The sequence below is a fragment of the Chroicocephalus ridibundus genome, chromosome 2 (assembly GCF_963924245.1).
Source record: "Chroicocephalus ridibundus chromosome 2, bChrRid1.1, whole genome shotgun sequence".
In the NCBI taxonomy this organism is placed as follows: Eukaryota; Metazoa; Chordata; class Aves; order Charadriiformes; family Laridae; genus Chroicocephalus; species Chroicocephalus ridibundus.
Genome location: NC_086285.1, coordinates 22,581,375 through 22,653,463, shown reverse-complemented (window position 1 = coordinate 22,653,463; position 72,089 = coordinate 22,581,375). Strand labels below are relative to the sequence as shown.

Here is a 72,089-nt window from a genome sequence, read left to right as displayed (position 1 = left end):
TTGTAAGTGAAGCAGAACTAGTAAAATGCTCATAATTTTATTCTATTTCTTTTTTGTTTCTTTTTTTTTTTCCTTGTTGCAAGTCTTGTGGGACCATCACTTTAATGTTCCAGGTAGGCATTTGTCATTATATACGCTATTAGGGTCAGTTTGTACACTATTAGCAACACAGGATGTGTGGGTGATTCACTGTTGGTTCTGGTAATCAGTTCATTATGTGACAAGTCAAAAACTGTGTGCCTCAGCGTCTCCCTCACTAATAAAGGGATAATAATGTGTATTTTATCTCACAGAAGCATTCTCAAGATCGGTTAATTGCTTTTAAATCTTAAAACTGAAAAGTCTACAAAAATGCAAAGAACATTAGCTTATTATCATTAGTGACACAGAACTGACAGGAATTCTCCTGGCTCTGTTACAGAAACTTGTTTACACACCAGACTTACCCCTCTTGGGGATATAAATACAGCCACTTTTATTTCCAGCTTTTTTTTTTTCTTACTGTCAGGATGAAGATATCTCACTGCATCACTAGTCTTTCTGTAAATGTTCATTTACCGTCTTTCAGTAAGTGTCCTTTTGGTTGATTTGATGTTTTTCCAGACTTTAATGAGGTACATTTATTTCTTTACAGATTTTTCAAGAAGTGAAATGGAATTGCACTCAGAAGCAAGATGACTCTGACACATCAGAGAGCATCAGTGTAATTGCTAATAGTACTTTTCTCCTGTTTTTGTTGCCTTTTAAACTGTTCACTAAGATGCTATTGACTACAACAGATTGAGAGACTTCAAATAAAGAAAGTAGTAATAATGGAAGACTTCAATTATCTGCACATAGACTTGTATTTATCATATGGGCTGTTATGCAGACAGCACATGTACGCATACATCACTGATTTTTGGAGCAAAAACTCAAAACAGGTTAATCCATCCCAAGAACACAAGGCCTTGTTTGTGATATGCTGGGTGAAGGTCACTGTAATACTGATCACATTCTCCTCAAATTTGACATACTTTAAGAAAAAAATGGAAAAGATATCCTAGAAGTTGTTCTAAAAGAACTCAAAATTGCTGTTTGCTCTAGTACATAACCTGTTCTTGAAAACAGCTCCAGTGCCAAAGGAATAGAAAGTCATAAATACGACATCAGTCTGTGAAACAATCTCTGTGTTTCCTGAGCACTATAAAACAGCTAATCTAATTGTTTCCAAGGTAGACCTGTAAAAACAGTAATAAGGAAAGAATTAGGAAATATCTATGATAGTTTATAGAAGAGTAAATGTGGCGTCTGTATTGGAAAATTAGGCCTAACAATTCTACTAGAAGGACTCAGTAAACATGGGGAATGTAGGTCATATGCTATTCAAAAACTCCTGAGTCACCTGGAAGAAAGAGCTAATGATGGTATTTACTGATTACTCATAATTATCCATAGTTGTCAAAATTAGAGCTTAAGTGTGGACACCTGCAGAAGATTTGTCCACTGCTGACTTACGAGATAATAAAATGGAAACTAAGTTTAGTGTTATGAAAGTCAAAGTAATGTGTTTGGGAAAATTGACCCTAAAAATACATGTGCAGTGGCAGACAGTTAACAAAGTGATCAACGTTGTTAGGGGTTACTGGACACAATGAGGTTAAATGTGCTAGGAGCTTTCATTTATAAGACAAGGTGATTAAGGGTAAATATTATGGAAGCCTATAAAATAATGAGATTTTTAATTGCCATAGGATGGCATATTGTCAAAGAGGGATTTGCCACATTTCTGGCAGATAGGTCCACAGGGACTGTTGAATACAGTCATCCAAATGTGTCCTCTGGCTCAGCATGTTCCTAAACCTTTAATTCAAATAAAACAGGATGATGTGGCAAGGAAGAATTATTCAGTATATAGTTATTTGTACACTCCTGTAAATGTCCATTGTTAGACGCTGTAAGAGAGAAGAAAATTTATTAGATGGACTTCTGGTCTGAGCCACTGTAGCACTACTTGTTCTACTAATTCTTGTTGTTATTAGTGAGAAAGATGAAAAGAATTGAGCTTTACTTAGCTAAAGAATAAGCTTCAAATTCTTGAGTATCTTGAGTATGGCTCTATGACATATCTTTTAAATAAACGTGTGAGATGCCTGAAATATTTCTAAAAGGTAGATGACTCTCAGCTATTGCATATGTACCCTGTTGGTTTTGGAAACATTGATGTTTGAGCAACAGACTGTCATCTTCATCACTGCTTTCACAAAAGCAGGTGTAGGGTCCTTTCAGAGGCATGAAGAGAGTAAATACCTTACACTGAGTATCTCAGAGGGCTATAAAATGTACTTCTTTATCTTCCATATGTCACTGCTGTGGTTCCTTCAATGTGTTTCTTTTACTGTCTAAAATACTCAGCTAACTTTACTTTGTCTGCCACTCAGGAATACTGACAGTTTATAGAAATGTTTCATTTTGTCTTGGAAAAGAATATGTAGCTTTTCATAAGACATTGCCGTGTGAAGTAAATATTCATTGCCATGAAGAAACTATGCACTCAAGTTCCATGCTTTCTTTCTTAATGGTTTTCCAGCATTTGAAGCACAAACTTGAAATGCGATCTGTTTATTTGTGTGGAATCATTCATGGACACAGATTTTACTGACTAACCAGCAGACTCTGTAACACTGAAAGCCACAAATACACTTCATCAGGAGTGGGTTCTAGCTCTGTTTACCAAGAGACTATCTTGAGGACTTCCATACTAGTGCTTTAATAGGAGCTCAGAACATGAGTAGAAATCCATGTGTTCTGAAAAACATTCAGTGTTTGACTTTATTATACTTTATTTAATATAATATAAAGTTTATTTAATATAAAGATATTGCTTTTCCATTGATTCAGGTGCTTAGCAATTATGTAGGGGCATGCCAAATTGCTTGTATTTAAATAAATATTTATATAGCACAAATGATTCATAGATTACAAGGCCAGAAAACAGCATGGTAATTACCTCCTTAATCAGAGACCAGAGATAGTAAGACTTATCTGAATCAATTCTTGTCAAGCTATTCTTCTATAATATCTCTTGATTACTTTATAAAGAGATTGCATATTTTCCCACTACTATCAACAACAGAAACAAAAAACAGTCTGCCATTAACAACAGAAACAAACATTAAACAGTCTCCCAGCTTTGATTTTGTAGCATCAGCTTTGTTTCAGAAATATGCAAGGTTTCCTTTCTGGGTCTTTTATCGCTTCTCACCTTAAAACATCCTTTAATCTTTGCCTTTGTGACTAAGTCATGAATGTTCAGCCCTGTCTTTACCTTTGCACCATGCTGGAAATACAGAACAGGCTAATTTGTCCTTCAAATCTAAGGATACTTAGAATGCCGATTGCTTAACCTATAATGACCTAGGATAGGGCAACCAATAACACTTTTCAGCACAGCAGCTTTCTAACCACCTTATTACTTATTCAAAGACGTGCGTCTTCTGATTAGGTGATATGCTGATTTTTTTCCCCCCAGTTTTCTGCTGTTCTGTCATCTCTGTCATTTCTCAGACTTTGCAGGAGGAAGCCAGCTGTCCTACTAAATTAACAGTCTTTGCAGGAGGAAGTCAACCTCAGCTTTCTTTTAACTGATAAACTTACAGCATCCTGAAATAAACAATGTACTCTCTATCTAGCTGTGTGACTACAAAGGCTGTCCTTCAACTGTTGTGGAAATGAGCGATATCTAAAAGCTGTTTGTATCATCAGAAACCTCGATTGCCCTATCAGTACTTCTGTTTTTTCCCCATGACTACAGTTATAGGGCAGTAAACAGCTGTAGAAATAATTTCCTACACTTACTGAATAATATAAGGTAGAAAGTATAATATTGCATCTAAAGGTTCTAGTGGAATTGGAATAAACCCATTATTTCACAGTATTTTTTCTTCTCATTCCTCCCAAAAATGTGGGTTTTATCCTCTAAAGCATACACTAGGAAACACATTTCATAGTTGCTAACATGACTATACAGTTATTTCACTGGGTACATAATGCACTATCAGAAAGGCTTTCCAAGCAATTTGGGTACACCTTGCCAGTGGCCACCACTGACAAAGGTTTCTGGAGCTCAATATGTTTTTAACTTTCCTAAGAAAGCCTTGGTTTGAAAAACGCTAGTCTGAAAAATGCTCATCTACTCAACCTTTATCTATATGATCACACCTTTACATTCAAAAAATCTCAGATACTGAGTCGTACCAATATAGGAATGAAGAACAGGTGGCTGGAAATGATTCCAAGCCAAACTGACTGCTGAGGAATCTATCTAAAACGGGTTTGCAGCCATACTACAGCCTCTATGGAAGCGCATGTGCATACATGCACATATAGCGTAAATCAGTTCAAACAGCTGAGAAGCCTTTTCGTTAAGTGCAGCTTTGCCTCTACAACCAATACTTTCTACCTCATGTGTACTGTAGTTAAAGGAAACAAAAGAATGAAACACCTGGATTTATATAGTTTATGCATCTCCTTCATGCAGCTGAAGCTTGTACTGATCTCTTGAAAATGTTTAGAAGATGTTGGCCTGTCAAGATTGTTGACATCTCAGAACTGATAGGCAAGTGAAATCCACTGTAGAATTCGACTCCTCTGGAAAGACCTCCGCATGCTTCAACATGTGGATGCTGTACGAGGAAAAGAAATGAAAATTAATACAAAAGGCTGATGAAAGTAGATGAAATAATTATATTGAAGAAATTACCGGGCATTCCTGAGTCATACTGAAATGATTGTTTTTCGTGAACACCTAAGACTGTTTAAACAAATTCTTCTGAAGGTGCTATCCCTTCATTTGACTGGAACGTGTTTACTGAACAGGTTTGAATAAATATTAACAAAACTGACTTTATCACAGACAAAACATTCAAGACAAAAATAGAAATTTTGAGGCAAATCATCTATTAGAGGTAGACTGTATTTTCCTCTTATTTATCTCATTAGTACTTTACATGTTACTTTTTATTTTAGATACCAGATATTTGTTATTCAATTCAAATAATTTGAAATGAATGGGAAACACTACAATTCTTATTAAATCAAAGACTGTTTTGTTATAATAATAGGAACTTTTAAATTAATATAGTTTTTTTCATGTTGGTTTTGTCCAAACTACAAAGAAGGATCATATCATATGGGTTTCATGTTGAGTAATCAAAAGATTATGTAAAGAAATAACCATTTTATTTTCAATTGCATAATAGAAAGTCTAGCACACTTGCTTTCAGGGAGAATTTGCGATCTTAAGCTATGCCTAAGTTCCTTTTTCAGAATCAGAATCAAGCTTTCTTATACATCTGTGGCAAATTCTGCATCATTTCATAATTTGAATTTTCTAAAGAATATTTTTTCTCTTGTGTGTGAAATTAGAATATCTGTTTTAAAAGGAAAATACAAAATAGGAAGTTTACACAGGGAAAGTTATTTCAAGTTAAAAAAAGTAGAAAAGTATGATTTCCAGCAGTACTTGTATCCTAAGAATGTAGGACCTCCTGGGCTGAGTCCAGGTCTCCCAATACCATACAATAAGTCTTCAATTGAGACATTCCCCCCAGAGCGTCCGTTCTAACAACAGGTAAAAATCTTCAGAGAGAAGAAAGTGACTTAAAAAAGTAATTTTCTTGCCCCTTTCAAAAGTCTTCTAATCCCTCTGTTTCAGAGAAACAATAAATCCACTGTAAATTTCATCTGGTTGAATCTTGTCCAACATTGAGGATCTTTTTGTCTGAAATGATCAGGACCTAAAACATTCTCAGCTGGGCATTATCCCAAGAGATTGCATGTGTTGAGGCAGTCAGAACTAAAGTTACAGCTTGCTGAATAGCTAACAGATATGTTTGTCTCTATGAAAACTAAATCAGCTGCCTCTGTTTTCTTATTTATCACCTTGTCCTGTATTTGTGCATATCCACTTTGAATCTATATACTGTGCCTTAAATAAAGGGCAAGTACAGGGAAGCTACAAAGGACTGAGCAATCCCAAAGTCGAGGTGAAGGGGAAGATGAATGATTTGTAGAGGAGGTGATGCAAGAACTATTCTAAGAGGAGAGTTGTAGCAGCTGGGTATTGTGGCAAATCAGAGCCGAAATTAAGTAAATGGAGTATCTTGGGCAGTGGTCATCAAAAGTAATAAGGGTTGCATCTAAGGAAAAACAGGAATAGGAAAGCAGTTAGGGGAAAGGCTTGAGGGCAGGACAGATGGAATCAGAGATTTGTTGTCAGTGGGACTATGCATGTGAGAGGGGCAGCACTGCAGGATTTCTCATTGTCAGGTAGTTAATTGTCCAAAATGTTTAATACTGGCTGTATTGCACAACAGTTTGATCTGTGACACCCTTTAGATATGAAGTAGATAAACTGAAGAAGAAGTTGGCAGCTGGACTTGTGGAGATAATTACAGTAGCTAGAGAAAAGGATTTTGCAGAAGGATAGAGAAAGTTAAGAATAACAGGAGCACTGGAGAGAGCTGTAGGACAATTTCCGTAATTGCTGGTTTCCTGATGTGCTATTAACTGTATGGCTGTGAAACCCAAGTCATGATGCAATTTAAAAGGCAGTTGAGCCCAGTTGTTAAATTGCTGAAGAAAATGGTGTTTGTACATGAATATACTAGTAACCCACAGGGCAAGATTTTAGGATTCTGTTTGGTATGTGTATATTTTTATGGGCATATATTTTCTTATATTTTTAATAGCTTTCTAGGCATTGACAAGTTTTTGTGGGGCTTTTTTGTTGTTTTTGTTTGCTTTGGGGTTTTTTTTGGGGGGGAAATGTTTGGTTTGGTTTGCTTTTGTGTCTCTAAACACAAAAGAATATCTTTGGACCAAACAAAAATGTAGCGATATCCTCTCTTGCCCTTTGGTTGCTGTATTTTTTCTGCCTGAAAACTAAAAAGCCAAGGAACACTGGCAATTTCCAGTCATAATTAGTTTCAGGTTTTATCCTTGTTTGTACACAAAATTGAATCAATCACTACCTTGGTTTGATCTGCTTCACAGATGTCCTCATATTCATTGAAATGTAGCTTGACTTTTAGTCAATTTAATATGAAAAATGCAAAGTTTCTTTATATCACAATAAATGACACTAACTTTTTTTTTCCAGTTTAGCAAAAACAGTTTAAATATCACATTCAAAACAGAAATAGGAAAACTACATGTAAACAAGCCTGTAACCACGTACAGCTGTTCCCTGAGAAATTTATTTGAAATCCACTGCTTCTAAAAATGGAGGTTTGCCTAATGTAAGCTGGGTTTATTTGTGCTCCTGTGTAGGCTCTGCTTACTCTAGTCAAGTGCTCTGTGCTGCACAGCCGGCAGTGACTGTCAGGACTGGAGCCTTATATAAATATGATAGATGAGGTGTATTGATGAATTTGAGTCCAATAATTTGTGAGTTTCTAGCTGATGTACTTTAACCGTCTTTCCTTGAGAAAATGTCTCAGTGAATTGAGACATCTGTTGTGATGGATTTTGCACAGCAAATGTCAGTCCCAACCAGTGAGTTATTTTCTATATTTAAATTGGTTTTTGAATGGCATAAATTGCACTTATATGAACACTTTTGTCAGTGAAATTCATCACAGTCTTACAAATTCAGCAGAGGTTTCAGTAATTCTGTCTTTTGGGCATGTCCCACTGTGTTATTAAACAAAACAAAACATGGTTAAACAGCCTTTGTATCAAATAACTATAACTTTATATTTGTCAGATGAATAACATATGGACAAAGAAATCTTTTCAAATTACACAGTTCAAAGCAGTCGTTATTTAGTCACACATCTTTATTTTTATTAGAAGGGCTTTTTTATATTAAACATTAATCCAATGCTTTATATTAACCATTAAGAACATAATCTAGAATTATTGCCAACCTTAAGCAATCATTACACAGTTATCATTACAGTACTTGGTGTGTTTAGTAGTTTTACTGTTTTATCTTTGGTTTACGTTTGTAGTAGAAAAATAGTGGGCAACTGCCAATGCCATCTTTTTAAACAAAAACTATAAATCCAGTTCTCTCAAATATGGTGAATCGGAGAAAGATACAATTAGTATAGAGCTCTAAATGATAAAAATCTTGTGGTCAGTTGCTTTCCCTGTTCAAAAGGACATGAATTTAAATCTGAGCAGGGTCTTCAGTATAGTGTTATATTATTGCATAGGGAGTAAGAGGCAATGTGTGAAGAAGGGAAATTTGCACAGTCTGCTAGTTTTCTTTGACATTTTCTACTAGTCTGGATTTTTATGGCAACGTTGCAAGTCAAATAGCAGAGAAATGAACTGCAAAATTGCTACAAGATTGAGATCATGAATATTCATTGGCTCAATTAGCAAATTAAAAATGAAAGCTTGGTAGGTTTTGGTGATAGTATTGCAGCTGTATTCCGTATTTCTACAATAGTATGTAATCAAACTCTAAATGAATTCTTTGTCTTGATAATATTTTTTTATTATGCTGTTGTCATCCTTAATGTTTCGTGTATGGTCCTCTGTGAAACATGATTTAAGAGCTCCATTCTTATCTAATTAAATAGATTCTTTATTAAACTGACTATTTATGAAGGCGTTTTACATATGAGTTTAAGATTCTTAGTCTTGGGTAATATTATCCTTGATGAGTTCCCAATTTGAGTTATAACCAAGGCTAGAAATTGAATTCCAAACCCTTTTACTTCATATTTAAAGAAAACATGGGACAAGTGCCCAGGTGTACCACTGTTCTCTCCAGTTTCCTGCCTTTGGGTAAGGCCAGATTCCCCTTTGAGCTACTGGGATTGTATGTTATTACATAGCGGCCTAGACTATAGCCACCATAAGAGGACCATCAGAATTAAAAGCATGAATAGCCATTTTCTTTATTAAAGGAACCTTAAAAATTACATCAGTGATGACCCCTATGCATCCCTGTCAAACAACAGAGTATTTTGTCTTGAAGATGATGGGGAACATAGGTACTGTAAAGGAAACTTATCAGCCAATGCTTTCATACAGGCAAAGATCATGTTTTAGGCAGGCTAACAGAGCGAAGGTTGGCTATGTCGATGTATACATTCAAATTTACCACCCTTAAGCAGCTGGGCGTTACCTAGTACTGCTAGCATTTCCTCTATTCTAGCCTGTAGAACTGTGTTTACTGTCACACTTCTGCCAATCTCCACAGCAACGCACGTCCGCTCTGGTGTGTGGCCCTGCTTCAGAGGGTCACAGCACTCGCTGCGGCTGTGAATGTCTTGGTTCCTGTCGGTTCAGCTGTCCTGTATCTAGTAAACAGCAGCTGCAATTCATGATGACAAATAAGAAAATATAACTTGAGTTTGCAAAGGACTTCCTTTGCATTTAGCTAGTCTTCTCTCACATTGGCTCACTCCAGAGCAGCTCTTTCCTGAACTATGTTAATTGTGGAAGTAATATATTGGATATTACCCTAGCAACCCTAGCCGACAGAATCAGCCAGGATTGACAAAGTAGAATATGTCTGCACATAGGTTTAGTATTTCCTAGTTTAGGCAGTTCCTGTTTAGGTACAAACTCAGAGATCTTGGAGAGTATAAGACTAGTCATACCCAAAGCAGCTTTAATGTGTTCTTGAGGCAATGAGTAACACTCTAATCTCCGCTGGGCTCCAGTGGCTCTCTTATTTGTGGGGAATTTCTCAATCCTTTGTCTGCACGATGTGCTGCGTCACTGTCTTATGTAAGTGCATTATTCCTGTATTACTGTTGGTGTGTTAACAATGGGAAGCAGTTACTACAATTTAAAGAAAATATACTTGTGTTTCCTGTAAGAGTCTACATATACTGTTTTAATTTCTTTTAGAGTAATGGTGTTTCCAAGTGACTTCTACATTGAAAATGCGTTACATTGCTGAAAAAGCCAGAAGAAAACAAAAGCAGGCTGTATCCAGTGTTTATATGGAGCTAGCTGAAACCTGAAAGACAGCAACTTAAAAGGAAAATTACTCCTCTGTAAACAGCTTGAAAGTAAGCAATTTAATTTAACGATTCCAGTTTAGGGACATGATAGTTTCTTAAATGCACCAAGGATTGCATTTAGGGGGTTAGATACATATTAACAAGGAGCATTTGGAAAAATAGGAGCTTCAGGAAGAAGGGAGGATTAAGTGCTTTGGAGGGGGAGGGAGGGAGAGAGAGAGAGAGTCATGTGAACAAGCATCAGTTCTTTAGGAAAACTGGAGAGAGTGCTGCCAAGTAAAACTTGTCAGTCATCAACTCTATTCTTTAGAACTGAATCTGTTCATACTCAGCCCAAGGTCATATTTCAGATCGTTAAAAATCGTGAAGTTCTATAGAAAATGCCTGGATTATAAATAATTATTTTTACAAAAGACTTCTGGTAATTTTCTTAAGGTATGCTCAACAGGAAGCAATACCAACTCTCACTTTTCCGAGCTGAGTGCTGCATGTATTTAATGATGGCTCACAGAGAATATTCCCCGAGACACCAAGAAAATGGTAAGAAACAAGATTTTCTGCAAGAACACAGGATGCGTTGTTCGTCTGCAACTGTGGTAAATCCGAACAACATATATTTGTAGTTTGAGTAAATGCCTTTAAAATGCTTAACAAGTCACCAGGAGAGTCTGTATTTAGAACATGCTGTAGGACAGGACTCTTGTAAATATAGGTATGTTTTTTCCTGCCCTCGGCTTCAGTAGTCGTAAGCTTTAGTGTATGGCATGCTATATTTATCTACCACCTCCCAACTCAACACACATTTTCCATGTGTTGATTTTTGGAGACAAGCACCTTACAGAGCTTGTGGGAGAAGGGCGAAAACCATTGCAGGTTACTGCCTTTATGCATCAATACCAACATTAAGATGACCTACAAAACAATATAATGATGCTTGGAGCAGTGTTATATCAAGGTGGCTAACTAAATCAAATGCCCGCTACCAGTACTTGCTCAGAAATACAGGAGGAAAGGGTTCTCCTAGTTCTGCTAAAATAAACAAAAAAGGTACACTCAGTTTCAACTATGCTAGAGTGTGGCGTACTACCCACATCTTGATTATTGTTTGAAATTCAGGTATCCACATCTTGGGAAGGACATAGGGTTAGAACAGGTACAAAGGCAAGTAAAATGATTTAGGGATTTACGAGGATTTATGAGGGAGAAACTAGAAGGAAAATATTTAAATCTGGACTGGAGAAAGCTGATGAGAGGTATTGGTCATGGTTACAAAATCATGAAGGTTGTGGATAAAATGGATACATAATTGTTATTGATCAAATTTTACAGTACAGTAACTGAAAATAATAGGAAATTGGTTTAAAAGGGAGGAAAGAAAATACTCTTTTACACAGTGGGTAGTGAATTTCTGAAAGGTTTTAGCACAGGACCTTCTGAAGGCAGGCAGTGCAAACAGAGTTTAGGTAAATTTGTGGAAAACAGGTTTATAAGCACATACTAAACGCAACAGTCATGCGTGTACTTTCAGACAGCTAATTCTAATGACTAAATGAGCTGGGGATGTGAGGGGAACACACCACAGACAGTGTGAGGCTTGCGTGCGCTGTCTAAATAGCATTTTCTGTTGCAACAGAATGCTGAGCTAAGTAAAACATTGCTCAGAGCCAGTGGGGCATTTCTAAGTCCTTGTGGTCCTCTACTCCGGGTATCTTTTTGATTTCCCATCCTTCGTTTCATAAGGTTTGCCTTGCAGTTTGATACTCACTTTAGTCAAAAAGTAATGAAAAATACTGAGCTTTATTAAACAGAATAAAATTAACTAAAGCCACAGACTCTTGCAGGGTTTTCAACAAAACCATTAGTTCATGAGAAAATCCATGTGAAGAAAGAGAATTTCCTCAAAAACTGCCTCGTGTTTGTGAGTTATGGATAAATTTCTGATGAGCCTAAGCTAAGGTTTTTGGGTCCTGTTAAGATTCTGTGACAAGCAGTCCATAGTTGTCTATGCCCTTCATTAGCTAAGTACATGGGTAGTTTAATGTGTACCCATTTGAGGGTGTGCTTGCAAAGGTATATTACCCCATGGTAATATAACTAGGCTACCCTGCAGTGCAGGTTACATCTTCTCAGGTAAAATGTTTATTATTGTTGGGAGTATGGCATCTAAGATTAGACTTTCTCCTGAGATGGACAGATGAACAGATGGATGGATGGATTTAAAAAAAAAAAGAGAGAAAGAGAGTAATATTGGAGACAAACTGTACTGAGAGAAGGATATGAATTCATAGGCTGTTCATGTTGGATTTTCTTTTGTTCTTACTACCTCCTCATTTATAATGTTCACTGAGAGATAATATTTAACAAGACATTAACATTGATGCCATGGATATTGCAGCATGTTTAACTGAGTCAAAATGTCTCTTGAAGTAGTTTATTCTACCTTACAAAACAAATTTGAGAATACATTTCTTCTATATATCATATATCATCTGTGATAATCGTTTATCTACTTTGTTAATTTTAAGTCATACTGAAAAAATCGCATTGTTGCCAAATAAACTTAATTGAAAGTTAAAGGAATAAACAAAAGCAATCTGGCATATGCACTTAAATATCTATCTCTAAAACTGATCATTCACCAGCTTAGTACGAAATACAAACACTTGGAAACTGTTACATACAGCAGAGGGCAGCAGTGGTAAAATGGCGTTATCAAGTAGATGATTACAGTATGTCTTCTTTAATCATCTTTAACATAATGTCGCTCAAACGGTAGAAATAACAACTATTAAATAAATCCAGGTTTAAATCTTTTATTTCAGTTTTCTTGATGATCATGTCAGCATTTATTTTCATTAATGAGAGAAAATTATTCTCACATGTAGTTTCCAAATTCAGGGCTAGAATTACCATGTTTTTCACTCCATAGAAAAGTCACTGAACTTCCTACCCTATTAATTTTGGTTTTTTCTTTGAAACAAATGAAATAAAATCTGGTTCTGGATTAGCAAATTGACATATTTTTTCCTGAGATCATAAATTGCTAGTTCCACAGATGCATTTTATTAGGGATTGCTTCATTACATTCTAGCGGTCAATATCCTGTAATACTTCCTCTCAATCACTGAATTCTTTGTCATGAGTATAAAAATTATTGGAAAGCCTTTACAAAGTAAACAAGTAGCAGATGTAATGAAGACTGATTGTGTCCAATGGCTTTGCATCTTTTCTTTGGATTCTTCGTTTTGAATAAGGTGGTTTATGGCATTCATAACGTTTCTCTTACAGCTGTCTTAACTGTCAAAGAAGTTATCATAAATATAATCACAGAGGATAGACAGCAGTTCCTCCCATCCAAAAGTTTATTCTAGAATAGGCCAGACAAACCGCTTCTTAAAATACCTTTCTCTCCAGTGACTATAATACAGGGAGCCTAGGGTGACTCGCTCAGATACAGACTTCCACATACACCAAATTTAGATAAGATCAATCCTACACACACGGAACTTGATCGCTTAAACCTTGCTTCCACAGGAGATCACACTGAAATAAAGCAAAACAAACCCTCTTTAAATGAAGGGGAAAAAATGAAATAAAATAAAGATGAAAGGTAAATAATTGAGACTATACTCATGTATGTATAATAAAGGTAGGAAAGTTGGGGTTTTTTTAAAAAAACGTAGGTGAAAGAAAATTAGTGTGCTTCATGCATATGTTAAAAAGCTTCTGTGGAACTACGCATTAGCTTTTATGGAAAATATTCAGATCAAAGACCAAAGAGTTGTAGGCAGGTTAAGGGTGTCAGCTCTACTGTAAAGTTTGTAGTTTTTAACATACTTAATTAATAAGCATACAGCTACACATTTGCATTCTGAAAGATTTAATTCAACTTTATACATGTGTTAAAGAAGATAAAGGAACATGCCAAAAGGGAGCAGGATGCATTTTCCCCTCTCTCATGTGCATGTACTTCCCTATTTAAAAATGACAGTAAAGATTGTCTTTGGCAGTTGTCTTTCAATTTTTCATGCAGTGAGAGCAAACTGGAGTTAATACCAGTGAGCATACGCAGTGAGCACAGTGTGCAGACAGCCAATATGCCTGTGTTGTGTATAGCCTTTAATTGACAAAATTTGCTTGCAGAAGAGTTCCATGTCACTCAAAAGGAGGCATGGAAACAATGCAATGAGAGTCATCCCTCAGAAGATGGGGAGGAAATCCAATATGTTCAATGTGTCCGTTCTCCAGACTTTCATCTTAAGGGACCTACAGACTCACACTTCCCTTTTTTTCACTTTTCCACTGGCTTATGAAGAATCTTTGTTTTCTTCCTCTTATATAAATTTGCGTCAGCTTCCTCTTTAGTTCTTTTCAGGATTTCTACAAAAAAGAATTTTGAAATAAAATTCTATTTTAAAAACCCACAAACTTCCTTGTAGAGAGTTAATTTTAAAAATTACCTCAGTACACTAATGCTCTGCATACTAATCCACTTAGGCTTTCTTTTTCAAACTTATGAGTGCCAGCCATTGACTTGTTCTACTTGGCTACTCTGTACCTTACTCTGGGTTGCAAATTGTATGTTGTCAATTGTAAATGAGTGTATCTAATTGTTAATAAATACTAGCTTTAAGTTCAGCTGAGTAAATTGTGAAAACTGAGATTAGACCTTACATTTATGATTTTCCAAACTCTGCTCTGTGTGTGTGTGTGTGTGTGTGTGTGTGTGTTTTTAAAAAGGGCAGTGGGGAAAAGGGCGATTAGGGTAAATGTTCTTCTTGCATATCTCAAAATCCACTTCCAAGTGTGTAGAAGGCAGCACAAGAGCGAAAACCGCAGCAAGAGCAGAGCTGCAGTAGGCTTGATTAGTATCATATTAAGCAATTTGCTTGTAGCGGACCCTCAGTTCCAGGAAAGTTTCTGCCTCTGGTGTTCACAAGCTACTCACATTGAGCACTTCAGTATAAATCCCCAGCACGCATAAGAGCTTGTTCAGCGGCTAAATCTAAGTACAAGCACTTGCTCAGCAGAGACTTAGCATGGACTACAATTCATGACTATCTGAATAGTTACTGGTATTGGAGCTAATAAGAATTTGCCTCATAAATATAATTTCAATCTCTTTTTTTTTTTTTTTTTTAATCTGTAAAGCCTAATTCTAAATTAAAGGCCATTGTGACAGATAGAGGTGGGTTGTCACTGAACTAAAAGGTGATGCCTACAGATGTCTGTTCATTTCTTGATTTCATATAGGTGTATATATACATTTGAATAGCTCTAAACAAAATATACATGGATGATACTTTAAAAGGGCTCTTTCCTTAAAGCTGAAAATAATGATGAGCAAAACTGGATGACTGGAGATTTTTAAAAATGAGAATGATTATTGGTAACTCAGAATGCATTAATTGAATAGTGAGAATTTTAGCAAACTAAGGAAGGCTCCCAAACTAAAAAAAAAAAAGTTGGAGTCACACTGACAAGATGAGGGATGGTTCCCAGGAACACTGACCTGATAACGTGGTGGATAATTGGCTGAAAATTAGTGCCCAGTCTAGTACTGTGGGTGAGATGGTGAATGCAGTTTTAGATACAAAGGCTGAGATGTACTAAGTAGGAAATTCTATTTTCTTTATATATAATCTCAGTGTAAACTGTCACTGGATTAATGTGTACAAATTCTAAGCTTCAATAAGAGCCCTTTTAAAGTATCATCCATGTATATTTTCAATAAGATGTGTGGAGAACTTGTGATAATATTCAGAGAAAAGCCATGAGAGTCAGTTAACACCTTATATATATGTCTTATTATGAGATTTAAAATTAATCTCCTTACTTTATTTAAGAAAATGTTGACGTATAATGATAATGATCAGCATATGCTTGTGTTTGTAACAGTTCTTCTACTGTACTGGATGTTTAGTCATGCTGAAGTTAAAGTGCAAAAACCATAGTACCTGAAGCTAAACAAATCCACACTGGGAATAAGACATGTACATGTTAAAGCTGAGGATAACAAAGCTCTGAAACAACTTCCCTGAGGATGAATTACACCCTCAAACGAAGCTTTTGATAAGGCCTGAATTGTGTACATAGATTTATTTTAGAATGCAAACACACATTGGGCTTATTTCAGAAATTCCTGTGTGTAGGTTTTTGTCCTGCTTTAATGCAAAACTGTGTAATGATCCTAGATGATCCCTTCTGTCCTTAAAAACTGTGAACTGGAAAACTTAGTTTGAAATCCTTCCATGTAACAGAATAGAAGTTATATGTGCAAAAACTAAGAAGGAAGTAATTTCTTATTGGAACTATATGAAGGGAAGTTCTAGTTTATCTTGAGTTTTCTAAAAGACGTTATTTTCAGTAAAACATGTTTTCAAAGAGCAGTTTTCAGTAAGTAGAGAGCGGAAGTTATTACAGTTTGGAACATCTTGAAGGTAAACCAGTATTTTGTGGGCACAAATGTTAAAAAATTGGAAGGGTTATTTACTTTGAATCTTCAATTGCTGTCTTGATGAAAAGACAACCTTAATACAGACTGTTACGGTTTCCTATATAGGAGGTTATAATTAGAACTAAATAGAAAATTCAAGCAAGCGGTTCTTGGAACAGTGTGTGGGAGATTACAGGTACTGATTAGTCGTAGATTGTCTGGGTGGTAACAGTTCAAAATCAGTAATTAAAGCTTAAAATACCAACCAACATCACAATGAGTGATGTTGTTACAAAGACCTGTGCTTGATCATTTGCAGCTGACTATGGTAACGCTTTCCGTGCTTGATGAAATTCAAGGCCCACTGGTGTGATACCTATCCCACTACCAGCTGCTTTAAAGAAAGTTCTCTTCTGGTAACTGACACAGACGGGCTTCAGCCTTGAAATCCAGCACTCTGTATTAGTTCCCAAATATGTCTGTATTATCACTATTTATTTGTTTATTCCTACTCATTGTCATCATGGCTAGGATCCCTACGCACGTCTTCACTAGTAAGTGAAGGGAGCTCCACATTATTGTTTGTGATATAAGAATAGCCTTAATGCAAAAAACTGTACTGTAGCTTCATTCATTTTCTGGAGATGTCAGAAAGTGTTCAGGCAATAAGCTGAGATTTTGAGACGGTTAACAAAGGAGGAGTCCAAGGTCCGTGCTTGAAATCTGCTTTCCAACTCACAGTCCTCCATGGTGTTCATATTGATATTAACTGAGACCATGTATATAATTTATACATATGGTCAATAAGCATTGAATATAACTTAGATAAAACAATTAGAAAGCATAAAAGACATTTAGGAATGGGATGGAACCCTGTTTATGCCAGTGCTGTTAACTTCAAAAGCTGAAGGACATTAACAGATTTTTAGTTCTTAAGAAACAGCAGTCTGGTGGGAATTAAGAGTAAAACTGTCATTATAATTAGCCTATCTACTCTCTGCCTTTTTTTTTATTTGAATAAACTTCAATTTCAGACTTGGCTGATTATGTATATATTTTTAGTAACTTCCAGCTGAATTTGCCAGAAGAAATACAAATATTTACTTACCTAGAAACAGTCTGAGTACAATAAAAGAGATGATTGAAAAAATCTGAGAAAGTGTTTCTACTGCCAAGTGTTTTGATGCAGTATCATTGCATGTTAAATTAAGGCTTTTCTTATAGTCTACATCTATATTGGTTTTATTTTCAATATGTTCAGAATTTTCAACATTTAGTATTTAAATATTTTCAGTATTGTCATTTATTCAATGCATCTGTACACCTAGAAAGGAATAATTCTGTATTTTGTTAATTTCTACTTTTATGAAAAAGAAATCTTTATAGCTAAAAATAAGCCATTGTTTCCATTCAAAAGCTGGTAAAGAGAAACTAATTAAAAACTACTAGGAAGGTAAATTTTTTGTTTGTTTGTTTTTAAGTGACTGATTGTTGTGGTGTAACACCAGCCAGCAGCTAGGACCACTCTGCCACTTGCTCACTCTCCCCTGTTTGGTTGCGGGAGAGAATTGGAAGAGTAAAAGTGAGAAAAAACTCGTGGGTTGAGATAAATACAGTTTAATAGGTAGACCAAAAGCCATGCACGCAAGCAAAGCAAAACCAGAAGTTCATTTGCTGCTTCCCATGGGTAGGGAGGTGTTCAGCCATCTCCAGGAAAGCAGGGCTCCATCATGCATGATGAATTGGGAAGACTGGTGGGGTGGTGTGAGGAGCAGAAAAGGCCTCGAGCACTTAGGAACAATCAAAAACCACAGTGCACTATCATACTATTCCCATCCTAAATCCAAAAAGTAGCACTATGCCATCTGCTAGTAAGAAAGTTAACTCTATCCCAACTGAAATCACAACACTGGTTTTATGGATAAAGTAGATGCAGTAGATCAGATCTGTCAGGACTTCACTCTAACAATTGTGTTTAACTATTTGGTGTGGTATCAACTAGGATATTACTTATTAGGCTGAAGGAGATGGAAAAATTGAGAGTGGGTAAAAATCTGGAAGGTTGTAGGTTGCTTTGGAAAGAGATTGATTGACCTGGCATGAGGTTGCTAGCGAGATCTTCCAAGATTCAAGTCTTTAAACTTTTCTTATACTTTCTTAAATTTTTTTGGCGTTGTCGTGGTTTTGACCAAATTGGCCAATGGCTGGCGGCGGATGCTCTCCCCCCACCTCTCACACGCAGAGAGGAGGAGGAGAGATAAAGAGATTTACAAGTTTAGAAGAAACTAAACTACTTTAATGAAATATTAATAATAAAATAAAAAGGAAATAATAAAATAGATACAGTATATACAAAACCATATTAAGCTCCCAGGATGACATCACCGGCAGGCACTGGAAAAGTCCCAGACTGGATTCAGTGACGGGTGGGAACTGGATTCCAGAGCTGGAGTCAGGAACACATGGATCGGGATCAAAGGCGGATGAACAGACAGGCAGATGGGATGGAATACCCTGTTGGTCAATTTTGAGTCACCTGTCCTGCCTGCTCCTCCCTGCAGGTGGGACCCCTCTACACTTTTCCATTTCTGACCCTCCAACAGTGTTAGCTGACCTCCAACAAAATTAGCTGGCCTTGGTTGTTATAGCAACAAGTGTAAGCAAGAGCCTCTCTGCATACCGTTCCTTGGCACTAATTGTAAACATTGGTCTTATCACTCTGAGAACGAACCATTTTCGGCACAATATGCTGTTAATTCCAGAGAGTTAGAAGAGGCCTAGCTAAGAAGTAAAATTACTGAACAGAAAGTTGGTTCTGTTCTACCTCAAACCAGGACAAGCATAAAGTTTGCTGATGACATTGGGTCAGAATGCTACAGAGGATATTCAGGTTTTCATGCAGAAAGAGTTAGAGACTTGGAGTTTTATACATTGTGTGAAACAGAATAGTACATAATAAGCATGTTTTACAGGGCGATCAGAATTTCTAGGATGAGAAATAATGGAGGGTTAAGACTTGCATGCACCCCTCATCTGCAGGAGTTGTGAGGCATGTAGACTGAGCAATCATAAAAAGGCAAATGTAATCTTCGCATGCACATAGCCAAATATTTTGAGGAAAGATGTGAAAATTCTAATATTATTGTAAAGATACTTCATTGGGAATAATGTTTATGGTTATAATTACACATATTCATCAGGTGAATTCAGTTAAGTGGAGAAAAACCTGCTATGTTGACATAAGAAACAGAATAATCATATTGAGTTAGACCTAGGGGTTTTTTATTGTTCTTTCATATTCTTTGGATTTGTTTCATACTCCTTGTATATACAGTGGTGTACAGAGAACATGCAGACATAATAAACTGCTTATATAAATGAGCACTATTGTTGTCCATCATGAGAAAATCTCCTATACACTTCATAAACCGCTTTGAATATTCATTTACAGGAGAGGAAACCAAGGAAGATACCAATATCTCACCTCAGTACAGTGAGTTATTCAGGTGCAAATTTTTTTTCTTCCACAACTAAGCAACACAAACCATATAACCAATGGCAAACAGATGCTGAATTCACTGAAGTAGTATTAAAATACAGTAATTCTGTTCCAGGAACTAATGATACAAAGAATTCTGCAACCAACACTGAGCAGAATAAAGAGTGTGTCTTCTTGATGATAAAATAAGAACTGTTCCTAACTTGGATAGAACAATGCTACAAGAATATGTGGTGTATTAACTCAAACTGTATTTGCAAAGTTAAAATAGTAGTTGCCTTTGTGTTTTCTGTATGTATTCTCATAAGCTAGGAAAAAGCAAACATTTATTTTATAATCCAAGGGTTACATATGTGCATTCATTATGAATACTAGTATTTAGGTTATCTATAGCTATATGTGGATAACTTTTAAAAGTAAAATCTTCCTTTCATGAAGTATGAGCATTTCTTACAATAACCAGTTCCCCTCTCATGGCTCTTGTTACCAAACCACTGGACAATGGATATAATACTGGGTTACCTGGGGAGGTACTAGTTGGTCAGTAGTTTTAATAAAGGTGGAAACTCAGTTCACTGTAATGTAATCAACTTTGTATTTGGTTAAATTTAGTTGTTTTCTATCAATACTGCTTCTTTCATTGTCCTTCCCTTCTAGGATTTTCCATTTTTCTTTTCACCTCTATTGCTTCAACATCTGTTACTTGAAGCCGATATAATCACTCAACAATTCTGTAAGCTATTGTTAGTGTTGGTGCCACCTACAAACTTCCTGAATTTAAGACAAAGAGAGGGAAAGAAACTGTCATCCCCTTCCCTCACCATGGCTTGTATTCATGACCCAGAAACTTATATTTTTCCTTTGTTTTTAGGTAGACTAGAAAGCCTTGAGAAACATCAGTCTTCTCTCAGGCAACAATTACCATGACGTTTGCTTGCAATGACTCTTCCCTATTGTGAGGACAATTTCTTTAGAACTACTGAACACTGAGTCATAGTTTGAAAAACAGAAAGTAATGTGAGTAAACACTTGTTATCTTAATTTCTGTAAGAATAAAAATTATTTATAAATATTTTATGAAGTAAGACAAATTGCATAAAGGGACTTTATGTTTTCAAGCATAAAATGATGACTATCCAACAGGAAAGGAACATTCCAATACATTGGGATCAGAAGTCAATGGCTGAAGACATGACATATGATACATAAGTAAGCTTCCTACGAGGTGAACAGCTTAACTGTCAAAAGGTTATTTTTAAATTTAAAAATCTTATTTCTTTTCATTAAACTTTACTCAGTGTTCTATGCTGCAATACTACATAATATTTAATTTGGAATATTTAATTTTTTAGTTTAACATATGTATTTGGACTGTAAATGCTAGTGTCTTTGGAAACCTAAAGGAACAAAACCAAACAATATACATAATAAAGTCTGATAATGCTCCAGGACACAACCAAATAATAGGCAAGTGAAAAGCTTAGTAACTGATTTCTGCATCTATCTAGTGTAAAAGGAGGTGAGATAACTGAAGCTGACTTGATGGCCTAATAGCTATACTTTAATGTTTAGATACTTTAAGTAAAGTTAGGCTGCTGAAGTTCCTAAGGATGAAGCCAAGAGCATTTTTCCCCATATGTTTTTTAACTTTAAAATTAGCAACATCATATACATCCTTCTGAAGCCCCCTGTTTTTCTTGCCCAGGGCACTCACATCTCCTACTGTGACTAAGGTCTTGATTATAATTAATGTTACCGTTCAGTAGTCTTGACGGTTACCCATACATCCCAGTGTTTTATTTTTTTTTGGAAACACAGCCAGATAGTCAGCAGTGGGAGGTTATGTGAGGGAGAAGTCTGTAGTAAGATGGGGGCAATTAATGAGGTTTTAGATCACACTTTCCACATAAATGAACACTTTTCTTTTTGTTAACCCATATAAGCTTTCATGCCAGGAGTATCCTAGGACAATAAATGTCACAAATTAATTCTGTAATATGTGAGAAGACACTTTTGAAGGTACATTTCTCAAAACATAAGGCTCTGCTGGCCTAGAGTGGAAGTAATCCACGAGTTCTTTCTGCTTTATTTTAATGTAACTAGATTTCCAGGTCTTTTTAGGAAACTCTTAACAGGTGAATTTCACAATCCCAAACTAATACAAGGCTTGTTCCAGACACATACATTAAAATATATAACTCTATGTTACTATATGTAACCCAGATAATTTCAATAGCATTCATTTATTTTAATGCAATAGCAATGTTAATATATGTGATATTTTTAGGACATGTGAGGCCAATGAAGCTGAATAGATTGGCAATTTTAAAGCACTGACATTTTTTATTACAGCACTCTGGCATTAATTCATTGGCAAAGATGCTTTATATATTGAAATTCTACACAAATTGCATGCGAAATGTAGTCCTTTCATATGTCAATATGCTGCCTATGGCTGTAATTATAGCAATGTGCGCACATCACATTAATAACATGGAGGAAATCTGCAGTACCACAGGACTCTCTTCTATTTGCCATAATTGCTGCGATTAGTAAAGGGGCAAAAGCCTCATTTGCTTAGTCCCTCAAAACAAGCTATACAGTATTTAAGATATAAGAGTTATATAGCTGCAATTCTCAGTGAGCTGTGAAGTTCAGCAGGGGTCTTGCTAAAATGATGCCTACATCCTCTCCCATTCTGCCGTACAAATAAAATTAAGCCATTTGTCGGGTTGGTAGAGCTCATAGGAATGTCCTTGTCATCTCAGAGTGAGTTCTCTAAAGAGTTTTCCTATTCCTACATAATTTATTCACCGATCCTTTGAAAACCAGTAAATTGCAGAGTGCAGTGGTTCATGGCATTTGTGAATGGGCAACTTGCTTTTGTTCTCGCAGCAGGTGCATAGGTGGGAGAAACAAGCAGTAAGTCTTACTGGTTCACTTCAAATTAAAACCAAATAAATAAATAAATAAAATATCCTGTAACCAAAGAGGACTTGCTGCGTGTGCTTATCATGTTCTGTGTCTGGTTATGCCACTTGGAAATTGCCTTCACTCCTATTCACTAAGATTGGAAGTTAGGATGTTATTGTATGAGCTTTCTAAGTAATAAAAGATTGTATTTGTGTGTGGAGAAAATTTGATATACGGTTTTCCGAGATCATGAATCCAATCATGAAATGAAAATAAGAGTTTTTATCAATCTTCTTTTTATCTTATTCTTATTTCTTCCATTACTTATTTTCCTGGGAAGTGTACCTATGCCTGTCAGCAATCAGTAACGCTCTTGCAAGTATCCCTCCGTAATAACTGTTCAAACCAATTAAAAATTAATTATTATCTCTGCAAATTCTTGAGCTCAGATCCTTGCTTGATCATGCCAAAGTCTTAGCTAAGTGTAGGATGGAATTTAAAAAAAAAAAGTTTCATTTGCTTATTTAATCAGGAAGTTCATCTGCCTCTGGTTTTACTATATACAGTGTGTTGCCACATTAGAATGGTGAGCTACTTCAATTTGAGTTACCCCAGTTCTCCACTTCCTCTGTTGGCTCTTTCTTCCATGCATATTATTATTCTACACTAAGCAGAGAGTCAATGGCTTACAAGCATTGTACAGGGACTTTTTTTTCCCTTTTATTAAAAATCACCAAAAGACATGCAATCGAATTTGAGCCAAAATGGCAGACACTTACAATAATAGTGATAGGTGCTTCGGGAGGTTTGAAGAAGTTAAACTGTACCAGTGATTTCTTTCTGGCTGTGAATCTCTGCAAAATTCTAATAGACATCTAACTCCACAGCTCTGTTATTATCACTGTCCCATTTTATCAGTTGGCACAGCATCAGGATGGGTAGTTCGTAGGGCAATAATGCTACTACAGAAGGGCTTGAAAAGAGGGCTTAGCAATTAATGCTAGCAATTACTTCAAAAGTAGTAATCCAGGTGCTGTGTAGACAGAAAAGTTCTTTGATGACAGTGGCATGACTGAAAGCGCAGGTAGTGCTCTGGTGTCAGGAGTAAAAGCAGAGGTTGAGGCTTGAGTCACCCTCAGTGATTTTGCCACCACTGAGAAACTCATTTACAAGCCAGAGAAGGTTTGCAACTCTTAGTCTTAAAAAAGGAAGTTAATTCTCCTTTGAAATCAGCCATAGTCCCCTGTACCAGTTATTATCTCTTGCTTTTTAATATACTGAACATTTCCTTTTTTTACCATGTCTGTAATACAAATGTTAATGTAAGATATAGCCAGTATTATTATGTAAATCTTCTCTCAGCAGCTTTCAACAGTTATAAATCATCAAATGTGTTTTTAAATTTTAGCTTCTCTCAATGAAAGAATTGACCCTCTGTTTGTACTCTTTAATTGGATAGAATGAATTCTTAGTTTCAATTTTTAATTATATACAAAACACCAAATTATATACAGATAAATCTATTCTGTGTTTGTTTGGAGATTGAGCAATCCCTGGAATTAAATGCTGGAAGCTGTTCCCTCATTATCTGAGGAATTATTTTTATTAGTGGAACAAATCTGGACGTGGTTAGCTTTGTTTCACAGAGCAAAATATATAAAAGCTAGAGGAGATGCATATTATCATGTGTTTTGGCTTTTCAGTCATTCATATAAAAATAAATTTTTGAGGTAAAAATTTCTGTGATTCTTGTTTGCATAAAGTTGCATATTTGGCAATGTTAGTTGGGTAAATATCTTTTGTAATTTATGAAGTAAAATAAAGGATTATTTGATACGAATCTGTAGGATTTTTTTGTACTTGAGTATTGAATAGTAGGACTGATTTTTGAAATGCTCAGCCTTGATCATACAAGAGTTTGTACATATTTCCATGTACTTGTACTTCATATTTTTCAGAACATTTGTTTATATTTTGCACTTCGCTCAAGCTGATGTCATCAGTTCAATTTTTTTTTTATTGTCAGTATCAGTTGGCAGTTCTCAGCCTTACTAAAAGAAGGCTATTCCCTTTCAGCTCACCACCTTGTAGGAAACATTACTGGCATTTTAGAACATGGGAATTTTTGTCACTGTAGCTTTAAAGACAATAAAGACTTTTCTATTACTACAGGCTTACTGCTTCACAGGATCTGTTGAGCCAACTGAGATGCTAATTCTTCATTACCGCACTGAAGGTTTGGAAGGTGGGAGGATGGTATGACTGGTGTACCTGTCGCTGTGGAAGTCTCTGTCGTGACAGTTTTCACTAACTTCCAGTACAAGAATATTGTAACGTCATGGTGACATAAATGTCGACTTTGTAACACCATCCCTCTGGAAAGTCTGAGTGGGTGTAAGAAATTTTTTTTCACCATGGACTGAGCTATCCCAGATTATTTAATTGGTGCAAATGTGGCACAGAATAAGGGGGAATGAAAGAGACTGTTCTCTCTGGACAGTGTTTCCCAAAGAAAAATACAATTTTTCAGTGAAGGTACTTGAAAAGATTTCTATTTCTATTCTGTTTTCGTATTTGCAAAAAGAAGTAACGTTTTGATGAAAAAAAGAAATTCAGGTTTGTATCAGATAACGTAGTAATGTAGAGAACAGTTAGATTGCTTGAATGTATTATCCTTCGTAATGAAATACATTCTTCAATAGATTTTATACATCTTGCACTGCTAAAATAGACTGTTTACATAAAGTGATAAGTACTAAAATATGTGAAATACATTCAATAACGTGATGCTTAGAACTTGCCAAGAAGAACATGTACTAATTCCTATCCACCTCCATTGTTACCTTAAGAGCAGCTCTCTCCATAGCAACTGAAAACTTTTCAAGGCAGCAATAAACTAATCCTCTCCAGCTTCCAGAGCACCATCAAGGAATTTTAAAAACATTGGACTTCCAGCAGCTAAATAGTTCTGAGGATTCAGCAGGCCACAAAGCTAGACACACAAGCAATCTTTTTCCCTTCGGAAGGTAAGAAAACAATGTTTAGAAATGCATCCTCGTAACGTATTCCTAACTGCTAACAGTAAAATATATCTGAACACCAAAAGATTTCCTAACATCTAAAAACACACTAACCTTTGTCTGAGTGAATGCCAATTTGAATTCAGCAGTTCTTTTTTCATTTTAAGTACTTTGTTAGCAGAGTTTCCTTTAAAATAAGACACACATGTATCGTACTGCCATTGAAAGAAGCTGATCTTATGTGTGGCTGTTTAACACATGTGCGTTATCATCTGAAAATGTAGGTCACTGCCAGCATCTGCCCATCAATAAAACGAAAATATTTGTGTGGAAAACAGAAGTGAAACTCTTTTATGTTTCTTGCGCTTTGATATTGAGATAGATTATTGTTAAAGCAGAGGCAGTGGTGTGTTAGGAAGGATAGTGACAAGACGGATTTACAGTACAAAATATCTTTTGCATCTAAAGTTAACAAGTTAAACTCGTTGCTTCTGGCGTGTTTGTCTTGTTTATTCACTGAGTTCTATGAAGGAAATTATGAGCTCAGTTTTGTAACTCTTCCGTCTGATCATAAAATATCACTAATTTTTAAGTACATCCTGTTCATTCTTGTTTTGTGTTGTATAGCTGGAGTTCGGCAACGTTGGTAAAGTGTTTTCAAAATAAAACCTGCTCTATATCATAATTACTGCCCATTTGTATCAGAATGAGACTAGTAATCTTTATTTACAGCTATTTTTGCTACTAAAAACCTGTTTCATAATGGAATGAAAGTGAAAGCTATGGTATTTTCCTGTTCTTATTAAAGAGGATTATTAGTGAATGCAATAACATAACACTGAAATGAAAACCATACACTTTACTTTTATGAGGAGGGAAAGGCACTTTGAGTCAACCTCTTGATGGTAATTCTACAGAAGTTTTAAGGCCATGGTTGTCTTAGTTTCCTGCTGTTCAGGGCTGTAAAGCCCTTACAGGCTCCCTGTTGTTCAAAAACAGCTTGTCACTGCAAATCAGCTTAGCCGACCAATTAATAAATCCTTTCAAACATATTGCATTCACACTAATTAAAGGGTTGGGGTTTTTTTCCCCTTTACCATTCAGATTCCTCAGGTTTCAAGTTTAAGCTGTGAAGTGCAAACAACAATCCAACATTCAGTGCAGATCACGCACTGCAGGAAGAGGAGATGTGTTTTCTGACCAAGCATCCAGCTCTTGGGGTGGTATGTTCTGCTTTCATATTCAGCGTGCTCGTTGCTGAAGGACAGCCTGGGGAAGAGCATGGGCAGGATGGCAGCTATGCTTCCAGCCGAGGCTATCTGATGGAAGTTTTACGCGTTCTTTCAGCTGACAACACTGAGCTCCACATGAACCACTCACGAGAACTGGTCAAAATGTTACTGGAGAGAGCTGAGTGCCCACAGCGGATTTATGGCATGCAAGAGGATTGTAATCTGGTTAGTGCTTCAATTAACGAGGGATATCTTTACAGGATCGTCAGTGAGTTCTAAAATTATTTATTAGAGTGATACTCTCCTGAATACAAAACTTAAACATGTAAAGGGCTTGTTATTGCAGCAAAAAATTGTCCCTGCTTTAATAATTTCATTCTGAATTATTAATATTTATGGTTTGAGCTCATGAAGAGATATTCCAAACATGACAGGCATTCCTTAAAAAAGCCATGCTTCGGTCGCATTGCACTAATAATTTTCCTTTAAAAGTTGTCAAGTGTTTATTTTCCAACAAAGATTTTTCTACTTGACCCTGATCTAACAATAAAAGCATGAACTTGAAGTTGGGACACAGAGGATTTCCACTGTGGAGAGACATAGGTAAAAACTCGGGACCAGTTCTGCCACTTTTTTTTTTTTTTGTTCTGGATTTTAGTTCACAAATATAAAACCCAGACAGGATTGTCTCAGATTTATGTGCCACTTCACTGAAATATTCAAGATTTAGGGGAGGGTTTTGGTAAGCACTTCAGGTCAAGGAAAATCAAAGGCAGAACAATGAATCTACAAATCCAAATTGAAACTGGAAATAGTCCAGGGTACAGCTTCACAGAAGGTTTGGTTGTCTAGTTGAGTTTAGAATATTTTCAGAACTGATTCCCAATTTGACAAAGAAAGAAAAAGTGTAATAAGATCGTAGATTCTGGTAGGACGGAGACAGTGGTAAGTGAGCAACTTAGCTGAAAGGGACTACAAAGGGCTTGGTCGGTCTTGGCTTTAGTTAGTGTTACTTTAGCTCTGGCATTGTTCAGTGACCTACATATGGCAGAGTGTCACTTTATATCAGAATTATGAGGATGGTCATAAAGGTGAATGCTTTCACAATATACTATTCTTGGCAATCTGCCAAGCCAATGAAACGGGCGTCTTTCCTGTGCAGTAGACAATTACTCCCTTAATTGGCCCTTTCTCAAATACTCCCATTTTTCATGTGAGCCCCAATGTGAAATTTCATACATAAATAATGGATGTGCCTCTCATTCCCTAAATGGGTAATTTTTATGAAGGAGATGATTGTGCTGTTTTTCTCTTTGCACATATGGGCAATGGATATGTACTGTATATGGATCCAGATGAAAAGCTGAGAATCTATTAAACAGCAATGGTTTTGCAGTCCTCCTAAACTTCACAAAATAGGGGTCTAGGCCTTCTTGTTCTCCCTCTTTGTTTTGCTTCTCCGTATTGCTGTATTTTTTCTTGTATTTGTAAGGTATTTGTGGAGAGCATGCCCACTGTGTCCTTGGATGGAAAAAATCTAAGTTGAATTTAGCTGGGGCTTTCTTTGGTCAGGACTTGCACTCTGTTTAGGCTTCATCTTGGAAATTTCCTGTGGGAAGAATTTGAGGACTTTCACCATTTCCAGTACTTCTCAGTGTTGGCTGTGTCGGTAACACTGCAGACACCCTGCACTGCCAGTGCACATGAACACAGTTGTCTATAGGAAAAATGATGGCATCATGGCACTGTCCTGAAATCTTCCAAGACGATTTAACAAGATTTGGTAAACCAAGATAAGAAAAACTCTGTGAGAAGCACTATCCTTCAAGATCGTCAAAATTTCAAATGGAATGCCCCACCTTTGCTTGGCATTTTCTTTCCCAAACTTGTTGGGAATAACTAATTGATTTCAGACTCAACATTCCCTTCTAAATCCAGGATTCCAGTCATAGCACATGACTTTGTTTTCAGAGTTTTTTTTTTCATTTTTAATGATGTCTCCAATGGGTACTTAAAAGCAGTGAAGTTTAACACTTTTTTAGATTGGTTTGTTGCTATGTATTGGCCCCAAGACTCTTTGGGCAGGCACTGGCAGCTATTGAATGGCATCTGACACTTCTTTATCTCCTAAGCACACAAAAGTCATATATTTCTTGCAGTGGTAAGAAAATTTTTTCTAACTTTTGGTCTCTTAAACAAAAGAAACTCAGGCTTCAGTGCCCAGGTTCAAAGTTAGCTTCTTTTCTTATAGCAAATAAGCATTTCTAAACCAAGGCCATGCAGATGGTTATGCCTGTGAAATATTATTCACAGCAAAATAACCAGTGATGAACCAATTTATATCCTCTTGATATCCGCTCAAGGGTCACGCTCTATGGGCTACCCATATACTATGGAGTAGCTGCATCTCTTACAATGCACCTGCTTCCTTCCAATTAGCAATTTCCTTTTCTGTCATCTTCCTTGCAAGAGCAAACAATAGCCTTACAGATTACAATTTATCCTCACTGGGTTTTGAAATGTTGTAGAAGTCTTTGAAAATCTTCCACTATATGCAGTACGTTTATTGTATTACTATTGAGTGTTTGAAAAGTCTGGTTGACTAACTTGAGATCTTTTGGGACAGAAAACAGAATCTCTATGTTCCTCCTAGCCCAAATACTAATGCTTAAAGACATGCATTAGAAAAAGTTAGAATTATAGATCTTGATAGTGTAGGCAGGGCACAGTGGGCCATACTGTGATCTAGTTTATTTACGAGTATAAATATTTAATTTGGTAATTACCATCCACAGTTCTTTTTTTTATTTGTGAGAGTTTTTGTTAGAATTATTTCTATTAAAATGTATCAGCTCTCTCAGTTCCTCCAAGGAACATTGGCTTCTGAACATGACAATGTATGTTTGATTCTACTCAGCTTCTGTGTAGGAAAATGAACTAGGTTACAAGGTGAGCCACACCAACCAACACATCATGCTTGTAGCCACAAACTAGCTTCTGTCTAGATAATTAATTTTTGATCCTCCCATGGTACCTTCATGTATTGTAGTTTCTTTTCTGAAATGTGCAGTGTGGCTGCTCTACCATAAATAGTTGAGATTAGCTGACATGCCTATAACATGCTTGGAAAGGAGCCAGTTGGAAAAAAATGGCTACACAATGAATGACAATAGTTACAGGATCTCTTCAAGACAGATTCTTTATTCTAGAATTCAGTATCTTATTTCCCATAGCCTGCACAGGGTGAGTATATCGTTTCAGTCCCTCTTGAAATGCATTTGGAAGACTAAATGGTGTTGAGACCTTGTGCTGGCTCTCTGTACTGGACCGAATTGTTCAAGTTAACAGAACTAATTGAGAAAAAATAAAAATAGCTGTATGATTTTAAGGTCAATTACGTCTCTTAACAGTACATTGAATATGATATAACTCCTGTTTACATACCCTGAATTAACTACAGTCCAGATACGGTCTTTGTCTTATAATATATAAACATGCATAGAATACACAGGTGAAAATATGAGTAGCCCTAGCCCTTATCTAATATGTTTATAACCAGAAATAAAGTTCCTTGAGGACAGTGAAAAATTTTCAGTTCTCTGCAGTGATTGATCAGAGTTAGTCCCGGTTTGTAGTAAATCTTAAATCTCTTAGATACTTGACATTTCTTAAAAACAGAAGCGTCTCTGGAAGAAAACACGGTGTGATTTTGCAGCCATAGAACTGCAATGAATTACCTACAACCTCCTCCTGCCATTCCATCAGCCTGCATCTGTGTAGGCTTAGGTTCGATCCCTTAAACATAAGAGTTGAATTCTCCTATTCTTCTTTCTAATTGTATTTGCAGATGACTGGCAATGTGTTACTTGAGTTGAATTTCCATTTATTTTTATTTTTTCACAGTGCCTTGAACCAGAATCTTTGTTATTAATAGCTGGTGGAAATTTAGAAGACCGTCTCAGCGAAGAAGTATTTGAGAGAATTTCTCTTATTCTCCTCTACTACATTCTTCATCATAGAGATGTGTGTTCTTCAGAACTCAGCTTAAAGAATAAGGATTATAAATTTTACCTACAGAGTATGCTTAGTTTAAGACATGATGAAGACTGTTATTATTTTTCACGGAACGAAACTGAAGATATTTTGGCTGCAGTAAGGCAACATTTTAAAACTTCTGAAACCCAGGTAAAAAAACCATAAGTAAAAATAACTTCATATTTATTACTGATATAATGCCTTTAAGCTAGTTCAGACATTGTGTCAGTATCGTGGTCCTCCAGAAAACTGGTAAATAACAGTTTGAGAGCACAGGCCAAACACTGGTCTTTTGTTGTACCTGCTGTTTAATAGTATCCTTCTCCTTGACTTGCTTTTGGTATGTGCTACCTAGCACTTCCACAGAGTCTGCTGAGAAGTGGTTGGGGAGATAGCTCGTATTAGGGACGATTCCCAATAGGTAATTCAGATGCAGTTGCCTTGCTTAGGGCAGATGGAAAAGAGCGTAGCTGTGTAGATGCAAGATCTTGCACTTGGCTTCAAGGACAGAAAATACTTTCTCTTCTCTTGTATTTATTAGTATAGATGTACTAGCAGTGGTTGTATTTAAATGGTATAAAACAGAGCAGCTCCAAAACTGATCTGGCTGTACAGAAGAAAGGATGAACCATTTTGCTGTGATGAGATCCTTGCCAGGCCCTGCATTTCCAAGTCCATCTAAAGCAGGGTGGAATAAGGAATCTGTCCAAAGATATGATGGTTTCCTTCAGTTGGGACACATACATTTGTGACTAATTATCTACCAGCATGAATATGCCTTGTAGAAAGAATGATACAGATAAGCTTAAATTTAAAGTTAAAAAAAAAAAAAAGCATATTGAGTATATTCAGCTAAAAACATCCTTTATAGGTCAGAAAACATACAGCCAGTTTTGTCGCCACTGTTTATTATTCGTTATCTCAATTAGGGTGTATAAAATAATAGAAAAATATTGTAGAGTTCACAATCTAAAGAAAAACCGTTTTCCTTGTAATGGGCAATAAAATAAGTTTTTGCCAGATTAGATGACTCCTAAAGTACAGGTTGACCTGCTGTGAGAAGCCCCTTCAATCTGTTCATAATACACAGTTAAATTTGGTTTGTTGCAAAGTTTGAATTTGCCCTTTTCTTTTCCGTTTCATTAGATTTTAATTTACACCATACTGTGGTATAGTTTCCTATGCAAACAGAAGATGGCTGGGAGTCCTGGCTGTGCAGCAGAATGCCAAGGGCTCCAGTTCCTCTTTCTGTGTTCTTTGTGTAATCATTTCCCATCATAAATTATTCATTGACCGGTACTTCTGGTTCTGGGTCTTGGTGAACGTGCCGATTTCCAAGAGCTCCAATGGTATCTGGGCAACTGTAAAGAGGCATCAGTGGGTATTTGGCATGTCAAGATGGAATAACAATTCATAAAGTGCTTTACTGTGTGGTCTGTTTGTTTATGCTGGCAGTATAATCAGTTGTCAAGCCTGTTCAGCAACTGAGACTTCACTGCTCACTGACAGGAGGGAAAAGAGGGGTTTTTTATTGAGAAAGGTACTCAAAACATTGTAGACTATCTAATGCTTAGAATCACAACACTTGAGTTATGGAAAAGGGACAATGATGCAGGGTAGTAATGGAAGAAAAGCCTTTTTAGTGGCTCCTTATATGTTTTGGTTTCACAGAAAATATCCTTTTCTCAGTCATGACACCTAATATATTACTTGAAATGAGAATGAAGTTTTGGGTTGTGGAAATTTAAATGTGTAATGGATGGACAGGAAAAGAAATGCCAGCCTCCTCTCTGCAGTGTTTAAGGCATATATAGAGAGATAAGTATGTGTAAAAGAACTTATTACTGTACTGGCTCATCTAGTTGACTTTTCAATTTAATATGGGTTAGAGACAACTTTGCCTTTTTTTTTTTTATCTCAAACCCTGAATATTTGCAGTGAAAATAAACAAGAAAGGTAGAAATGGAAGAAAACAGGGATAAGTTTCCAGGTGACTGAGAGAGCTGTACCCTGCTCCCTCACTTCAGACCTGCACACATCCACACACGTGGGTGTACACGACTATCAACTGCTCCTGTTTGGTTACCCAGCAGGGAAGTCACCCTTTATCTGTAGAATTATATCTTTCCATATTATACCCAGATAGTTGCCCCATAACAAATTATTGATTCCATTTAATAGGTAGGGAACTAAAAACATTAAGAGAATTCTTTCTGAAGTTTGAGATGAGGAGTTAAAGTCTGTATTATTTGAATCAATTTATTGTGTCTTAAGAAAAATTCCACCCTTTTCTGCCACTTTCTGGAAGTAGATATAGATGCAATTGAGGAGAACACAGGAATAATAGAAACAGCATGAAAATAACACTAAGCAAAAACAACTTGAATGAAGGACTGTACTTCTTCCCCATCAGACACTGAGTAAAATTTCAGGCTTTTGCCTGAACATCTTATGCCTGTTCTCCTGAAAATGTCCTCTGTTTCGCATTTGCTGTCCTGTTGTCAATTACAGCCTTAACCTTAGTATTTTTTCTACTCTGGCTGTCTGTGAAAGTGTTCTCTCCAGTTTCTCCTTCTGTCATTCTGGTTATTTAAATGGAGGTGACCAGGGCTGTCTTCATGCTGTTTTCTCCTGATTTCAGTGCGTTGATGTGAGTACTCTGGAGAAAAATGCTGATATAATGGATAGAGATGGTGCTGATGAAAACACTCTTCCACGCCTGGCTGCTTTAATCATTACTCTGGCTCTCCAAGGAGTCTGTATGGGGAAAGCAAGTTTACCCTCCCCAGAATTCTTTATAAAATATATTTTCAGTTCTCTAAACAGTACCACTGAGCTCCAAGTGACAGGTAAGCTATTTATTTGTCTCTAGTTGCCATTTGCAACATGGATTTGATGTAAACTATCTTTAAATATCTAAAGGATTTCTTGAACTTCATTTTAGATTTAAATGCTGTTTCATTTTAGATCTGTTAACTAATCTCTTCTAAATTTAAAAACAAGTTTGGAAGATAAAATCCTTATTGTGATAATTCTCTGAGAGGTATAAAACAAATTGTTTCTGAGATTATTAAATGTGTACTGACACATTAATTTATTATTTAATTGCTCAGCACAGTCTGAACTACCCAAGAGATCTCTGACAGTGGCAGTCTAGATGTGAGGACAGGGTTCATTGGAGCCTCATTTACATTGCTTCTTTATGCAGATCTTTGTATGTTGCAAGACTCATTTAGGGGTAGATGAGATAATTCACGTATGGTAGCCAGATCAAACACCTTAGTCACTCACACCTCAGTGTAGATGTATCCCCAGAAGAGATGAAACAGACACAGGCCACTCTATTTTGACCAAATGCTCTCTGATATCTGCCTGCTGTACCTGAAAACGTCTTTATGGTTTGTGCTTCCCTACCTGCTTTCTGATCTTAGTACCCAGTCAGTGAGTCTGGAATATGCAAAGTTCATTTTCTTCAGGAGCTCTGATGCTAGACTTATCAGAAATTCTACTTAACCATCAATAAATAGAAGGATAGGAGAGTTCTGAGTGGTCCAAAAGTAAAAAAAAAAAAAAAAGAAAGAAAAAGAAAACACGAGTGTTGAGCTCTCAGCAGCTGCTATTAAATTCTGTAAAAGATTCTGCATGCTTAGCAGTTTAAGAAGCGAAACCAACAACTCAGAGGCCTACTATGGATTTAGAAGGTTATTATGAGACATCTATTTTTTCTTGCTTGTGGTAACTGCTAATAGCAACACTTTACAAGCTTTTCAAAGCACTTTCAAGAAGTTACATTAAGTATGGGTTAAAACAGCTTAAAATGTTGAATTAAGCATGGGTAAAAACATTTTTACCGCTCTTAGGTTACAAAGAGGTACATTGAATCATTGAAGTAAAAAATTATAAAAAAAAGAACAAAATCCTCAGGCCTAAACTTGAACTCCTAGATTATACTTTCATAAACTGGTTTTGCAGCAAAACCCTTCCTTTCAAATTGCCAAGCCAGATCTCCTGAAATAATTGACTCACAAGAACGGATGGAGCCATCTGGTCACAGTGCTATGAAATAGCTATATATGGTGAAATCCAGGCCCCAGTGAAGACAATAGCAACATTTTATGGCTGGTGGAGTTAGGGTGTCATTCAGAGAAACAAAAAAATATTCTTAACCAGTTTGTACCAGTTTGTAAATACATTTTAAGCCTAAGCTAATTAAATTGTCCCTTTAAATTTATTTAAATTCTTAACAGTAACTGCAGGAAAGAGCAAGGAACTGACGGTGTGGAAAAAAAGAGAATTGGAGTTGACTACATTTAGAAAACAAATCTAGCTTCAGGTCTGTTCAGATCTGTTTGCTCAGACAAGAAAGCAGACAAACACCTTATCACAAAGCTTTTTGTAAGATGTACCATTAAGATTATACCATTTGCTTTTTCTGAATAACAACATTAAAAAATAAAAGATTATCACATGGAAGCATTCTTAATCTCATTGATCTAAATTCCTTTGAAATTAAATTGTGGACTTCTTTTGTTCCCAATGGACAAACTCAGGTTTACAGGGACTATCACTATGGCTTCATCTTGAAAATGCAGGGGTGAAGGAAGGTAAAGTAAGATAGGGCAGAGCATGCCCCCTCATATAACCAAGCATTTCACCAGCAGGCATGCCCATTGCACTCAAGTTGTGCTATGGGATACCTCCCTGCATTGTCTCAGGTTTGGATTAGGGGTCCTGGCTCCTCCTCCCTACTTCAGACCTGTCAACAGGCACGTCTCCAGATTAGCAACTCGACCAAAGGAGAGAGAAAATCTGCTGCCCTGTGTTCTGCAGGCAGCATACGGTCCTGAAGATTGCTTTCAGGACACTCCATAAAGGATCTGTCTTCCTGGTCTTTCTGGAATATCCGAATATTGGTCCATGGTGTCTTAGCATGGTATTCCATTCGCACAAGAAAATTTTAATAATGGTGAAACTATTTAGCAGTAATTTTTAGATAACTTTGGCAGAGACCGATGATTAAATGGAAGATGAATTTCCTTTCAGTCATGTTTGTTTTCCTCTGAAATAGTCATAGGCAAAACAACCGCGTGTAGTACTGTAAAGATGGAAAGGCTGAGCCTGTGTCTTCAACTTCCAGATGTGTTAAGCAGAAATTACCAACAGTACCAAACTGAGAAGAGAAAAAAACTATTAAAATGAGGAGTTGAATTAATGTTAAAACTAACAAAATTTTAACAATCCCTCTTGATTTTATCTTTTTAAAAGTATATTTTCCCAGGGTAATGTATCTGTTTTCTAATTAATCACTAGAACTAGAAGAACTCCTAAACATGCTTACAGCCAAAAAGACCTGCGCTGTAAATGGACAATTCCACAGTCACAAAAGAAGACGTTATAATATGGCAATCAGAGATACTGGAACCAGAAATATTCCAGTCAAGGCAAACCATACAAAAGGAGACTATGTGAAAGGTTATTTTGAAGATCGTGAAAGGAACACAGATTGGGATCAGGTTAATTTGTTTTTATGTTATTGTAGTATTGGTCACAGAATTTCAGTGATAAAAGGTCACATTGGTTTGCAAAGACTACATTATTTCTGAGGTAAAATTTATTAATTTAAAAAAATGATGTTCATACTGAATGATATTTTTATATGTTTATATTTGTTTAAATATTAATTGAGGGAAGAACTTTATGGCTGTTGAATGTGTGATTAAAGTAGCTGGGAGGGGCTAACAGAATGGTTACTGTTATGCAGAATCAGACAGAGAGGACTGTAGCACCATGGCTTCAATGTTTTAATATATTTATTAGATATTTCTTGTGCTCTTATGACACAGAGTTTCTAGAGCCTCTAAGTGACCTTGTAGAAAGAACGGTTGTTCTGTACTAAGGAAAAAAAGTAAACTAAGGTCTCTACTTAAGTTCATTATAGAAGGCTTTTGTAAACTGAAGATTGGACATTTCCAGACACACTTAATAGCCAACTATGGAGTCCAGAAGCCTCCTTTAGAAAGTATGGAGTCTGTAAGACAGAACTTTAGCTACTACCCAGTATCCTTTTTGAGGTGTTTGAAGGATAGTGGTTCATTGCAGATGATTTTATCCTTATCCTAAATATTAGAAAATAAATAAATTTTGTTTATAACTGAGATTAAGATGGTAACTGACTTCCATTCTTTAGACTGGAAGACATTCCTTAGGCAAAAAAGGAGACTTCAAAGTATATACTTTGTATATATTTTGATATATACATTTGAAATATATACTTCAAAGACTATGTTTCTATTCTTTTCAGTTCTTTACAATTTAAGTTCAAAGACACTGTTTCTTCTCCATTTAGGAGAATAAGAGATGTGCAATTGACTTTTGCTGTGTGGTCATTTTATGATGTGGAAGTGAGACAAATGGCATCTGGTTAAATGCTATTCCGATAAATATTTATCTGTGTAATTTTATTGCAATTGGAATACATACTCTATCAATATGTTTATTTCTTTCCAGCTGACCGCAAAAGGCAATAATGCTGATCAGCATGATGAGGCATTTAATGGGGTCTCAATTTTAAATTAAGGTCATTTTAAATGTGTTTCATATTAATTTTAAATTATGGAGGACAGAAATCAGTAGCAATACTATCTGTACAAAAGTAAAACTCTTCTCCAGCAATAGAAGAATTTATAAAACAGTTACAGATTTATCTTGAACTTCTGAGACTGACTGTAACTCCAAAGATAAGTGTTCAGGGGAACTATCTGAGGCTTGGGAGTCAAACCAAGAGCCACATATTCTGTATAGATGAAACAAAATCACAAAGAAACATCTGGAGATGAGAATTTATCTTCTTTAGTATTTCCTAGTTTCTCTTTTTTATTTCTTTCCTCTTCTTTCTAGCTGTGTCTGTTTTCTTTGACATATCATTACATTAGAAGGTTTTGTGTTCCAGTGTTGCGTCACTAATTTTGTCTCCTGCTTTCTGCACATATCTGTGATAGCCAGTGTGCTCCATTAGTAACAGATGCTGCTACATATGAGGCATTGACTAGTTTATGGCTTGTGTTTGCTAACAACATTAAGATCTGTAATTTTATTTTTAGACAGGAATTATATTTGGAGACATTATCACAGAAAAAAAGGTTTTCTTTTTAAGTCATCATTGTCTCTACTGATTTAAAAAATGCATATAAAATAAGTTAGTAGTAGATGATCTAATAAGAGAAATAATATTAGGTTCCTTAAACTATGTCACAATATTTGTGTATTCATTTATTATTACTCATTAAAGAAACATGGATTTTGGAAACAAAAATCATCCATCCATCCATCCATCCATCCATCCATCCATCCATCCATCCATCCAGTTTTTCATATGAGAATATGCAAATTTGATTTACTTGTTTCTTCAGTATCGTCCCCTGGGGGTACACACATAGTTGCTTTACTGATGGAGACTTAGTACTCTGCCTCCCTGTGTTAAAAACTTAAAAGGCCAGGGCTTGCAACTGGAAAAGATGCAGGTCCTCGTGCCTCAAGACTTTCAAGAACATTTTATTAAATAAGTACTAAGAATTCTTTTTTTATGTGTGGGTGGACGGTTTATTTTCCACATGAGATCTTGCTATTTCTTTTACAATTCCTCATAATAAAATCACATTAGAATTTAGGTTCGTATTAATCCCAGACCTCATCTTGTCTATCCTACTTCTCAAAACAGGACCAACATGAAATTCAGATCAAGTTTCACAGGGCCATGTCCAATTGAATTCTGAATGTCTCCAAAGATGGAGATTCCACAATCTTTCTAGGAAACCTGTGCCAGTGCTTTATTGATCTCATTTTGATAGGTCTTTTTATTATAACAAATTGGATTTTTTCCTGGTGCAACTAATACCTGTTGCCTCTCATCCTTTTGCTGTACACCTCTGAGAGGATGCTGGCTTTATTTTCCCTATCACCCCCATTAGATAGTTGAAGACTGAAGATACCCCCCAACCCTTCTCTTCTCCAAACTGTATAAACCCAGATCCCTCAGCCTCTGCTTGCACATCATGTACTGCAGTTCCCCAGCCATCTTGGTGGCCCTCCATTGGACTTCCCCCAATTTGCCAAAGTCTTTCTTGTACTGCTGGTTATTAAACTGGTCATAGTCCAGATGTCCTGAATGAAGGATGATATTTTTTTTCCATTACCCGTTGGCTACACTCTTGCTAATGCAGCCCAGTATGCAGTTAGCCTTCGTTGCCACAAGGGCACACTGGTGACTCATGTTCAAGTAGTCTGTCAGGACCCCAAGGGCCTTTTCTGTAAAGCTGCCTTCCAGACAGTTTTTCCCAGCCTTTATTGATGCATGGGGTTATTCTGTTTCAAGCACAAAAAATTTGTTTTTGCTGATCTTCGTGAAGGTCTTTGTCAGCCCATTTCTTTGGCTTGTCAAGATCCCTCTGAATAGCAATGAGGCCCATCCACGTATTGACTACTTGTTCCATTTGCATTTCATCTCTGAATGTGGTATGGTGCACTCTGTTCCATCACTCAGGTCATTGATGAAGGCATTACATAATATCAGCCCCAGTACTGACCAGTGAAGAATGCTGCTCATTACCAGATACCACTTGTTGGTGTTCCCTACTTTTACAGTCAAAGTCACCGTCAAAGTCACCGTCTAGAACAGTCAGAGTGAAGTCTTTTTTAATATGTGTGTTCCTGAATTGTCTTCACGCTCTCCTGCTTGGAGGCAGAACAGACTAGATCCAGGTGGCAAGATCACCTCTTGTCCTGAAGACCTGAATGTGGTATTCAGAATGAATGTATCAGTACTCAATTCATTCCATTTCTGAGTGAGCTAGAAGACATGTTTTACTTCACTAGTAGATGAGCAAAGGCAGGAAGACATTGTTTTTTAATTGGGTTATTTAAAAGTAATAATAATTACCACTTTTTATTTAAATAGTAGTTTTCTTTCAAAAGAAACTTAAGCTTCAGTAATTAGAAAATAGTATTTAGGAATATTATTGCTTGATTCTCAGCTGCAGACTGCTTTAAATGACAGAAACAAATATCTATCTTTGAATTCAATTGAATCACAACTAATAAGATGGGATTAAGAAATGAAGTTTATTCCTTTAAGTAAAATAGCATATTTTAGCATATTTGATCTGGACTACTTCTTTTTAAAATTTCTTACTGGAATTGACACTAGAACTATTCAAATGCTAACTGCGCATGTTTTTACTAGAAGTTTTATCCTGGAGATGGAAAACCAAGTCTCCACGAAAATTTTTCAAAATATAAATGTTCACAAGAAAAGTTCTTTTTTTTTTTTTGACAGAGATGTTTCTAACAAGAGGAAAAAGTAGTTGAAATTCTTAAGTACCTCTAATAAAGCAATTCTTAAGTAATCTTTAAAGCAAATCTAGACTATGTAACTCCTAGTGTGCTTACCTTAAAGTGGTGTGCCATTGTTAAAAGACGTAAAATAACAACTTAGTTCCATATCTATTAAAGATACAAACATGCAGCACAAGGACAAATTTCAGTACTGTCTTAACACAGGCAGTGTATTACATGAAGAATATTATTTGTGTTAGCATTTAAATATTCTTATTAGCACATATAATAATAAAATATTTAGAGATATTATTGTGTCAGATCCTCATGATACTAACAGACTTCAGTAGAAATTGTGCTACTTCATACCAAAGTTTCTGGTCTTTCTGAAATATATCAAAGTATCGAGTTTTAATGGGGGGTGGGGGTGGGCTGGGGTGAAGCATTAGAAGTAGTTGAATTCATTTAACCAGAAAAGATTATATGGAAAACAAGTTTTTTTTTCTAGTTTGTATAACCCTGTGTTATTCTAAGATTCCATATTTAACCTCAGCATTAAATGCAGGTCTACACAACATATTCAGTAACTGTGTATACTTTTCTGCGTAGGTTTGTTTCTCTGCCAATGAACTTGTGAAGATATTTTTAAAAAATAGTTCTTCCTCTATTTCTAAAGACCACTTCAAGCAAATCAGTCCAGCTATCATTCAGCAACTCTTAAGTTGTTCGTGTCAGCTTCCTGACTCCAAGCAGACAAAGCTTCCACCAACAACTTTGGAAAGTGAGTTATGTTTTATGTGAATTGTGAAAATTCAGGTGAAGGGGTGCAGGGACTTAACTTCTGGAGACATTTCACTTATTAATAACCTTAAACCAAAACATGATGAGATTTCTGCACACTGTAATTTATGCTCTCTATAATTTCATTGCATACATGTCAGACAATAGTACTATACAGAGAAGTGACAGGTCCTTTTAAGTGTTGCTGGGCAGCAATAACCTATTTTGTGAAATTTCCACCAGGTTTATTCTAGAATCATTACATTGTCTCATATTTAGCCTCAAGGTTGTGTTAGCTGGCATTTCATACCATGATGTGGCAAATGCTTGATATAGAGAAGTTCTCTGTGAATGTTGCTGGTTTTTATATTGTGATATTTTATGGAAGAGAAGCTTTGGGGATACTGTTGTGGGAAGAAAAACAACCAGAAAACCAGTCACATGGGCAGCAGGACTTGTGTGATAGAGCTGGAACAAGAACTGAGAGTGTAATCAGATTGTTTCCAGTTGCAGTCGTAGCCCTCACATGCCACTGCTTCCAGGGATTTCTGCCCCTTCCATTCTGATGATTCAACTTCTCCTGTAACCAGTCCCTAGTCCACCCTGTCAAAAAAAAATCTGAATCCGATTTGACCTAAGGGCTTCTTAATGTGGTTCCTGGTTTTGTTTTTTCTTTATATCAGCAATATCTGGGAAGTGGTTGCAAACCTAGGTTTGCTAGTGTATTACAGGGGGCATTAATTTCTGACAGGAGAAATGAGCAAAAAGTAATGGGCATCTAACCATAATCACCTGCATCTAGAGCAGCACTTCTAGGCTACCAATGAATGCTTTCAGTACCTTTATCCTAATATCTACATGGCCAGCTCTAGATCTAGATGACTACATCCGGTAGGAGCTAGTAAGCTTTACCATTCTGCTGGCCAACAATCCATATGGAATAGCACTTTCCATCTCTAAATTCTATCTGTACTTTAAGATACACAAATTAAGCAGCTTGTGGGAATGAGCTGAACTATCGTTCCATGGTATGCAGATTAATTGAACTATGACTGTGAATTAAAAAACATGTTAAATAAGGACATGGAAGGACAGTCATGGATATCCCAAGACTGGTTATAGCAGAAAGAAATAAACAGAATAGGAAGAATCATTACAGCTCCCCAGAAGGCAGCAGTCCTTCTTTTTTATGTCTCTTGTTACCTGAACGTCTCGCAGTCTTTACTGCCTTTATCTTTTCTATGCTACAGGGATATGCCCATTTTTCAGACGGGGAATCAAGGGACAAAGAAAGAAAGGAACTTGCACAGGTCATATATAAGGTTCATGACAAATTCACAGTTTGAGTGAGTCTCTCAAGTCAAAGTTCATCAGCCCAATCGCTGACATTTTAGTGATATCATAAAGGTGACAGATCTGTGTAGATGAGCAAAGCTGAACTACTCAAACACAAAATAGAATTAATAAGAGACCTTGCTGCGGCCCTTTCCCTGTGCTTTTTGGCAAAGGAAGGTTTCCATGACCACAGGCACACTTCTGCTGGCTCGAGACAGACGAATTACTTCAGGTTTGACCTATGTGTGACCTAGTGACCTGAGCATAGGCTCATTAATTTTATTCTCAGTTCTATTTTACTGACAGGCTGTGCTGTTTTGGCTAAATCACCAAGGCCTGACCTTCCATAAGGATCTACTGTACCCTTGTATTTGGATGTGCAGTCTGTGAAATTTACTGTCTGATTTTATGAGGTGCTGAGCGCTTGCAGTGCTATTAAAGTGTGGAACATTAAGTGACACTTTTGAATATTTTGGCATTAGTTCCTTTATGTCTGTTTCTCATCAGTGTTTTACCTCCACTATAAGACTTTCTTATGGATTAATCAGGATTCATGTTGTGCAAAAGGTTGGGAATGTGAGCAGTGTGTAACTCTGAAGAACTGTAAGAGTAACCTTCCAAAAATCCCAGTAACCTGGGAAAAATAGGTTGGTGGTCCTGATGTAGTAACTAAAGGAATGTATGTCCACAGCACATTTGTAAACATAATTTGGACTAAAAAGTTTATGCTTAGAACCTAAATGAGATGCTTACATTCACTTGAGGCTTTAGGCCTTGGTTTGTTTACTGAATATGATTTGGTTGATAATGTGCTCTTGGCTGTAAAGATACACAGGTGTGGCATGTGAGGATGTAGCTTAAATCTCTTAATAGAGGAAAGAAGTGCAGACGGACGTTCACTGTGCTGCTCTGAGTTTCTCTAATCTGCACAGTTACAGTCTATATAGCACTATAAGGCCTGAAATTTGGAGGCATTAGACTGTATTACCTGTAAAGCCAGAAAAAATGAATGTGTTTTAGGCTTCCAATTCTGTCATCTGTATCATACATGACTAGAAAAATCTATCTGGCACAATGAAGCACTTCTTTGTGTGCTTGTACACAAAGGTAGCAAAACATAGCCTCAAAACCAAATACAAATCAAATACTAAAACACAAACACAAATACTGAATGATTAAAGGTGCCCTTGTTTTGTTTCATTTGTTTTTCCCTACAGAATATGGTTACAGCACTGTTGCTGTTTTACTTATTACTATTGGATCTATGTTTGGTACAACCCTCATTTTATTTAACTCCTGTCGAGAAATCTATACACTCATTTTACAGCTGTTTGTCGGTTTGGCTGTTGGGACCCTTTCTGGAGATGCATTGCTACACCTCATTCCTCAGGTAGGTAATACACACTTTTGTGTTTTTAAAAAGTTCACACACACACGTGTGCACACACACACACAGAGAAAAGTCTCATTTAAAGCTGGCTAATGCTCATGTGTTTAAAAGTAAAGCTTTCCATGAAATTTGGGAAGCAGCTACCCAGCATTGCAATTACAGTTGCGCTTTGTAGTTCACATACAGATTCCAAGTAGCAAGAAGCAAAAATCAAGAAATGATTAATTCAGAGAAAATAAGGTTCCTATTTTCACAAAAACTTTTCAGAAAACCCACAAGTCCTGTGCAAGCCACGTTTCTAGATGTGTATGAAACTCATGAGGCAGATTTGGTAATGCTTTTTAGGAGAAATTGTTCAAAGGTTGTATGAGGCATTCACAGTCCCCTTCACACGTTGTTACAGAAAACCAGGGGCTATCAGCCCAATTTATCCTGCTGCCTCGAACTGTAATAAAATAAGTGCTGTGATTTTTTCCTAAATTAATAAAATAAATTTTAAGAGTAGGATATCGTGTATAACAGAAACAATTTTCCATTGTGTATTCCTTTGTTTTTGACTGAGTCTCCTCTGGTATGACACAACTGTTATGAAAAGACTTCAACTGGTCATTGAAAAATAGCTTCACACCACTTGAGATTCTGGTCAAAATGTTCTTCATACTCAGTACATCATCTCTGGAGGCAGAACTGGGAGAGTGGTTTAAGGAAGGCAATTCTCAGTGAATGTCAGACAAATGCGTTTCTTTAAGAAACACTTTTTGAGTGTGAAAGTGTTCTCCTTCACCAGTTTTAAGTGACGTATCCAGTAGCCTTTAAAGTGTCCACTTTCAGAGCAAAGGAGGGCTACCATGCTAGGCCACTGGGGAAAAATGGAAACACACCCACCAGCAGAAAGCTTTATGGATTATTTTCAATATGAAGTTTACATCTGAAGATGATGCAAGTAACTTTTTAAACTTTAAAGACTGATACACTCCAAACAAAATATACTAAATATTTATATAGAGGGCATTTTCCTAAAACTGTCTTGAAAAATATTGTTCCTTTCAACACCAAGAGTTGATGAATTGTAGCAGAGGCTCCTATTAATTCATTTCATCCATCTACTATTCAGCTGATTAGTTCGAATCACGATTTAAATTTGAAAGAGATGGCAAAAGAAAATGTTGAGAATAAATGGAATTAGCAATATGGATAACTAGCAAAAATCAAAATATTGCCATTGTAAGGTTTTTTTTTTCTTTATTTCTTTTTTTTTTAGACTCTTGGTTTACATAAGCATGAAGCACAAGAGGTAGAACATTTCTATGATGGGAAAGAATATATTTGGAAACTTTTGGGAATAATTGGAGGAATTCATGGTTTTTTTCTGATTGAAAAGTGTTTCTTTCTTTTGGTAACACCACGTGACCAGGTAAAGCTTTGTACAGTTTATCCTTTAAAAAATCTCCTTTCTTTTGAGATTTTTCAGTGTACAAAATGTTAAAATGATTGTAGAGAATAATTATCATTTGTATGAGTTAAATGAAGCATTAAAAACAGCTTTCCAAAGTGCTCCTACCAGATTGACCTTCAATTTCTATTTTGCTTTGGTCTATGGATTTTGTATACTTCATGAAAGTGCTCCATATATTTATAAATCAAGAAGGAAACAGTTAATTGAAGGTGTTCTGTAAGCATACTTTCTTGACTAACACTGGAGCAAGTGAAGAGTATCCATATGAAATAGTAATGACAGTTGTTTACTCAAGGCTCTGTTTGAAGAGAAGGAAGTCATAGATGTAAGCACAAGATATTTTCAAGAATGATATCTTACAATTTCCAAACAATTTTTGACCCCTTTCCCAATGGATTTGAAAATCTAATATGTATGTTGTGGTCAGTAGAACCCAATCTTAAATTAATAACGTCTCCTTGCTCACTGCTTATCTTAATTTTATTACTTTATTTCAGTGTGGCTGGTGCCTAAAAATATGATTATGCACAAGGATACCATGTAACACAAAGCGTGATGGCTCATTAAGTTTCTCAGCATGGAAGGCTATCTTAAGAAGGCTAAGCCTTTGCTTGTTCTATTTTACAGACAGTGTTTAATGACTGTCCTGATTTAGATACGCAGCAATGAGTCCCTATTCCCACTGTCTTTGAGTCAGCCATAAGAATATCATGTGAAATTAACAGAATGAGAATATTTTAATGATGGTGATATTTTGTTTGTTTGGTAAAAAATAGTCCTTTATGTTACTTATTCGGAGAGGAGGGTTTAGCATCATCCCACAAATCTTTAAACATGCTCTGCAGAGAACTAAATGAACTCTAAAAGTTAATTGTTATATCCATCTCAGCCGCAAATTTTAATCTTCAGTTTTAAAACAAAACAAATTTCATTAAACCATTACGGTTGACACTGATTTATCTGATTCAGTTTTCATGTTTTTTTTAATCAAATAAGCATTAGGAAATGTTGATCCTAGCCAACAATCTTTTTCAATAGGTTTTGTTTTGAAAAAAAATATTTCCTATATATGCTAAAATTTCACAAAAGGCTGAGAAAGACTGCACCTGTTTTCATTGGGTTTCAGAACTAATTGCAAAGCATCTTCATTCAGCAGGGCCTTTCTTTAGTTAATGGGCACTGGGGACATTCCCATGATCTTCCAGTGGAATCTGAATTAAATGAACATTCAGGCAGAGGCAAATCTACTTCAACCATACAGTTGGTAGGTTACCAATATGACATACTTCCCTGATTTTATATCCTTCTTTCTCTGTTCCTCAAAAAATGAACCAAAATTAATATAGTAAATCAGTATTATTTTTCAATCTTTATTGTTTTGTCCTTTATTACATGACATGATTGTCAGGAATCTCTAGATTTTGAAGTTTATAATGAGCTATAACAGAGATTTCAAACACAAATTTTTACAATAACTTTTCTGAAGGGTGTATTAGATTGATATGACAGTACACTTCCTGTACTACCTTTTGTTGATAAAATTCTTGAAGATTTTCCTCCTCCCTTGTTTTTAAAAAATTATCATATGTAAGGGCAGACTCTCCCATGGGAAAAACTTCAGGATCTTCTGCAGTGAGAGTTAAGTGCATAATTAGTGAACAGATGAAATCTTGGACTATTCTTGGGCATTATTCCGCAGATTCAAAGAGTAACATAAACAAGCTGGAGATCGGGGAATGGTGCTTACCCATAAGAAGTTACATAATTTTCTGGTCTGTGTAGAGTATCCAGACAGATATTTGTTTGCAAACTAAATTGACTCATACCTTTTAATCTTTTCTCTCTTTCCAACAAATCTCTTCAGTTTGTATGTAGTACCTAGATACATATGTTCCTGGTTATTTAAATCAGAATCTCCAGAGATCTACAATGTGAACTCCATTTTACTAAAGCAGTTGTGATGGGCAAGAGCCTCACGAGCCACTGCTAATCTCTCAAACACAGTTGGGAAACTCTCAATGGAATGCAGAGCAAACAGACAAGTGAAGAATGTTTACTAATTTGTGAGCCACGTCATCATTTCCTGTTTATGATAATGAATGAGCTCGTCTTTCCTCTCAGATGCAAGATTCCCTTAAAGTTATGTATAGATCACATGAACTAGCCTGGCTTAGCTAGTTTGTGCAGGCACGGCCAATTTTTCAGAGTCATGTGAGTAATAGTAAGACAAACACTGGTTGACTAAGAAAAGCTTATAAATCCTTCAGGTCAGTGATTAGTCTTGCAGTTTTGACTTAGAGTTCAAAGAAGTGGCATGTGAATAAATATTATAAGAGAAGTGGAACAATTACTGGAATTCATATGACTGGCTGCAATCATGGGAATTAAAGACTTTTATTTTTCCTTTAAAATGTAGAATTTTAAAACCAAATCCTTTCCCTTCCCTTCTCATGCCTCTACAGCACATATCCCACATCACAACCAAGCTAATACCAGCCAAGAAACATATCCTGTTTTGCAGCCACTACACATGTCTGCTATAGTGTTTGGAGTGGTGGCTGTTGTCCCTAACAAAGCACTCTTTCGCGCTGCTGTTGACTCTTCACTGGCTACCATAATAGCTTTAATATCTTTTTTTTTTTTTTTTTGGCCAAAAAAGAGAAAATATAGAGATTATAAATTCAGTTTTTCTAGTTTCAAACAAGCTTTTTTTTTTTGGCTTGTCTCACCCTTACACAAATTTCTAATAATTTCTCTAGTCGGAAAGAAAAGCCCCGGGGAGGTAGGAGGAGAGATTCCTCGTGTTCTCCCTTCTCTCCCCACAGTTGCAGTTTCTGTTAATTAAACATTAGGGCTGATGCATCAAATTAACTCTCTAGGATAAGGACAGGGATACTGTCTCTTTCTTCACTTGAAATAAGGGTAAATTTCACTCATTGCAGTGGAGCGATGCCGGATGCCAAGACAAAGCCCTAACTAAAGGCCAAGAGATGAGGCACTGGAGGCTGTACTACCCTAAAGAAAAAAACACTATATTTTGAAAGGGTGTGAAACCTGCCTAGGATCATCTTTTTTAGTCTTGTGTTTTCACAGAGTAACTGTGAAGAACATGAACTCCAAAAAGACTCTGGTGTCTACCCATTTCTCCTTGGAAATCCTATAGACACCTTATCCAGCAGGAAACTACAGTGATCTGGTCATGACAAAAAGAAAAGATACAATTTGAATGGCAATGTCCTTTTTAGCTCTGCACTTGGCTCAGATTTTTGTGTATTCAAGCAGAAACATTATTTTCTTGGGTTACAAAAGTGCTTATAAATGTCTGTCTTCCTACCTGAATTAGACTGTAGCCTTTTCTGGGCAAGGGAGATTTATTTTTTTATGTGTTTCCAATCACACTGCCAGTACCCAATAAATGATTCTAATGATATCTATGCAAATAACAGCAACTATCTTTAATAAAAAATCTTGAACTTATTTGATATTTTCCTGTGTTTATAGCAGCAGCTGGAAGAGCCCCTTAACACTGATCCATTATCTTTGCTTTTAACTAGAGAAGCCCAGAAGATTCTGAGTCTGCTGAAGTTCCTCCAGAGAGTAAGGCGATCAGCAAAAAAAGTTAGTATCAATAAAAAGACTAGACAAGCAACAGGAAAAGCCTTGAGACCTAAGATGGAACTGAAAGTCTAAAGCTGGCTTAGCTCTGTGTTTGCTATGTGCTGCCTCACCACAACTGATGATGCTTGGCTACATAATTAAATATCTTCTTGAAAACCTTTTCAGCTGCCAGCCCTGTAATTGTGAAGTTCATTAATCTTATACTGTCCATGCTTTAGTGTTTGTTTACTCACTGTTGCAAACCGTTTTTCTAAAGCCTTTGCTTAAAGGGAAACATTCAAAATTTAATACAAAACAGATTTTTATAATTGTAAACTTTGCTTGGGCTTTTACTTCTGAAGGTAGTGAAACGTTTGGTTTTTTGGCTCACTCTACTAATACAATTCTGCTTCCTTCTTCTCTTACGCGGTAAAGCAATAGCCTCCTCAAACCAGTAATGATTTGTTACATGTATGGAATTATGGGCTCGTGATGGCTCTCAGTTTTAGGATAATCTGTTTTCTTCAGAGCGCTTCAAAGTAATTCTTATCTTCCCTGTATTGTTGCTGCTTACTCAAAAAAAAAAAATAATGGGAAAATACAGCATAAACCAAACTCTGCCTTTGACTGTACTTGTGTGACCTTGGTGAATTTAGTAGAGTTGTAGTCATTCAGCTGAGGGAATAGCATTTTAATTGAAATCAATTTATTTACTATAGTTGACTCCCCTTTATTTTGTGATCTTGGGTCAACAGTTTCATTTATTTCAAAATGTCATTATCTTCTTCAAGGTTTCTAATATTCTTCTCTGTTCTTGCGGACTTCGTTTCCATTTCCGAGGCATTTGAAATCTGGATTTCCGTTTCTTCAGTCTCACCTATCCAGCAGTACACAATCCAGTGCCAGTTTTAGTGTGACTATTAGTCCATCTCTCTCTAGATGTTTCCATTCTGTTCAATCATCACTACCTGCTAAGCACAAACCAATTTCTAGTGATATCAATGTTATTTGTTCCATGTGACTAATTTTGGTCTATAACTAAAGTTGGTCTAGATTCTCAGTACAATTTTTCGTTTGGTTCCATTTTTCCCTCATAGCTCATGTTTTACCTCTATATTAGAAATCAATAAGTGAAACCATAGTAGGGAAGGGAGAATGTTTTGTTTCAGGGTTTTTTAGAGAATACATATTTTCAAAAGTTTATGTTGTTACAGTTCTTACAAATAGCTAAATGCATAAACATACCTGGGTACCTTGGTACTGAACTAAACTTTTAGGTGTTTTTTCCCCAAATGGAATGGAATCTGCAACTCTAAGAGAGAAGGCTGACATCTCCAGAAATGCCAGACTTCACTGTAAACACATGTCAAGTAGGACTGCGAGAGAAGTCAGTCACCTTAGATAGCCAGTGACTAGTTCATAAAGCAAGAAGCTACTGGAAGAAAAAGATGTATGATTTCTCACTGGCCCTCTTCTCATTTATCCACACTTGCTATATCAATATCTGAAAAGATCAAACAGTTTGTATTTGGTATACTCAGTGAGACGTTACGTTAACTATAAATTTTTTTGCTGTACGAGTAATGAAAACATTGGAAAAAAGATCTAGGTATGGATAAATGTTTGCTTTAAACTCTTATTCAAAGCTAAAAACCCATAATCGATGGTGGGAGTCCTGCACCCCTTAGCTTTATGACAATTATGGAATAGAATTTGTTATGAGTTCTGATCCCCTATTTAAGCAGAGAAAACTATCAAAAATAAATGCAGGATTGTTTAAGAAGAAGAGGCTTTGTAGAAATAGTTAGGGTAAAAAGTTAATAGTGTTGCAGCAATGCAGTGAGACGATTGCTAGTAACAAAGTTGCTTTAAAGTAGGCTGAAAGTAAGATAAACATTCAGATTTGTTTATATATGCATCTTCTTAGCTTTCAGTCAAGCAAGTTCACAAAGCTTACATTTGCAATTGCTCCACAATGTTAACCTCATCCCTATGTTATACTATAGACAACACGCTAGAGTGAGTTCCAGTAATTACGGTACGTCTTCTTCAACAATCAGATACTTGAATAAAACAGACTAATAATATCTCAGGGCAGGCCATGATTTTGTCCTGGACAGTGCTTATTACAAATCGCAAACTTAATGTAGTGCAGCAATCTATTATTTCTATGTAACTCATGCTCTGCACTATTGATTGTAAACTGCCCATACTGTTTAGAAAGAACTGCGCAAACTGGGGACATCCACGTCTGGCTCTGTAAATTGGCAGGAAAATCTAACACGCCTGCCAATTTTTCTGAACCCGCAGAGCTCCCAGGCAACTAGGGAGGATTTTCTGAATACAGTTGTTAGGCTTTTATGTGCTGTGTGTGTTTTTTATAATAGTCTGAAGACTTCAGTTCTAGCCAGTTTCTGTAAGAAAAACATCTCCCCCATCACTATAAAATGGCCATATCTGAAGAAACATTACTGAAGTGAAACCTCGTAATAACTGTATTCAGACAGTTCTGGGCAGCTCCATGTTAGCTCCTTAGACTGTCGTAAAGTACGTCTGTGTGGGACTGACAAAAGTCAAGAAAATACATGATGTTTAGGTCCCAGATCACAACCCTGCTTCTTCAGGCATAAAAGTAACCCTTTGCAAAGTGTTCTGTCCATGCTGTGTGGAGGAAAGCTGGATGCGTTTCCTGAGAGGCATTAGGAGGTCCTGCTTGCAAGATTGTGGATAAAGTGGACGGAACAAAGGGCAGGATAGGGGAGCCAATTATATGTTGCTAAGCCTAGCCATTGAGCTTATGGATGGGGCCTCCATGCCACTTGAGATGAAATCCCTCCCCATGAATGTGTTCAGCATGCTACGTGGCTGTCTGGGTTACAGGCTGGATGGAGAGACCGTCCCTAATTCCCTAGCTTGATTTCAGTACTTTTATCACTAGTAGCACCTTTCCTCTCATGTCAGATGCCTGATCATGAGCATCCAACGTACCGTTCCACACCAAAGTAAGCTCACCAAACAATATGGGAAAGAAAAACAGCCATCTGCATCCATGAGGGGTGGTGCCGACAGGCGTACTATGAGCATAAAATAATTGATTGGAAAAAAAGGTGTAAATGAGCATTGCGGTAATGCTGTAGTAATAGTGATTCTCTGAGGCTTGTTGCCTTTCATCTTTATGTTTCACTGTTATACAGTCTCATAAAAAACAGACCCTGAAAATATTACTCAGTGTAGCAGGTTTTACAGTGTTCAAACGATCAGCTGGATGAGATCAAATATTCATCTTCACTATAGCTGTGCAATTCTGTGAGCGATGATGGAAAAACGCCCATCTTTTAAAGAAAAAAAATATCTAGAGAACTTGTGTGAATTTCAGCAGCCAAAGAAAGATTAATGGAAACCCTTAGGATCTATCATGAGGGTGGACTCAAACCTAATACTAAATTTTTGTCTAAATAAGGCAGGTACTTTCTGGTATTTGCATCTATGAATTATTCTACAACCTACTTTTTTGTTTCAAATGTATTGAAGGAACAGTAATAACAAGGTCAAAACAGATAAACACTATTGTCCTCTGATTATTATGACTTTTCATAATGTTATATGTGAAGTAACCGGAAAACAAAATCATTTTTAACATAGCAAAAATTACAGTATCTGTTTCTGTTAAAACTTCTTTTTTATTTGTTTGTTTGTTTGTTTTTTTCCTAGGTAAGAAAATTAGCTTGTTAGCAATAATGGTTCTGGTGGGTGACAGTCTTCACAATTTTGCTGATGGCTTGGTAATAGGAGCAGCATTCTCATCCTCAACAGAAACGGGTGTGACAACGACTGTTGCTATTTTATGCCATGAAATTCCTCATGAAATGGGTAAGAATTACATATATGTATTTCTCTTGATTGGCTTTGTAGTTACAGGTCTTCCAAAGAATTCTCTCCTGTATTACATTAGTGGGAATTCTTTTTGCTTATAGCATTATGAACTATAACATTAATGTGTGAGATGGATATATAAAGAAGCTATGTTCTTCTCTTTCCCCTTCACAAAAAGGAGGGGAGGCTTCTGCCCTCGTTATTGGATACCACCCCATCTCACCTTCTCCAAATGTCAGTGCCATCATGTCAGAGTGGCCCTTTATTCTCATTTGTACAGACACAAATAATAGTAAGCTGTGAGCAAGAGCCATGTGGGCCTGACACAACGGGCAACCCCAGAGTTTTAATACACAGCAGAGCCATTTAACAATGTATTCCTCATGCTGCCCTCATTCCTGCTGCTAATCAAGAATAATAAGATAATAAAAGAAGATATATGAACCATTTTACTAGCAGGCAGGACAGGAAGACTGTTCTGTTGAACATTGTCCTCAGTTATCTCCTTGTGGTAAATCTTTCAGTGTGGATGAAGCTGGCAAATTTGAGATGAGAACAGTGGATTCTCGTTTCTGTTCTTAAATGACTGGAGATTTCATGTGCTGTCTATGAGTAAAACTTACCCAAATGAAAAGGTGAGGTGGGGAATTACTGTAAAACTGGTAACTCTTGTTTGCATAGCAAAGAAATTACCAAAATACTGAACAGCTAACTCCAAAGACAATGCTTCTTAATTCTGGGGCAGTAGTGTCCCAGTGTCAAAGGGGCATTTCTACACTCACAGAGAAGAATTTTCAAAATCTTTTACTCTGGACCTGTTATGAAATAGTTCATTTTAGAAGAAAAATCTGTGATGCAATTCTGATGTACAATTTACCAAAGTCAATCAGGTCTGAAATCAGTGGAATTAAACTCAAACTGGAATCAGACTGGCACAGGTTTTTCTGACTTACAGCACCTGTAAAACACTCAAAGACCATGCTGCAAATATCCTCACATGATTTGGACTGGCAAGTTCCCAATCGAGAAAGATTTAGAAACTCTGGGAAAGCATGTGACTTCACTTTTGCGTGTATCCAAGTTGGAAATGTCACAGAACATCGAGAACTAACAGAAAGCCACTCCTGTATACTGTATGCTATCTTTAGGAACAGCTAAACAAATACAAGTCAATATGGGTTTTTTGGCTATGTTTTTTCTCACAGGATGAGTTTATAACTAATTCTACAGAAACCTAAGCGCAGTCCTCCATCAATCACTGTCTTTGTGCATATCCTAATTATTTTTCTTCATGTTTTATTACCAAGAGTCCTACAAATACATTTATCAGCTAAATCATAAATTTTGTGTCTTTTTCTCTGTGCAGGAGATTTTGCTGTGCTGCTAAGTACAGGGCTCCCCACGAAGATCGCAATTTTGATGAATTTTATAAGTGCACTAACAGCATTCTTAGGACTTTATATCGGCCTCTCTGTATCAACTGACCCTTGCATTCAAAACTGGATTTTTACTGTTACAGCTGGAATGTTCTTGTATTTATCTTTAGCAGAAATGGTGAGAACTTCAGTCTATTGCTATATTTTCCTTTTAACATAGCCACATCGCAGATGAGTGTCAGACAAATGCAGAAAAAGCATTGTTTGGTGTCACTGCTATGGTAGGTGTAATTACTAATAAAAGGGTGAAATAAAGGCTATTAAGAGGGCAGCATAGGAGAAAGACATAAAGGACTTTCAAAGGGGGAAGGGTAAACAATACATTTCTAGGCCTGAAAAAGTTACTTAGTATAACATAAACAAACATTTGAATGTGCAAATAATCTTTAAGAAGTTAATTACTTTTTTTCTTTTTACACCTCTTTATCTATTTTTCACACTTGCTTTCAACATGAATTTGCTGTTTCTGAACTAAAATGCAAGATGCTTATCCTGTGTTCTTCCTGGACAGTCTTTCTTTCTCAGAGAGGTTTGTATGAGCTCCTAAGCAATTCAAAACCCATCAGATTGCCTCAACTTTTTCATATTTGCCCAACATTTCTCATACTCCCAGCTCAATAGCTACAGAAAAATAAAGCGTGAAGGTATACATTAGGAGGAAGGTCTGAGGACTGTGGAAGAATGTGGTGGAATCATAACTCATGCAGATCCCTCAGGCCACATCATTTATTGAAGAGCTGGCTAACTGTTACACTTGTAACAATGCAGAACTTAATTACCTTGCCAGCTTATTTTAAGTATCACATGGCTCTTTAACCAATGGGTATTAATGTAAAGTTGCTTGCAAGCTTGTGAACGAAAACTATTGGGAGTGACTAGATCAAGAGGTGGAAAAAAAAAAGAGATCTGTCTGTTCATAAATTATTATTGTGTTTCTCCCAAGCCTGGCTGTCTCTGTTGTGTTCACTACCACTGCCACCTCATGCCTGAGATATCATTTACCAGCTTCAAGCATAATACTTGAAACCTGATATGTATTATAACCTATTTGATAATCTAGTTGTAATAATTGACCTTAGGTCTTGGTTGTATTTTAGTCTATTTGTTTTTGCCACTGTAACAAAGGTAAAATGATCATAAAGTTCTCCTAAGCATTTATGAGGGAACTGTCTAAGGATTGTGGCTGTGTCAACAGTCCTGACTGAGGGGTGCATAAGAGACAAGAGCACTGTGTACCAAGGTGCATCTTGTTCTGACACAGAGAAATTTGGAAGGGAGGCTGCCTACCTGCTCAATAGGTATGGTTTTACTAATGTGCCTAAGAATGATTTAGGCATAGTTTTCCTTCAGTGTAGGATCAGCATCCATCAGGGATGCACAAGCTCCAAGGACAACACCATCTTTTTCCCTGAGTCTTCAAAGCAATGTGCCAGCTGTAAATCCCGAGAGATGACACAGTTCCAGGCAGGCAGGGACGTGTATTCCCTTGTTCTCAGCTTGTCACCATAATCTTGATGCGAAGAGGAGAAAGAAGGGAGAGAGAGGGGAGGATCTTATCAATAGGGATTCCAATCAGCCTTTCTCTGCATTTTGTCAAAAGAATTGCCATTTTGAGTTGCTCACTGTATTTATCAGAAGTGCAAGTGTTGAATATCACAGGGATTATTTTATTTTTAAAAATATTCCTCTAGCACTGCAGGAATCTGTAGGTCTGAAAAGTTTTGTACGTTTGTACAGTACATCTCAACAAAAAATCAGCCATGCTTTATGTATTTTTCGACTTTCTGCACAGAAATAACTTTTATTGTTTGCTGCAAACAGTGTTGCTGCCAATTAGGTACAAATACTTAATGGTGTACAAAGCTTAAGTGTACAATTTTTAGTGTTAGTGTTTTATGGGCTTTCACATATTCATGTGCTTGTCAGAGCAGCACTTAAATAAGACTGGACAGCCTCACTGGTTTCTGCATCGAGGAACATTGAGGAGTATGAGGTGGAGGCTCGTTGGCAGGACAGCCCTGAGACTGCCACCACAGTCAAGGTTGTACAAAACTACTTCTATGGTTAATTAAAGGTTTCTCATTTCTACAAATAGCATTCTAGCTCCGTTAACAAGCAGGGTAGGCTAATCATTTTAAAAATCTGAGGAAAAGGATTATACCCTTCATCATTTTTCACCAGGGAATCCTGAAAAACTTCATCTTCCCAGTAACAGGGGAAGGTGGAAGGGAGGAGTATTTTGTCTTGCAAATGTGTATGCAGAGATGTAATATTGCAACATAAATTTTTTGTTGCTTCAAGATGAGTGTGAGTAAAAACCTGTAATATTGTGGGTTTAGTTGTTTAACCAAAATTAAATCCCCTAAAACCTAGTTTTTTATGAGCAATATAGTGAGATTTTTGTACTTGATATCTGTTTAGAGATCATAAGCATATCATAACTTTGCACTCTTTCCAAAGATCCTTTCATTAATAATGTACCTTTTTTTTAATATACCTTTAATCTGAATTGAAACTTGAGACACCACTGTATGGAATGGAACAGACCAACTCACTGCTAATGAACTGTTTCTTTGACAAAACATGTCCCCTTTTCCTCTTGGGAAACAAACTTGAAAGTCCTGTATCAGCCTCTTAAATTAGTATCTATGAAATAATCATTTGGACAAATATTTATGAAACCATATGCATTGTATTAAACCCCAAGGACTGGGACGGCATTTCTGAGTGATTGTACACATCATACTGGTTTACGTAGCTCCTGACCAGAAAGGTTTACTGTCTAATTTGAAAGGAGGGAGACAGAAGCATGAAAGACAATTAGGATATCAAGAAATAAGAGCTATCCAACCACTCCCTGAGGTAACTAACTGACATTTCCTCCAGCTAACCTTAAAAATCTTTCTAATTTTGGAGATAAAGGAGTACATTTAAAGTGACTTATTGGGCTGTTGCAGTGCAGCAGTCATGCCATATATGACCCAGCTTGGTAGAACTCTTATTCAGCCAGTACATTGTTGAGACCCCTTCATGTCTTCTTTCAGCATACTGCTTCCTAATTCTGTATACCTTTTGTGGTCTCATGATGAAAACAAGAGCTGGAGTGGGAATAGATTAGTCCCTTGATTAACAGTAACTCTTTTGTCTCAAAAGGACTCCAAGCATTAGTAAGTGTGATGGCATCCAGCAGCTTGGATGTGGTGCTATCTTCCCTTAGTTTGTAAAGTGCTTTGCATCTGCCAGTTGAATAGGCTTCTGCTTCCAAAACAACAAGCTTTCCTCTGCTGTACTACACACATTTGTGTATAGACGAGTTCAGAGAGCATTGGGGAACCATAGCTGATACTGTGTCAGCAGTCAGCTTTTATTTCCAAAGAGATAAGCAGGGATGTCACACTAGGTAACACTATAGAAATGGTCTGTGCACTTGATAACATGGACGCAGTCTAGGTGGAGGGGGCAGAGATCTGCATTGCACATAGGAAGGGTACTATCTACTGAGAATGCCTTTTTAAAACTTTCTTAGGAACTTACTGTGCATGTGCGTAACTTATAAATTGGCACTACCAGCAATAAGAGAAAATACTAGCTTTTGCAGTGGGAGGGGAAAAAGTTTTGTATTTAGAGAACTTGTTCACTCATGCACTGGGGAGAGGACAAAATAGACTGATTATAAGGATAAATTAGAAAGACCAAAGGTCTAGAATGGAGCCCTGGATTCAGGCCTAGGTCTTAATTAACAGTTTTTACTTATATACAAAACAAAAACCACATGCTCCAAACACTTACAAGCTGTCAGTTTAGATTTTGATTTACATCATAACTTCGAGGTGCTTACTTTGGCTTTAGAGTAAATGTTTCTGATGATCCTTAAATACAAATCAAATATAACTACATGAGTTTCTAAAACGCAAATTTGTATCATAATTTAAACCACTGCCTAGCTGTTACGAAGATCCAGGACCGTTGGGTTGGCCTGCTATTTTTACGTAGAACTTCAAAGTAGAGGTGGATTTTTCACTGTAGTTTTCTTCTGGGGCCGTGCCAACTTCCAGAGAAAGAAGAGTGCAGGAGAAGCAGATCCAGAGACCCCCCTCTGACAGAGGGAAGGAGAAGCATAGCAAATAGATGTAAACAAACCCTGTTAGCCTCCTTGGTCAGCACCACTCCACTGTCTCCCAGTGGCTGCTGCTGTTACAGCTCCTGTGAGGAGGCTCTGAAGAGAAGAGAAAATGAGCAGCTTCATTCAAGTGCAGGCTGGGAGTGGAGCAGGAAGGTAACGTGATGGGAGAGTGCCGGGACCACTCGCTCTTGTTTTGGTGTTCACAACAAATAGACCAAAATAACCCGACCAAAATCAAAGGTCAGTACCAGGCCATCGCTCTATATTTATTTTCAAAGTTGATGTGAAAGTATCAGTGGTCATTACTGTCTCCCCTGGTGTCTGTAAATCATAAAGCGTAAATACTAAGAGAGTCTGAGCCTGAGGCGTCATTTTCGCAGGGTCTGTTGAGACATAACTTTTGTTTAAAACTTTGATAAAAGAGACCATGTAGGGTGGAAGGTCAAAGTAAGTAGCTTTTAATATGATTATAAACAGACGCTGCTCCTTTACCTGATTTAAGACATACAGAGTAAAATATTAGGTGTAACTTTTTCAAGTATATTTAAAAAATCCTGTTTTCTACTTGTATGTTTACTAAAGCCCAAGTAAATAGGAGTGTTGCCAGTTATTTCAGTAAGAGCAGAACTGACCCTATATATAGTACTGAAACAAAACCCCCTCAAACTAGTTTATTCCCACAAAAGGGAATCACTAATTTTACTAAATAAGCATTTCCTTACAGACAGCTGTATAAAATTACTAAAAACTGTTGAGAAGTTTACAAGTCCTGAATCTCATTTATAATTCACATTGGTGCTAGTAAAAGAACCAAAATGAGCAGAATTTGATTAATTTAAATATTTCACTGTCAAGATCTATGTTGTTACAATGTATAGAACATACTACAAATTAATAGCTATATTCAGAAACCGAGCACTTTTAAAGTCTTGTTTAATGAAGTTTGTCTTGTTTTCCCATAAGACTTTTTTTCCCAGAGATGAATATATCTGGCTCTCATTCTGGTGTCTTATTCTTTTTTTAGCTTCCTGAAATGACTCATATTCAGACACGGCGACCCTGGTTGATGTTTCTCCTACAGAACCTTGGATTACTATTAGGCTGGCTTTGCCTCTTACTTTTGGCTATATACGAACAGAAAATTAAAATATAAGTTTTCTGTTGGAAATCTTGAAGTACCACTTATGACAGTGGATAGCATAATTCACAATTTTGTCATGTCTGCTATAGTGATATATAAATTAAGTTGCTGGGATTTTTATATCTGAATAGTAGATAACTATTTCACTTTATTAACTTATTGTTCAGATTTTTTAATTTTTTTTTGTAAACATGAATGTTTAGAATTATGTTTTATTTGTTACTGAGTTTACCAGATCCCGTGCTCAAACTCGCAGGAGCTTTTGAGTAGTTTTTATTGAGACTGTTCTAGATGAATGCTCTAAGTGATCTCTGCCAGTCTGATTGAAGAAAAGAATAAAACACTTTTATATGCAATAATTAAAGTGGACTAACCATAGTTGAATAATTTAAAGCAGAAAAGTTTGTTGCCTCTTAGTACAAAGATTTAACGTATTTCTATAAACCGAAAAAGTATAGCAAAACTAAACTGTTAAATGGCATACAGCAATCTCATTATAATACATGCATTATCTACTTTGTCAACATAAAGATCCTCAATAGTCGTATTTTGCTGTGGCAGGTAAAAAATGACAAGTGTAAATGTTGAAGTTTAGAATCTAGAAATCTGAGAATGCCCTTTTCCAACTGTTTCTCATACACGTGACGGAGTCTGTGACAGTCAAGCATTGGACTATGGTAACTGTCAGAATAACAACTTTCTGCATTATCCCACCTCTGATGGTTGCTCATAGCAAATGCTTATGAATTATTGTAAGAAATATGTTTAAATTATTTTTCCCTGATAACCCATCCAGGCTCCTCAAATCAAGGGATTCCTTGAGCCAGATGTTGCTTCTGAGCCATCATGTTTAATAAACACCAATAGAGCCTTCCCGTCAGCAATTAGCTTATTCATACACATGTGATGTGCATTGTGGAAAGAGCTTTTCCAATTGTCTAAAGTGCATGTAGCTGTGCTCCCTCAGGGCCTCGCTGCGACTCCTTCTATCTTGAGTGATTTTTGTGTAATTAGTCCTCTTGATTTCAAGGGATTTCTGCATAAATTAAGATGACTCATTTAATTTAGTATTGCAGAATGAAGCCTGAAAGAAATATACAAATTCTGCCCTGATTCTGAGGTGCTGAGCAACTTCCAGGAGGCACCAAACAACACTCAATTGTGCGATTTCTACTGCTTAAATGCTGTCAATTTTTGGTGCAAGGACTCCCCCCTACCTAACTTATATTTTGGTATGAGGATTGAGATGCATTCTTTCTCCCTCCTTTGATGAACTGTGGAAATAGGGAGAGCAAGGTACAGAACAAACATATATTCTTTATGCAGCAAGTGGATTTTTTTTTCCTTGTCTTAACTCAAGCTTGAAGTAGGGCTACGTTACGACGTGATATGATTGTCTCACAATGTGTCTTGTGTTCATTTGACAGCTCCTACCGAAGGTACAATTATTCTCACGTTACAGAGGAAACAGTCTTAGAGCACTGTCAGTGCCCAAAGGCTTCATGGGCACCATGCTGCCTTAGCATCAAAATCTAAAGTGAAAATAATTCTGAATGTCATTGTTTATAATAGCCCAGATCCATGGGCTTGTGGACCCCCCGTCATCCACAGATTACCCTTAGGAAAAACACTTAAAGATAATTTTAAAGGTAGATAAGCACTCATTTTCGGCGCTTGTTAGTTGTGAGAATCCGTAGCAAATACCCCAATGCACATCTAAATGTACATCTAGGCATTTACGTACCTTCAGAAACCTTGTCCCAAACAATTTAGCCAAGGTCACACAGGAAGTCTCTATCTGACTAGGGAAATGGACTGAGCTCTTCTAAGTCCCAAAGTAAAATCTGAGCTTGTTTTATTTAGGTGTGCAAATATTATGACTGCTTTTTCTGTTGGTTCAACTTTGAAAGATGAGCTGAGAAGCCATGACTGATGCTTCTCTTCTCAAAGTTTACATTTTTCAGGAGTTTGTGCTTGCTTTTAGTAAGGTAAGATTTTTAAAAAGTGGTTTCCCAGTATTTCCTCTGTTTGTTTTGGCACTGAGTCACTCCATGACCTTCAGCTGTGACAGTCAATTCAAGCTATAGCAGGACACCACTGGACGTAAGCAAAATCTATTCTTTTATCAGATGGTGCAAATGAATATTGGAAACATTTGTTATTTCAAAGAGCAGAGCTACTGTAGTTTGAATGTTTATGTATGCTTAATGTTCGCTACTGCAGAAAACAAGATTACCAACATGATCATGTTTTGGCAATATTTTTGTATTCTGAAATATTTTTTTACTATTTATGAATGTGTCTGAAAGAGGGCAAGTAATTTCTCGTAGTGTGTACTTTCAAGTTGCATACGAGCATAGGTTCACATCCCGACGTGATCTGTGAACATATTGCATCTGCATCTGTTCAAAAAATGCCATCATTTGGCTGTATATAATTATCAGGATTCTTGATCTCGTTTAACAACCAAATATACAGTTTCCACCGCGGGCACGAATATGTCGATCAGAATGCCAGTTAGTCCTTCTTTCTGCCACAGAGCTCAGATGCTTTTGTGACATTTGTCAGTAAGTGATCGGTTCAGTCACCATTTTGCCCTGGTGTGAAGTCTGAACACCTGAAGTCCTGTTAGCGTACGGAAGTTTGAATTCCTATGGCGCCTGTGAGAGACCTTGTCTCACTACTTCAAGTTGGTGCCTCTGCTATAATTCTCTTGACATTAGGATCTTAAAAAAGATACTGAAGGTGGAGCATTACCACACGTAAAACAAGACTACTCTGTATATTAGGAAGAATGCATCTTACGGAGGGCTGAAAACTATTCCTATAGGTCACTGAATTAGAAAACTAAATCAGTGTAATGCCAAAGAGATCCACCTGCAGGTTTCATCAGTTTTTTTCAATGTTCTCTGAAGAGCCCAAGAAAAAGGATAGAAGCACATGCATCCTTACCAGAGAGAAGGTGGAGTACAAGTATTCTTATGATGCATTCTCTTTTTGTTTGTTTTAAATTCTGTGAAGTTTATTCATACATATTTCAAACAAGGCTCTATTTAAAGCCAGGTATTTCTTTCTGTTCCTCCAAACCTAACAGACAGAGACCATAATATGCCAATGTTTTCATTGAGTCAAATCCTGAGTAAGGACTGCAGAACTTCATCACTTGCAGCCCTTAAATCATGACTGGGTATCTCTCTAAGAGGTATGCAATTACTCAAACAGATGTTATGTGCTTGATGGAGAGATTACTTGGTGAGGTTTTACAGCCTGTCAGGCAGTTCTGACTAGATAATCATAATGTTCCTTTGAAACCCTAAAATATATGAATCTATAGATATGAGAATTTCTCTGGAAGAAGCTGGTTAGTATTTCTCTCTTTCATCTATTCTTAGTTTTCAGGCACTCTTAAGATGAAAAAAAATAGAAAATATCTTGCTTTCCTACACAGAAAATGAGAGAGAAAGGGAAAGGTTGAAAGAATTTGTTTGCTACAGTATTTTTTCCTGGAAGTTAAATGGCAGAGGGCCTCATAAAAAAAACTTCCAGTTCCAAACTACCAGGGCTCCAAAGCGTAAGAGAGCTGACCTCGTACCTCTCTTTTCTGTATATGTTACACATTACACAGTGACTCCTAAGATAAATAGTACCTTCTTGGCAGCCAGCTATGCTAATGCCCTTAGAAGTTTCTGGAGCTCATCTGCATATTTTAAATACTGCCATCTATTCCTTCACTGTATTTTATGCTTTAAGCATGAATGTGGCATTTCTCCAGAGACAAAAAATGCCTTTATTGTGTAAGAAAATATAGTTAGGTTTGATATATATATTTGGATTGTTTTTCTTTCAGCTTGCCATTGCATTTGAGAAAGCATATTATCATTATAACAATTTTTAGCTTGCAGCTAGAAACCAAAATGAGGTTTAAATCAAAGTGAGGATTAGGGCTGATAATTTTATAAGGGCATACTTCATCAATGTTGTTAACTTTTCTTGCTTTACTGTAACCTTTTGTCAAGTCTTCCTCTCATCTTAAAAATAAGCTGCCTTCTATTGTGCGTGTAGCCATAGGAATGTGACTACAGAAAATACAAGCGGTAGTTGCACAATGGCTTTAATCAAAACAAAAGGTCCTGCGATTTATTTTGCTAGCCCCACCTTTACTAGACCTACCATTCTCCCCAAAAGAACAAAAAAATCCACACACGGAGCTGTTGCTCTCGGTCACGTAGGAGAATGTAAGAAGTGCCTTCTTCCTTTTATGTCTCTGATAACAGGACTGAGCACAATGGGAGACCCTGTGTAGGCTTCTGGTTGCATTGAAGTCACTGCCAAGCTCCCATCAGTGTGCAGGAATCGCAGAGGGCTGGTGCTGCGTCATTTTGCAGAGGTGACAGGAGACAGAGCAGGCAGGGGGACTCCCGAGGGGCATACTTCAGTGCAGCACTTTTTATAGCTGTCTCTGTATCGTCCTGCAGGAGCTCACTTCAGGGCAAAGTCTCAGACGGTTCATATTGTCTTGGCTTCGGATGTGAAGTATATGATGAAAGCAATCTGGCTGATAACCCTGTGAGTGCAGGCTCCCGCAGTGCAATAACCCACAGGACCCCAGGAGTCAGGGTGGCCCACGGGAATGCCACTTCTCTGCAGAAGAACCTCACACGATACTCTTAGAAATAAAGGTCAAGGCCTGTAGTCGTGACCAGGATGGCCCACCTCCACATTACAGCCTCAGAGCACCCAAACAGAGCGTGGTGTGACAGTCCTTCCAGCTCTGACATTGCCAGAGAGCGTTAAACACAGGATTACCTGGTAACCTAAACCTGCCTAGCAACCATTTACATATTGGCCCAAGATAATGCCGACCAACTGCTAATACTAATACCAACTACTGACTACTGTAGTGCTAATCTAGTACTATAGATGTGTCTATATGTGACCTCGTTTTGAACCACTGAAGCTGGCTTGGGAACCACCCCTCATCCTTTTCCCAGGGGCCAGCAGAAACTAATTTGACCTCTTCCAGAAAAATGACAGGAGATACACATAGGGGAATAGACCAGTCAATCCTTATGACACACTCCAGTCTTAATTTAAGACCATGCCAAATTCTGCTGTCTCTCCATGGACTCGTGCCGCAGGGAAGACACCAGGACAATGTCTGCCCTGGTCTGTTGGGTAGCTGCCCAGGCTGTCCTCACCAGGGCGCATGGTGGGTGAGCAGCAGCCATATCTCAGGCCTGACAATTGTTTCAGAGTATCCCGGGTGTCCCTGCCATTGCATACCAGATATGGCATCCACCAGCACACCACCTCACATGAATGCTCTTTTTGACTTTTCTGGCAAGGACTTTCTAGCATTGGTCCCGCCACCTACTTGTCTGCACTATGCAAACATCATAACCCATATGATATGGGCTCTTACCTGTTCTCCTCCACCACCCTTGCTGGTGGTTTTGAAGCGATGTGTTGCAACTATTTGTGACTTCTGATGTTCAGAAAGGGCAACAGAGCAATGGAAATGTCACTGAGAACCACACAGAAAGAGATGCTATTATCTACACTGTGGTACCAGCAATTTGACTGTTCTTATTTGAGAGACACTGCTGAGTACTGAACTCAAACACAAGTAGGCCATTCTTTCAATTTCCATGCCGAAGTGTGTTGGTGTGGTCTCGGATGGTTTTATCACTAGCAATTGGTAGCATGTCCTAATTTCAGGACTTCAAAGGCCATCTTCATATTGCTGTGCAAATGTTTAGTACAAGCTTGGGAATAAGAGCGCACTTATTTAATGGCTGCCATCCAAACCCAGAAGTTGGTGGGTATTGCACTTCTTAACTATACAAACAAAAGTCATCTATATGCATGTTACAGCAGCTCAGTAACCAGTGGCTGTAATTATCATCAAGTTTAGAAAGGCGTGAGTGGACAGTATACATCTGGTGGCTTGGTATGCCCGGAACAGCATAGCAACATCCAGAAAACTTGACATCCACAGCTGAGCTATAGCCATGAATGCAATCCTTTTCCTAGGTACCATCCACATGAGGAGTCCCATGAGTATTAGAATCTTTCACACTCCAGGACATCACTGAGGGTAATTTTTTTTGTGCAGTTTGCGTAAGGATTCAGAGGAAAAGATGCAACGGAGAATAAGGACTCTTCTGTAATTTGGTAAAGAAATGAATACAAGTGACAATGTACTCTAAATTGCACAGTGATTCATCATCCTGCATGAATGCAAAGCATCTCCCTTTCCACTTCGAGACAAGCAGGGCAAAACAGATACATAACAGGAAAGCCAGAACAAGGAAGTGTCCAGGAGAAAGTTCTTGTAGATGACTGTGTAAATGCCAAAACAAACAACAAATATGTGAAAAATATTACCCTCTCCTCATTGTAGTTCATTCTCGTTGGTAAACACAAACCCCACGCAATTCTCTGCAAATGTTGCTGGAAAATATCATGTCTAAGAAGTCGAGCTTTAACACTGGGAATAGTTTAAATATTACAAAACAGATGACTTTTAATAACTCTTAAACTTGAGACATGCATTGAAAATATGATCCATATGTTCATAGCCATATATTTCGGAAAATACATATTCATAGTTGATGAAATCAGTATAATTTCGTGTGCAGGATTTCAATTCTGTCTCAAGTAATGAGAAGGAAAATATCTTATGAGAGCATAGCCCATTTTCTATCATTTCCTAATACCATAAAACCTACTTTTTAATTTGGCTTTTTGTACTTGCAATTAGCAGGAATATGCCATTTGTCTAGACAGCAGAGTAGCTGACTGTCTGCCATAGTGTTTCTGGCTTTATTAGGGTGGACTAAGAAAGCACATAACTATTTGTTGTAAATTCTTTTCTAGCATGTAATATTTTAATATGCCATCAAAATTCTTAGGTCAGATTGCACTTAATTAACCCTCCATTCTTGACCTCAGCTCTCCTTCACGGAGCTGTGCTCTTTAGAAGTAATTATAATGCACTTCACTTAAGTAAAGTGGGGGGTTTTGTTTCCTTCCCTTCCTCTCCCTTCATTTCTCCCCTAATATAATTTCTGCTATGTATTAAGTTTCAGTATTGGTGGAGAAAAACTAATTTGTCAGAACATCTTTTTCCAGACATTTCATAATTTCAGTGTGTGTTGGATCATGAGCAAGAGGGACCTCAGAAAGGATGGTCTGAAATCTAAGGAAGCATATCTAGAGCAAAAGCAGTTCCTACCCACTTTTTGTTGGTATCAGAAAGCATACTCCATTTTTAAAGAAAAAAAAAAGAAGAAAAAAACCAAAACCCCCCAAAAGATTTAAATGGCACGATGCAAATACCAACACTGGTATTCACCAGTCAGTTTACACCAGACTGCAAGCGATCGGATCTCCTACACTTCTTCAGTCACTCTTTTTTGACTTTACTTCTTCCCAGTTGAGGCACGTTAGCTGACACCTGGCAGAATCTTTTGCAAATTCTCAGTAAAAGAATTGCTAACCACTTGAACTTGCACAGCCTCCTAGTACTACATATGAAGACATAGAAAAACAATTTCTAATAACGGATGGTTAGTTGACTTAGGCAACATAAACTGAAAATTCCTGATGATTTGAGGTACTTACTAATGAACCTGCAATATGCTCTTGCCGTTTACAGTTCTGGTATGAATGTAAACCGTGGCCTTAACAAGAGTTGCTTTTGATTCTCTGGTATCTGTGTCATGTAGGACAAATTTCATACCTTCCCCTCCTCCTCCAGAATTCACAACACAAAACATATCCCAGATTCAAGACAGTAAGAACAAACCTACAGGTCCCCAGCTTTCTCAAGAATCACTTTGTTGTATGTTCAAAATTACTATTTGAATAGTGAAAAGGGCCTTTCCTCTCTTCTGCACTTGTGTCCTACTTATGTCAGAAAAGGCCACCTTTGTCATGCTTGTTCCCCAGCAAAGTTGGTGGTTCAAGTAAAAAAGAGACAGTCTTGGCAGAAGAGACATTCATGTTCACTATATTCATGTTTACAAAATAGCGTCAGATGTTAGATTCAGACTTTGCTCTCTAATCCTCTTATAACTAGCGAGACTTACTTTGTAGCATGTAAATGCATAAACCACTTCTGAATTCTCCGGTTAGTTTTATACCAGTGAAACTTTACTAAAAGCAATAATTTCTGCTTTATACTATTTTAAACAAAAGAAAACACAGGCTTTTGCATTCTTTTTAACAAAAACCCCGAGTCTGCACAGTGCCTCTGTTGCTGAGATCTACGTGATAAGGAGATCATCTGAAATACAGCCGGCAACCAGCACTGTTTCTCAAGTACTGAAAGTTCCTAGGCAGTATGTTTGATGAAAAACACATTGCGTGTTCATTTATCCCCTATGTCTATTTAAAATCTGAGATATAAACATGTCTTTTACAAACATACTCAACAAACCTATATCTGGTTTGCATCCTTCAGTCAGCGCAATGACATTTTGTTAGCTAATCCATTGTGGAACTGATTTTTAACAACATAGAAGCAAATTCAATTTGTTAAGTTTAACCTGATCACGAAATACCCTTCCAGTAAGTCTACCCTATGGTTCTGGCTGCCTTATGTTATTGTTCTCTGGTGACAGATAGGCTGCTGCAAATACTTCTACCATAATTAATCTGCTCCAAGGGAAAAAAAAAAAGAGTGGAAAGTAAACTTCTAAATGACGTGGTACTGCACCTTATAGTATGAATGAGTCCTTGTGATTTTTAGCTCCCTGAAGATAAGACATATAAGACAGAGCAAAACTCCATGCAATGACAGGGAAGAAGCAGTGTTTGATGTCTTTGTGACTGGTGGATAATAATCATCGGTGACAACGTAACAGTTTTTGCACTAGGTTGCTTCTGTTTAGCTCTGCCTGTTGGCTACACACTCATCTACTATTTTCACTCTAATTATACAGTGTTTCGTATTACCTATTTAAATAAGAAAATAATTGATCAAGCTCTCTCAGGGAAAATCTAATGAAGAAGGGAGTTCCTTCCCAAATGAGATTTTTCCATGCCTCATCTGTCACATTATCCCATCACTTGAGCTCTGCAGAAAGGTAAGAAAATGGGAAGACTTCTACAAGAGTTGAATGGAAAATTCAAAACCCAGGAGTTTCCCAGCAGCATTAAGCAGCATCTGTGGGTGCTTCAAGTAACCCCTAGGGCTTGGTAAATTTGTCAATTTGTCTATCAGTAGCTAGATGTAACAAAAGACACTTCCTTGGGTGCATGGCCTTATCTCTGCACTAGACTTTGGAAGGGAGCACAAGGACAGCAGAAGAGAATAGAATCGTCAGTGAAAAGACCCAGATATCCTGTACAGAAGCCAGACATTTCTAGGGATGGCTAATGCAAAAGGTAGCAAAATATCTTAATCTAGCCCTTCTCTCTACAGCTCAGAGGCCTTTGAGATTGGAAGGGATAATCTGTTATCCGGATCTAGCGAACTGGATCTAATCCTCTCCTGAGACCACACACCTGATCTTTCAAAGATCTGAACATGGTCGCTCTTCTCTTTTAGAGATTGTCTGAAGGAGGTTGTTCTGCCAAATTTTATAAAGCAGCATGGCAAATCAGAATACTCAAAAGCTAGTCTGAAACTAGCTAGAGACTTCCAGCTAGAGCTAATTCCAGAGACTTCTTATGCATTTTCTCCAGGGCCTATGAAATGTAAATACAGAAACAGTCCTTGGAGCAAAGACTGGAGTCCACAAGTGATAAACCGGTCATTAGGCTGGACAGTAACAGAATGACAGAAGAGTGGAGGTGGGAAGGCGCCTCTGGAGATTGTCTAGTCCAACCACGCTTGCTCAGAGTAGACTCAGCTAGAGAAGGTTGCCTATGGCCATGTCCAGATAGATTTTAAGAATCTTCAAGGACGGAGACTGCACAACCTCTCTGGGAAACCTATGCCAGTGCCCTGTCACCCTCAGTGTAAAAAGTTTTTTCTTATGTTTAAGTAGAATTTCTCGTATTTCAATTTGTGCACATCACCTCTTGTCCTATTACTAGATGCAACTGAGAAGAGTCTGGCTCCATCTTCTTTACTCTCTTACTTCAGGTATCCATACTCTTAAATAAGATGCCCCCATGCCTTCTCTTCTCCAGGCTGAACACTTCCAGCTCTCTCAGCTTCTCCTTGTGCAGCAAATGCTCCAAGCCCTTCACCGTCTTTGTGGATCTTCGCTGACCTTGTATATCCATGTCTCTCTTGTCCTGGGGAGCCCAGCACTGGGCCCAGCACTCCAGATTTGTCTCAGCAGGGCTGAGCAGAGGGAAGAGTTACCTCCCTCAGCCTGCTGGCAACGCTCTGCCTAATGCAGCCTGGGAGCCTTTTGATCTTCTTTGCTGAAAGGACATGTTGCTGGCTCATGTCCAACTTGTCCACCAGCATCCCCAGAGCCTTTTCTGCAAAGCTGCTTTCCAGATGGTCCCCAGCCTGTACTGGCGCATGGGGTTATTCCTCCCCAGGGGCAGAACTTGGTATTAACATTTGTTGAATTTCATGAGATTCCTGTTTGCCCATTTCTCCAGCCTGCTGAGGTCCCTCTGAATGGCAGCGAAACCCCCAGGTGTATCAGCTACTTCTCCCGGTTTTGTACCACCTGCCAGTCATATTCCTTCTCACCTGCAAGTCATATTCTTTCTTTGCTTTCTCTCCGACCTACTCCCTTAAATTAATTCTTATGGAGTGCTAATGGGAACTGAGGAGCGCCAATAAGCGTGATGTAAGCATAGTCCTTTGGGGAGTAGGAGACAGGGATTTCAACTCTCTCCTGATGAAAGCAACAAGCCCAATATCCCCATCACTTAGACAGCTTGCGTAAGGATAGGGTTCTGTGTTTCTTTCTTAACCATCTTTAGAGAGGCAGTGACCATACTTACTCCTTTTCAGAGGCCAGTTCACACATTAGGCGATTTTGAAGCATATCTTGACCAGGCCTTAGAAAATACTTCATTTCTAGATCCTGAATCCTCAAGAGATACATTCTGATTTGCTCAGACTGTGATAGAAACAGAACTTTAGGGAGCTTACAAGTCAAATGGGAGTTACTCAGTGTGCTTATGTACCTCAAAAAATTATGTATTGAATGAGTGGATGCTCCAGGATTGCAACTTTTAAACGAAGTCCTTGGTTTCTGCTTAACTCCTGCTCTAAACACCTTAATAGTCTATGGCCTCTAGATTTACAGAGGGAAAGCAAACGTCACAGGCTTTTGGTCCAAGAATATGATGTATAGCAACCTTATCCTGACTTTGTCCTTTGCATCCAGCCTTACAGCACCCCGAGTGTACAGTACTCACTGTCAAACTGCTGCTGCAGCCTCTAGAGAAGGGAGCAGAATGAGAGCTGAGGCAGATGTTGCATGGTTATTTCATCCTGTCTAATACGCCCAGCCAGTCCACACCCCTGCAAATTCATACAGTTTATGCTGTACGAAGGGTGTTAGAGCTACAGATTACTATGTTTAAAAATTTAAACAAGTAAGCGTTTTTGAAAAATAAAAATTGCAAACTCTGCTTACTACCTATCATCTCCAGCCGCCTCCATTTCTGCCAAAGCTATGGCAATGCGTGAAGTACCCAAACACTGGTTCATTAATAAGATTGTTTGGAAATCTGGAATTCAAAGAATAATGTCTTCTTTTCATAAGTTAACAGTTTAATTGCTAACAAGAAACTTCAGTTTCCTGCACTGCACAGTTCTGACTGTACTAGGAGCTTTCCACCCTATTGTTAATCCCAAAATGTGCCCATCAGATAAAATTTTCTATTTGGATAGCACTTCTTGTCTTTCCAAAGTTGTTCATAACTCTGGAACATAAGCTTTAAAATGCCAAGTTACTAAGATGTCTCTTTATCTGAGTGAATGCATCCTCAGCTAAAGCAATAGTCCCTTGCATTTCAGAGATTGCCTTGAGAGAAACCAGGAAGAAATTAAAGATAAACATGAATAGTGAGCTACAAGAATGAACCAAATGTATCTCAAAGGTGATGTCAATGCATTTAAATTTAATACAAATTTTATAAATAACAGACCCTTTAATGAGACTGGTTTTCAGAGCTCCTGCTTCATTTCTATAGTAGTTTCAGGCCTGACTGCTGCATGAAGTCATTGAAATTCATCTACACAAAACAGTTCTGCACCCCTACAGGGATGCGGAGGGGTCATTTTAACAGAAATACCAGCTGACAGACTTCAGGGCTCCTCTGGCGTCCTCGAGGATCCAAACATAAGAAAAATCTGTACCTACCTAAGAGAATTTGTGTAGTAGAAATGGATAATATGCAGAACTGTGATTCCTTCAGAAGAGCACAGACATCTGTGGGTAGAATGAAAGCATGATTTTTGCCTTATTCATTATTTCATGAGAACAGAAGATAAACAGGAATCAGGTAAAATATGGGACATGAGAAGACTAGAAGGTGTTTAACAAGACAGACTGCACGTAAGAAAATGGTTCTCCCACAAGCAACAGCTTCTTT

General features: G+C 37.2%; 1 protein-coding gene across 7 annotated transcripts; it reads left to right on the top strand.

Moving 5' to 3' along the window:
* Positions 1-25,157: 25,157 nt before the first annotated feature.
* SLC39A12 (solute carrier family 39 member 12) lies at positions 25,158-62,125 on the top strand. 7 transcript variants are annotated; one of them, XM_063324713.1, is made up of 14 exons: positions 25,158-25,354; positions 25,669-25,845; positions 26,944-27,296; positions 30,975-31,256; positions 33,748-33,955; positions 36,417-36,619; positions 41,046-41,217; positions 43,769-43,941; positions 45,203-45,355; positions 46,551-46,661; positions 48,952-49,015; positions 52,706-52,864; positions 54,234-54,421; positions 59,451-62,125. In XM_063324713.1, exons 3-14 carry the CDS (start codon positions 27,027-27,029, stop codon positions 59,577-59,579), a joined length of 2,112 nt encoding a protein of 703 aa, XP_063180783.1. In that variant the 5' UTR covers positions 25,158-25,354; positions 25,669-25,845; positions 26,944-27,026; the 3' UTR covers positions 59,580-62,125. The 7 variants fall into 7 exon arrangements, with proteins under 7 accessions (XP_063180783.1, XP_063180778.1, XP_063180777.1 ...); XM_063324708.1 differs by lacking the exon at positions 46,551-46,661 and having other exon boundaries at positions 25,163-25,354; positions 25,674-25,845; positions 59,451-62,124; XM_063324707.1 differs by lacking the exon at positions 46,551-46,661 and having other exon boundaries at positions 25,163-25,354; positions 59,451-62,124.
* Positions 62,126-72,089: the final 9,964 nt, after the last annotated feature.

What these genes read in the sequence shown, in the direction of transcription:
- SLC39A12 (XM_063324713.1), top strand. Translation starts at nt 27,027, where the DNA reads ATGTGTTTTCTGACCAAGCATCCAGCTCTTGGGGTGGTATGTTCTGCT. An exon ending in TGGTAACACCACGTGACCAG is followed by an intron (nt 45,356 to 46,550) that starts GTAAAGCTTTGT and finishes ATCTTCATTCAG; the next exon opens with CAGGGCCTTTCTTTAGTTAA. An exon ending in ATTTATCTTTAGCAGAAATG is followed by an intron (nt 54,422 to 59,450) that starts GTGAGAACTTCA and finishes TTCTTTTTTTAG; the next exon opens with CTTCCTGAAATGACTCATAT.